The sequence below is a fragment of the Engystomops pustulosus genome, chromosome 9, assembly GCF_040894005.1.
Source record: "Engystomops pustulosus chromosome 9, aEngPut4.maternal, whole genome shotgun sequence".
Classification (NCBI taxonomy): Eukaryota; Metazoa; Chordata; class Amphibia; order Anura; family Leptodactylidae; genus Engystomops; species Engystomops pustulosus.
This window is the reverse complement of record NC_092419.1, coordinates 53,893,675-53,965,763: the sequence shown is the minus strand read 5'-3', so window position 1 is coordinate 53,965,763 and position 72,089 is coordinate 53,893,675. Positions and strand designations below refer to the sequence as shown.

The 72,089-nt window shown below is 41.9% G+C and overlaps 1 protein-coding gene across 1 annotated transcript; it reads left to right on the top strand.

Moving 5' to 3' along the window:
- The first annotated feature begins 17,312 nt into the window (after positions 1-17,312).
- On the top strand, positions 17,313-63,751 carry LOC140076624 (ras-like protein family member 11A-like). The gene is made up of 4 exons (XM_072123230.1): positions 17,313-17,649; positions 25,267-25,323; positions 26,242-26,324; positions 59,504-63,751. Exons 1-4 carry the CDS (start codon positions 17,529-17,531, stop codon positions 59,969-59,971), a joined length of 729 nt encoding a protein of 242 aa, XP_071979331.1. The 5' UTR covers positions 17,313-17,528; the 3' UTR covers positions 59,972-63,751.
- The last annotated feature ends 8,338 nt before the right edge of the window (positions 63,752-72,089 follow it).

Sequence of the window (72,089 nt, the reverse complement as noted above, 5' to 3'; positions counted from 1 at the left end):
TCTTTCACCTCAAAGACGTCTGCTTCAGGAGCAGGACTAGGTACTTGCCAGGAGAAGCGATTCAGGATGACAAGTATCAGCTGGGAGACATGTAAGGAATTCAGGACGTGGATGGTGGACAGAAGACAAAGCTTGTAAGCCACAGGATTAATGCGTTTTAAAACCCCGAACAGGCCCAGGTTGCGAGGACCGAGCTTGTAGCTGGGAATTTTCAGCTGGACATACTTAGATGATAGCCACACTTTATATCCTGGAGAAAAGATCGGAGGGGACCTGCGCTTTTTGTCATCCTGGGTTATGGTTTGGGCAGATGCCTAAAGAAGGGAGAGATGAGTCTGTTCCCAGATAGACTAAAGATCTCTGACCAACTCCTCCACAGCAGGAATGTTAGGATCAGTGGATCCTCTGGACCACCCCGGGAGGTGGAACTAGCCAACACCTGGGACCGGAGTCTAGCGGCACCTGGTATTCACCAGAGCCCGGCGCAAAGCGGGTTGGACTTGCTGCGGCAGGATACCACCAGGTCGTTCCCAGGTGTGACTAGCCCGCGGTGGAAGCCGAGGTCGAGGTACCTTAGTGGATGACAATCTCGTAGTCAGGTCCAGGCACAGGGTCAGGGCAGGCGGCAGAGATGCAACGTCAAGTCCAAGTCCAGGGTCAGCAACAGGAGGTCCAGGCAGGTGGGAACGGGAACACAGGCACACGGAACACAGCAACACGGAGGGACTTAGTTAACACGGCAACACAGGACTCATGAGCGGGAACACAGGAACGCAGGAATACTCGCTTGGAAGCGAGTGCACAATGAGGCACAAAGATCCGGCAAGGCAGGAAGGGAGGTGCCGGATTATAAGGTGGAAGTGTTCAGCCAACGTACCAATCAGCGGTGCGCTGGCCCTTTAAATTTCCTGCAACCAGCGCGCACGCCCTAGGAGGCGGGGATGCGCGCACGACAGTCCGACGGAGATCAGGAGCCGGGACAGGTGAGTCTGGTGAAGTGGGGGCCACGGGAGTACCAGTAGGAACATCGGATGTCACCGACAGTGGTAGAGGTGGACGAGGATGCTGTCCATAGACAATGAAGAAGGGGGCGGAGCTGGCACATTCAGAATCCAAGGAATTATAGGAGAATTCAGCCCATGGCAGCAGAATGGACCAGTCGTCTTGACGGGCAGAAACAAAATGATGAGGTAACATCCCAGAGTCTAGTTAACTCTCTCTACATGTCCATTGGACTGAGGGTGGTACGCAGAGGATAAATCCAACTTTTCTTGAAGTTGACTGCAGAGAGAACCCCAGAAGCGGGAAACAAACTGGACCCCCCAGTCAGAGACGATGTACTCGGGAAGTCCATGTAGCCAGAATATGTGGGTGCAGAACAGGCTGGCAAGCCAAGGGGCTGATGGCAGACCTGGGAGAGGCCCAAAATGGGACATCTTGAAGAAACAGTTACCACCCAGGTAACGGCAGTAGTAGACCAGCTGGTTTGAGGTGAGATGGTTTATTACGAGCACAGGAAGTGCAGGTGCCCACAAAATCCCTTACATCTTTGACCAGATCCGGCCACCAATAGATACTGGAAATGAGGGCTACAGAGCATTGCACTCCAGAGTGCCCAGCCACACGGGAAAAATGTCCCCAAAACAAAATCCTCTTTCAAAGTGCAGGTCGGACATAGGTCTTGCCAGGAGGAAGCTGCCGAAGATCCACTAGAGCAGCAACAACTAGTTGCTCGGGAGAAATAATGTGCCAAGGAGCCGGCTGTTCCCCAATGACATCAGAGGCATGAGAGAGGGCATCAGCCTTGACATTCTTCTCAGCAGGACAGAAGTGAATCAAGAGGTTAAAACATGAAAAGAAGGGGGGGGCGTGGCTGGACCTCGAGGAAGATGGCCGCACACTGAGAGAGCTCCGTCACCCCAGTGCCCGATCAGCTTTGAAAGAGGGGTGCTCCCGCCACAGAGGCACCTCCGGAGCCCGACCACAGCCACAGGATGCCGGCGAAAACGGCAGCACCGGTCCCCCCAGCGGCTGCGATGTCGCCCACGGCAGCGACGGGTAAGCGCAGCTCCCCAGGTTCCACTGCGCCACCTCCGCAGGCACGGCGCCATGCTGCGGCCTCCTCGCAGCAGGCCGCATCCGGCCGCCATCTTGGCGCTCAGCCAGTACAGCAACAGCAGGCCTCCCCCTCAGCGCAGAAGCGCTCACTTAAGGACATACCTGCACAGACCCTGCATCAGGGACCCCCCCCAGCAGCAAGAAGGAGGTGAGCAGGCTCCCCAAATCACCCACCCTCTATCCACTGGCAATGATCTGTCTCCCACGGTATCGGGACAATGGGACCCCCGAACACCAGTACTGCACCTTAAAGGAAACCTACCACTTGTAGTGGCAGGTTTCTGATGGAAATACCGGGCACCAGCTCAGGGTGAGCTGGTGCCGGAGCTTATTTTCGTTAGTGTTTTAAACCGCGGTATAGCGGTTTAAAACACTTTTTAAACTTTATAGCCGGCGCAGGGAGGTACGCGCTCGGCTACATAGGAAGTGAAAGAGCCACGCGCATGGTAAGCCCCTAACCTCTCACAGCCAGGGGTGTTTAAACCCGGGGTTCCGTATGTCCCGTTGTCGCAGCTGCCCGAGGATGATATCAGCGCTACCCCTGCTCTCACACGTTATGCAGCACCCTCCCCAGAATGGGAGTCCTCACCCGAACAACAATGTACGGCCTCCACTGCGGATAGGAGACCCCCGGTCCCTGATTTGTATTGGCATACCCACCTGCAGAATCTACCCACTAAAGAAGACTTTAAGTTCTCAATTGCTGATGTCAAAGAAACCTTTAAAAACTCGGAGATGCGGCGTGATACCCAGTCCTTGACACAGAAAATTGACAATCTGGAAGCTGAGCAAGAGGATACAAGACGTCAAGTTTCGCATACGCAACATGTTTTACACTCCCAGTCCTCCATGTTACAGGATATGGCCAGACATCTAGAAGACCTAGATAACAGGGGCAGACGTAACAACATTCGGGTGAGGGGCATTCCTGAAGTGGAGAGCAAAGAGGATGTCCGCTCCACTCTTCAAGCACTATTTTCCACACTGCTGGGGGAGCCGGAGACACAGGTTAAGCTTGATAGAGCACACAGAGGATTGAGGCCTAAATCGATGGGGGCGAATCCGAGAGACATCATCTGCTGCGTCCATGATTTCGAACTAAAAGAACGCATCATGTCCTCGGCAAGAAGAAACAGAGACTTTACTTTCAATGGCGAGGAGGTGCAGCTCTACCAAGACCTTTCAGGAATTACCCTCCAGAAGAGGAGAATCATGCGACCGCTGCTGACTATACTACGTGAACACGACATTTCCTGTCGCTGGAACTTTCCTTTTGCCCTTTCAGCCACTAAGGATGGAGTAACAACTACATTATCTGCGAGTGCGGACTTACAGGAATTCTGCAACGCCTGGGGCATCCCAACTCCAAAGATGGACAACTGGGACCTCCTTCCTCCACCGATGCTCCAGCGGCAAGATGAAAGCCAACTGCAGCAAAAGAGACGAAGGCCGCGGAATAGAGCCTCCTCTCGGGACTCTTACGATTGAAGGAGATTGCCTATCCTGATGAATATCCTTTACAGTTAACAACTCTTAGGTTGTTAGATAATTATATGCACTAATGCACTGGGGTGCTTCTCCCAGTGTGATGTTTTAATGTGATTTTTTGCTTATTTTCTCCACGTTGCTTAGACTTGTGTCTGAAAGTGTTTATCATCCTATAGAGGACTCCATTGCCACACTACCCTCCGTAAGTGGGTCCCGCTCGGACCCTACCCCCTAGTTTTTAGGTGGTGGGAGATTCTGGGTCAGCCGACTGTACTCCCCCGAGTTAAGGGGTGGACCGGCTGAACGGACCTGCACTAGAGACAGGTAGGTTCTCCTTTCTCTGGTTACAGAATTGTAATTCTATTTTCTCCCCCCCCCCCCTTCCTTATTTTTAAAAGGTTATTTCTATCTTATTTGTTCTCCTCTTCCCGTCGTTACTGGTTGAGTGTTTGTCTTATCTTGTGTCCGTTGTGTCTTTGTCACATCTTCTTGTACCCCTGCTGGTTTAGGGTAAAACATACGACAGAGTGTCCTCTTCTCCACCCAGAAGAAGCGTTGTGTAGTCTGCAAACAGCCCCTCCCCATAAGAGGTCGTTCCTAGGTAAAGTCTACACAGGTGTGTATTACACGCTCCACCCACACGCATCTACTAGTTAGCACATCATGGTCCAGTTCCTGACACTGAATGTGAAGGGGCTCAACTCAGCTCGTAAGCGTCGTCTTGCGCTTAATGAGCTGAAAAGAAGTAGAGCTGATGTAGTTTTCTTGCAGGAGACACACTATGATGCCACAGGGAACTTTAACTTCGCGAGGCACCTATACCCTGTTTCCTATATGGCCTCCACAGACAATAAGAAAGCGGGAGTAGCGATCTTATTTTCAACTTCCTGCCCCATTATCCCTGAATCGGTGACCTCGGACCCCAATGGTCGATATATTATCATTCAGGTTAAAATGTTTGGATCACCAATTCTCTTATGCAATTTGTATGCCCCTAATAAGTCGCAGATCCGTTTTGTCACCAAAATTCTGAATAAATTGGCTAGACTCCCGCCAGCCCCGTTACTGTTGGGGGTGACTTTAATGTACTCTTTTCGGAAACCGTGGCCCGACTAGCAATTAACCCTGCTTCCTCAACAAGGTCCCAGAGCACTATCTCAATGGCCTTTCGAAGGGTTATCCGACGATTCGCCTTGTATGACTTGTGGAGGGTGGGCAACCCTGGAGACCGCTCCTTTACCTTCTACTTTGCCCCGCATGGCACGTACACCCGTATCGATTACTGGTTCGGAGACATACAAGTCCTACGATTGATGCAATCTGCAGAGGTGGGGGACATTTCGTGGTCGGACCATGCGCCAGTCTATTTGACACTAAGGAAGGACTTTTCCACAGTAAAGGCCCTTCTTTAAAAACCCCTAATTAAAGAGGAGCTTACCGCAGCCCTGAAGGAATATTTCCAATTTAATGAGGATTCCATACCCTCCATTCCTATGATCTGGGAAGCCCACAAAGCAGTTTTCCGGGGACATTGTATTGAGCAAGGGGCCAGACTTAAAAAGAACAGATTGCACTTGGAAAGGGAGTTGAGAAAGGAGATAGGTAAACAGAAGGCAGCACTGCTAGCTAATCCCACTAAGAGTCGCCTTCGCCAACTGACGGAGACGAGGGAGCAGCTTCGGGAAATTCAAACCCAAGCGGTAGAGAAGTTACTAGTGTTTACCAGACAAAGATATTATGAGCAAGCAAATAAGCCACAATCCCTTTTAGCGAAGCACTTGAGGGAAAAGAGGGACCACCAAGTTCCTCATGTCATACGGGACTCTAAGGGGGGCTTACTCCATGACCCAAGGGAAATAGCATCCCGCTTTCATGACTTTTACGCTAAACTATACTCCTTGCCAGACACCCTGCCCCGAGAAGAGGACCTCAGAAAAATGGTCCTGGTAAACTTTCTAGAATCGTGCTCCCTCCCAGGCTTATCCCAGGGGGCTGCGGAGACTATCAATTTAGAATTAACACTAGATGAGATTGTGGAGGTAATAAAGGGAATGCCTAATGGGAAGTCCCCGGGCCCGGATGGACTCACATACTTGTATTATCAAGTCTTCTCCGATGTGTTGTTGCCCCGCATGACGAAGGTGTTCAATGCCTTCCTTAAAGGTGAACCCCTGTCTGCGACCCTCACTCACTCATACATCACCCTTATCCCCAAACCGGGGAAAGATGAAACTGACTGTGCCAACTATAGACCAATAGCGCTCTTGAATACAGACCTGAAAACATTCACGAAATTACTGGCCAATCGTCTGATTCAATGGATGCCCCAACTAATCCATAAGGACCAGGTTGGGTTCGTCCCTTGTCGGCAGGGTGGCGACAACACTAGGAGAACGATTGATCTTATTGACCTGGTCAACAAACGGGGTGACCAAGCTCTTGTCTTAAGCTTAGACGCCGAAAAGGCGTTTGACCGCCTCAGTTGGCCTTTAATGTTTCAGGTGCTGGAACAAATTGGTATAAAGGGTCCCTTCCTCCAGGCTCTGAAAGGGCTATATTAAAATCCCACAGCCCAAATTAAGCTCCCACACGCTTCTTCCCCACCTCTGCGGATACGAAATGGTACGCGACAGGGTTGCCCACTGTCCCCTCTCTTGTTCATACTCTGCATAGAGTCCTTAGCCTCCATCATCCGGCAAGATCCCAATATCCATGGCATCACACTTAGGGATAAGGAATTCAAACTGGCGCTGTTCGCGGATGATATTCTGCTCACCATAACCCAACCCCTTATCTCCTTGCCCAATTTACAAGCGCGGTTTGTAGCCAGATAGGTGACCATATTGCACTAAGTCAATACTTCCAAGACGGAGGCCCTGCCGCTTAACCTCCCGCAAACCTTAGTAGACAACCTTAAATCTACCTTCAAATACAATTGGAAAACAGACGCAATCAAATATCTTGTGATGTTACTGACCCCCTCTTACAACTCTCTCTATGGACAGAATTTCCCTGGCCTCTTTCGTGAAGTAAGGGCCCTGCTAGATAAATGGAACACTCTTCCCTTGTCCCTTTTTGGCAGAATAGCAGCGGTCAAAATGACCATCCTGCCCAAGTTGCTCTATGTTTTTGAAACATTACCAGTGTCGGTCCCGCTACGGTCTCTATCGGTACCAGATATCGGTCCCGCTATCGGTACCAGATATAATTAGGTATTACTGGGCGACCCATTTGAGACGCATTCCGGCCTTGTCCACCTTGTGGGCATTCTCCAAGTGGATGGAGATTGAGAAATTGTGGTTAGCCCCATTCCACCCTAACTCCTATCTCTGGACCAAAAAGCCACCTCAGACGTCTAGCGCCCTACTAGGCCCCATTACATTAAAACTCTGGAGAGCTTGCATAAGCAGATTTCCCTTGGTGTCACAGTGTTCTCCAATGCAGTCCTTTTTACACACTCCCTCCTTGCAGCATGTGGGAACTGGACAGGACTCCAAGCCCTGGCATGAGAAGGGATTATTTAGGTTTGCAGATATTGTAGACTACCGGTATTTGAACACATTTGCAAAAATGCCACTCATACTGCTGGCCTTATATCGGATATCTACATGGTGTTATTACACCCAGCGTTTGATAAAATATGGGAACAGTGGGATCGCTTTTGGGCAGAGGAGTTAGGGCGAGAGGAAGAGTGACGTGGACACCCACCTTTTTGTTTCCTCCCACATGTTGTTTGGTGTCATTGTGAGTAAGAATGTTACCCCTGTGTTTCTACTACTGTTTTTTTTTTTTTCTCTTTTCTCTTTATTATTTTATCCGGGTTTTTACTAGGAGGGCGTTAGCACCTAATGTTGTGTGCCTAACCACAGGCATTGGTAGTGAGACCAACAGAACCGTTCACCTTTTGGGATATGCACCTGCTATATATATAGGTTTCAGTTACTGTCCATATCTTATATCGCGTGGATACGCGTCTGATGATTGCTGTATAACCATTGCGATGGCTGGGTTGGTGACTCCTAGCCAGAGCAAGGGATTGATGTGGGCATTGCTGCCAGACTCGATAAGACCTGTATTTGTGTGTTGATATTGGAAAATTTCAATGCTTATTTTATGCTGATATTTGTTGTTACGTTGTTACTACAATAAAAATACAATTATATTAAAAAAAAAACGTGAAAAGGCTCAGGCAAAAGCACACTTTCAATTAGAGGATGCCTCTTATGCCACCTGAAGCCAGAGTCTGGGATTGGCGCCCCTCTTGATGAGTGCCACAATAGGAGACACAAGGGAGGAGAAGTGCGGAATAAACTAATTTGCAAAGCCCAGAAACCTCTTTATTGCATGTAGTCCTACTGGGCGAGGCCATTTGAGGACTGCATTCAACTTGGCAGGATCCAACTGTAGAGCCCTGTCAGAGATAATATAGCCAAAGAAGGGGAGAATCCTGATGGCACTTCTCAAGTTTGGCGTAAAGGCAATTGGCCCTTAAATGACTTTGCCGTAAGTGGGACTGGTGGGACTTAAGGTCCCGAGAGAACACCCAGATATCGTTGAGATAGACCATGACACAGGCATATAGCAAGTCCTTTAAGATTTCATTGACAAACTCTTGGAAAACAGCTGGTGAGTTTAAACGGCATCACCAGATACTCAAAGTATCCATCACGAGTATTGAAAGCGGTCTTCCACTCATTTCCCTCGTGGATATGGAGAAGGTTGTAGGCCCCACGAAGGTCCAGTTTGGAGAAGACCTTGGCTCCAAAAGCGGTCGAACAGTTCACTTGTCAATGGCAAAGGATAGTGGTTCTTAACAGTGACCTTGTTAAGACTGCGATAGTCTATACATGGACAGAGTGACCCATCCTCTTTGGTCACATAGAAGAAGCCTGCTCCAGCCAGAGAAGAGGATTTACGTATGAACTGCCTCTGCAGGTTTTCTTTGATGTTGTCCAACATCGCTGCGATTTCGGGCACAGAGAGTGGGTATACCCGACCCCGAGGAGGAGATGTAGCAGCAGATCAACAGGGCAGTCATAGGGACTGTGCGGTGGCAAAGTCTTGGCTTGCTTCTTCGAAAAGACATCTGCAAAGTATTGATAGAAAGCTGGGAGACCCTCCAGAGGCTTGAAGACCACAGATGAGACCATGAAAGTTTCAGGATCGGAGGTAGTGGATCCACTGAACCACGACAGACGATGACACAGGCCGACATCTGGGACCGGAATCTAAGTGGCACCCGGTCTTCACCAGAGCCCGCCGCAAACCAGGTTCGTCTTGCTGCAGCTTGGTACTGTTGGGGTAGGATTTAAGACACACTCTTTTAGTGTGCATTGGCTGCGTGTTTCTAATTAATGAGCATGCGTGCACATCGTAAGAAAGAATTCAGACACATTTGCTGATTTAAATCTCACTCATGCTATCATTGCCGTGGCAAATCTGCACTGCGCAAACTTTATTTATTCTACTAGACTATATAGAAATTGGGAAAGAAGGAGAAGGGGGCAGAGAATTCCCAGCTCATGTAGTCGCTTGATTGGAGAACTTCCTTTGACGTCAGTCTTATTGACATTTCTTAGCTTCAAAACGTTTCTTTCTCGGCGGAGTTCATTGTTTCTATTACAGAACATTTTAGGAAAGTAAGAAAAGTGGAAATGACAGGATTTGATCTATCAGCTAGGTTTACCTTAACAGTTCCAACAGGTCATTCCACAGTCGCGAATTGTTCGTGGTGGCAGCCAAGGTCGAGGTACAGGAATGGCAGGCAATCTCGTAGTCGGGGACAGGCAGGAGGACTGATCAGAGTCGGTTGTCGTAGCAATAGGTGAAGGCAGGCAGCAGAGGAGCGTAGTCAGGAACAGAACCAGGGCCACAACAGGAAATAACAAATACAGCGCTGGGCATCAGACAAAGCTTTCTCTAAGGCACAAGGCACAAAGATCCAGCAGGGTGTACAGGGAGACACAGATTTATATAGAATTCTGTGAAATGGCCAGCGACAATTAATGGTGTGCTGGCCCTTTAAATATTCTGAAGCTGGCGCACGCGCCCTAGGAGTCAGTGACACATGTGCACGGCCCAAGGTCCGGAATCAGGTACGGGGAGAGGTAAACCACGCGAGCGCAGCACTGGCAAGCGCAGAGGAGCATGGGTGAGCCTGCGACCCATATCTTGGGTGCACCCGTGACAGTACCCCCCCCTTTGCCCTCCCCCTCTTCTTAGGCAGGAGAAATTTCTGCAGGAGATCCTGGTCCAGGATATTGTCCTCAGGCTCCTAGGACCTCTCCTCCTGACTGAACCGCTTCCAGTCAACGAGAAAGAATGGCTTTCCTCTGACCAAATTCATATCCAGGACCTCTTTTACCTCATAGACATCAGTTGCATCACTCTCAGGAGCGGGAGGAGGTACCTGTCGGGAGAAGCGGTTCCAGATGACTGCTTTCAGGAGGGAGACATGGAAGGATTTCGGGATGTGCATGATGGGAGGAAGGCGAAGCTTATATGCCACAGGATTGATGTGCTTCAGTACTTCAAATGGACCCAGGAATCGAGGACCAAGTTTATAGCTGGGAATCTTCAAATGAACGTACCTAGAAGACAGCCATACTCAGTCACCTGGAGAGAAGACTGGAGGAGACCTGCGCTGGAGGAGGCTGCAGTAAAGACTGATGCGTTTTCTCCCAGATGGCTCTGAGATCTCGGACCAATTCGTCTACGGCAGGAACATTAGAGCTCTCAGCAAGAGGGAGTGGTGGACAAGGATGTTGTCCATACACAATAAAAAATGGAGTGGAGCCGACCGATTCAGAGTCCATAGAGTTGTAGGAGAACTCCGTTCATGGTACCAGGGAGTATCAGTTGTCCTGTTGGGCAGAGACAAAATGGCGGAGATAGCAGCCTAGGGTCTGATTAACCCTCTTAACTTGTCCATTGGACAGAGGATGGTAAGCAGAGGAGAAGTCCAGCTTCACTGTGTTGACCACACAGGGATCGCCAGAAACGGGAAACCTCCCGGTCCGAGACAATGTGCAGAGGAAGTCCATGAAGCCGGAAGATGTGCTGGAAGAACATGCTGGCAAGGGTTGGAGCTGACGGCAGGCCTGGCAGAGGAACGAAGTGGGACATTTTGGAGAAGCGATTGGTTACCACCCAGATGGCGGTATTACCCGAGGAAGATTGGTAATAAAGTCCATTGCCACGTCCACAGTCCACAGGCAGCTGGGTATTGGTAACGGCAAAAGAAGACTAGCAGGATTAAAACGAGATGACAAAATCCACAAAATCCTGTGCATCCTTGACCAGATGTGGTCACCAGTAGCATCGGGAAATGAAGGCGACAGAGCACTGCACCCCAAGGTGCCCAGCCACACGAGAACAATGTCCCCAAGTCAGTATCCTTTTCTGAAGGGCAGGTCGGACATACATCTTGCCAGGAGGAAGTTGCCGAAGGTCCACAGGAGCAGCAAGAATTAGCCTTTCAGGAGGAAAAATATGTCTGGAAGCAGGATCTACACCAACTACATCCGAGGCACGAGAGAGAGCATCAACCTTAACTTTCTTCTCTGCAGGACGTAAATGTATGAGATAGTTGAAACGGAAGTAGAAGAGAGACCAACAAGCCTATCATGGATTGAGAAACTCGGCAGTCTGGAGGTACAGGAGGTTTTTATGATCATTAAAGATACTGACTGGATGACGAGCACCCTCCAGAAGATAACGCTATTCTTCCAAAGAAGTTCTGCGTCTGAAAAGGTCTTGGAGAAGAACCCATAGGTGAGAGTTCGACCCTTGGGACCCTTCTGGGTGAGAACGGCTCCAGCACCAATGGATGAGGCATAAACCTCCAGCAGGTACGGTTTCTCGGTGTCAGGCCTGGTGAGCAGATGAAAAGGCAGATTTTAGCTTTGTGAAAGCGTCTTCAGTCGCTGGAGGCCAGAGCTTGGGGTTGGCGTTCTTCTTGGTCAGCACCACAATGGGAGGTACCAGGGAGGAAAAATGTGGGATAAACAGCCGGTACTAATTGGTGAAGCCCAGAAATTTCTGGATAGCTCGTAGTCCCACTGCACGTGGCCACTGAAGCACTGAAGACACCTTGGCAGGATCCATCTGTAGTCCCTTGTCTGAGATAACTAAGGAATGGGAGACTCTTCTGATGGTATTAGCACTTCTCGAGCTTGTCATATAGGCGATTGGCCGTTAGGCACCTGAGAACTTGCCGTACATGGGCCCAATGGAACTCATTGTCCACAGAGAACACCAGGATGTCGTCCAGGTAGACCATTACACATTTATAAAGCAAGTCTCGACCCCGTGGAGGAGATGCACACGACATCAGGTCTATTAAACAGTCATAGGGTCGGTTTGGTGGCCGAGTCTTTGCTTGCTTTTCTGAATAAACATCTGCAAAGTCTGCATATGGAGTAGGGAGACGCACCAAAGGGTTGGAGGACTCTGGAAGTGAAACGGCGGAGACAAGACGAGACAGTTCCAGACAACATGACTGGCATTCCGGTCTCCAGCGGAGAACTTAACTCATCTGCTAGTCGAGCACCGAGGGCTGAGTGCGGTAGCGGATCGAAAAGGGCCACTGACAGAGGAGATGACCAGAGGCTTTTTTATTTCACCAGAGACCGCTGCAAAGCTGGTTGGACTATCTTCTGGGGCTGCGTGGTACCACAAGGTTGTTTCACAGGTGTGACCTTGTCTGTGACGGCAGCCAAGACAGGCAGGAGCACATAGGTCAAGGCAGGTAGCAGAGGCAGCAGAGGAGCGTAGTCAGGAACGGAACTAGATCACAATAGGAAATCACTGTGCAGGGCATGAGACAAAGCTTTCTCTAAGGCACAAGGCACAAAGATCCAGCAGGGTGTGCAGGGAGAGGCTGGTTTATATTGAATTCTGGGAGATGGCCAACGCCAATTAACGATGCGCTGACTTGAAGCCGGCTTGTGCGGGCCCTTGGAGATGGGGACACGCGCTCACTGCCGGGGGATCAGGAACAGGAGCGGGACAGGTAAAAGGTGTGGGCGCCACGCTTGCGGGTACAGAGGGGCACGAGTGCCCCCCTCTCCTAGTGGCCCTATCACTGACTATTTTCTATCGAATCACTTTCGATTTTCAGGTTAATTCAGATTCATGCTGGTCAAGAGAATCTTAATTAATGTGCTTTATCTGTTTTATACATTAGGTCCTGCGAGCCTTTTAACATTACCACAGTCTAGGTGATCTTTCATATAATATCCAGTGCGCTGAGCAGATCGGTGAACAGACCGGAGGTGTCACCCTTTGCTTGGCATCTCGTAACCATGGGGACCACCATGCTCGCGAGATCTCGGGCGCGTGCGGTACTTCTGGTCCTGGGAGCCGGATCGTGTCCGGACCAGCATGCGCCACAAAACAGCAGCACGCCATTATTCAAATGCTTGAGAAGCAGGTACTTTTTCATTGGTTTGCCATATGTACTTATATTACATCCGGGACAGCCTTACATCCCCCCCAGATGAAGGCTTGACAGCTGAAACGTGTGTCGGGGTCAGTGTGGGGCTTATTTCTATTATGGGTGAGGATATTTAGACTCCTTTGTCTGCTTCATGATTATCAATAGTCTATTCTGTTTTCATACACTTGTATATATTTTCTCTTGTGTCCATTTTGTGTACAATCCCATACTTTGGTTTTTTGTACATATCTCTCACCTGTGCCTGCATGATATGCAGGTCATGCAGTTTGGATGTTGCCACTGTGTAAAATGCTGTATATAGTTCTAGCCACGCTGTCTAGTGCCGAGGCATATTTTTCCTGTGCACAGTTGTCCATTAGTCAGTACATATTTGTGATCTTTTATCTATATTTTTCTACAATAAAATTTATTAATATTTGATCAATTTTTGTGGAACCTCTTTTTCTTTTGGTTTGAGTCTTATCTGTGTATGTATATTTAGTTTTGTTTACTTTCAGTCTTAATTTTACACTTGATAAAGGGGGACTACATCCCGAAACACGTTATGTCCTAAAGATTCTAAATCTGCATAAAACTTTTCCAAAAACGTCTTCGTTTTCCCACTTCCACTGAGTGCGCCACTCAAACAGACCACATTTGAACTTCTCCTTGATAAAGACCTTGGGGGATATTTATCAGGACCTCTGTGCACCGCCAGTGGCGCAGAGGCCCGGAAGTAATCGCAAATGCTAGCTTATTGCTAGCTTTTGCGATTATTTTCCCCAATCCGCCACCTTCACGTCAGCGGGGCGTGAAGGGGGGGGGCGCGGGGAGTGGGCCAGCGCGGGGCGTTACTGTCCCCGCCCCTTCTCACATATGAAAAGTCGTCGGCTGCGTTTTTTTCTACGCCAGGCCCTGTCTGGCGTAGGATAAACGCTGCGCTGCTGGCAGCCCGATACATCAAGAGGCAGAAGCCACGAGCGCCAGCGAATGATAAATATCCCCCCTTATCTTCCTGTAGCGTGCAGATTTACTCTCCTCACACTGTTGTTTGCCGCCAGGAAGTCTGTGTGTGCGCCTTGAAATGGAAGGGGAGGGGCCGAGTTCACTGCAGTCAGACAGGATATGAAATGTGTTCTGCCCGACGCAACCGATGGGTTGGAATTATCTGTTAAATGTTGTTTTTTAATTAATAACTGTGAATTAGAGAATGTGTTATTTTGTTATCTTGTCTTTGTGGGAATACCCCTTTAAAGCATACAGACGCAAGAGTTTACAGACTGTAAATGGTGGCATTCTCCATCAAAATTTGTGTTCTTTTAGTACAGGAATCTGACATATGAGGGTGAACATAGGGCTCTGCCATGTTTATGAGCCCTCACTGCAAAGGAAAAAGACTAATTCTCTACCTACTATCATACTCTTTTCTTTCCAATGGATCTTATTCAGCACGGTGCTGTTCTGGTATAAGCTCGTTATTCATTCAAATTAAAAGGATGCCACTGATGCCCCTTCTTCCATTATTATCACACCTCTGGGAGTAATAGACCACTAGCAGGATGCTCCTTTGAAAATATCGGCAGTTGCTGAGTATCTCAATGAAAGTAAAAATTACCCCATTAGTAGTAAAAGGGCTGAATTTGTTTTCTGGTTTATATGAAGAACCTCTTGGAGCTGGGGAGTTGTTGGGGAGAGAAAATTATGAGAGGTTCATACTCTGCTCTTGCTCCCTGTCTATGGGTCAAGCCGGAAGTCACAATGTTGATGCTATGGTTGAGCCGGAAGTTTGGAGGGCCACAGAATCACCACGGCCAATCAGCTCACTACTGACACAGAAAATTGGACATTCAGCATTCACATCACTTCTTCTCCTACTGTGTCCTCTTTGGAAAACCCTTGCAATATAAACAAGACTTGTATTTTCTGTCCCAGTCTGTAAATTAATATACATTTCTCATTATGTGAAAAACATAAAATGAATGCAAAAGCTTCTTAGGCTCGTTATGCGTTATATGGATAAACATATTGGGAGACACATCATCCATTGTATTTAAGTGTTTATTGCTAATTTCACACTACCATTCAAACCTCCTTTCCTTACCTCCATTAAAAAGGTAAAAATGGTGGTTTAATGTATCAATTAAAAATCCCATTGATATCATGTCATTTTTATGTCATCCATTATGGTCAGTTTGGCATGGATCCGTTATCCATACTTTTGTTCAAATGGAAGAAAAGTACTGCAGCGTCCATAATTTTTTCCATCCAAAAAAATGCATGGATAAAGGATCCCTGCCTAAACGGAGCATAACGGATGATGGAAAGTTTCCATTGATGTCAATGGGATTTTTAACTAATACATTTAACCTCCATTCTTTACCTTTTTTAATGGAGGTAAGGAAAGGAGGTTTGAACAGTAGCATAAAATTAGCCTTAAACACTTACATACAATGAATGAGAAGTGTCTCCCAGTATGTTTGTTACTATATTTCAATAGATGGGATGCATGTTTATGTTTATTACAGTTTTACATATTTATACCAGTTCTTTTTATTTTTTTAAAACATTTTTCATTTTTATTTTACTATTTTTCAGGCTCCCTAGGGTGCTTTAACCCTAGGTTGTCTGATTGATCCTACCACATTCTGCCATACTACAGTATGGCTATATATGGGGATTTTCCTCATAACATCACACATTGTAAAAAAAATAGTTAAAGTCAGACAGCCTCAGGTCTTTGTATGACCCAAGGCTGTCATGTGGCCACCAATTTATTTTAAGCCACCGGCAAAGCTGTAAATACACTGTAAACACTGTGGTAGCAGTGGGTGTTTGCTGCAATATGCAGCAAACACCCTCCAGGTATGCAGAAGGCTCAGCCTGTGAGCTCTCTCCAAACATTGCCAGACGAAGTGAGACATACTAATACGTCATATATCATTAAGGGGTTAAGAATTAGACATGGGATCTGAAACAAGTAAGGCTAAATTCACACTACAGTTCCTTCCCTTCATTAAAAAAGTGAAGAATGGAAGTTTAACGTAAGGTTGAACGTATCCGTTAGAAATCCCATTGACATCAATGTAAATTGTATGTCATCCATCATGTTCCGTTTAGGCAGGGATCCGTTGTCCGTGTTTTTTTTCAAACGGAGGAAAAGTAGCACAGCCCTGCCTAAACGGAACATAATGGATGACATAAAATTTACATGGATGTCAGTAATACGTTAATATTCTGTTAAGCTTTTATTCGTTCCTTTTTGGAAGGAGGGAAGGAACGTTAGTGTGAAATGCACAGAATCTGCTATAAATCCAAATAAAACAAGTCATAGGACCCTGAGGTCCAGCAATGAATTTACGTTGGCTTTGGGCTGTGGCTCCTGAATTACTAGGTTTATAAGGATTATTAGAGTTATAAATTATGTATGACGTATCATGTGAATAAAGTTGATCCTATTTATCTGAAATAAAAGTGTATGAGCTTATTTAAAAAAAAAAAATACTCAACTATCACAGAAATACATTTCTACAATTTGAGATAGAGATATTGCAATATTATTAAAAAAACAAAACAAATCAAACATGTCTGCCTATTTCATGCCTCTAGCGGGTACAAGCCTCTATGACAGAAGTTTGAGAAAGTTTGCTACTAGTGGGATGTGGACAAGGTTCTGACACTGAATTTTGTATTAGTCTATGAAAGACTGCATGTTTCACAACTGACTCACAGGCTCCAGGACTTATTGTTCTCTGTCTCCCTCTAGCAGGGTGTCTCTCAAGAATAAGGATTAAATCAATGAAGCCTGAACTCTTTCTCAAGCTGAGGAACCATGAGTTTGGCTTAACCATTTCTATACACATTATCAAATGAGTTACATGTCACTTTACGTATTTACAACTTAGATTGCTTACTCCAATGTAAATCTTCCAACATTCCTTATACAACAGAATATATTTTTGAACGTATATGTCCCTTTAATGTATATCCTTTTTTAATTAATTTTTGTTAGTGTTCCCTATGAATACTGTAAAGACTTTCTATATCTGTAAATAGTGAAATATTGTTTATTTGTCTAAGGAGAATACTGATGAAGAAAAACATTTTGTGAAGTTGTGCCTCATGATTCTCAATTGATCTTATTTATAGTCTACGGAAAATACACGGATGTGTTTAGAAGGTTATCTACAGAATGCGTAGCTTGGGAGGAGATACAGTTAAAATCACTATTTCCCATATCCCCTCCCCATGGAATGTCAACGAACAACTTCTGATTGGACGCTGCACTTAGGAATCAGTTTTCACTCAAGCTGGGAGAGAAAAGTTCCCCTTTGCCTTTGAGTGAGGGGACAGTTCTGTCTTGCCTTTGAACGTCTCAGCAGCCTGACCTACTTTCAAACAATGATATTAGATTCAAGAAGCTGTGGAACCTAAACACTATTTATCATTCCCTCTGGACATTTTTCTGCACTCATCCCCATAGACTATGTCCCAGTATTCACACAACTATCTACTAGTTCCTATTCCTGAATACCCTCTCTTGGATTGTGATGCTAACAGGAACATCAAGATAGTGGTTCTGGGGGGCAGCAGTGTTGGAAAAACAGGTAAGATGCAAATTTCAATAAGTTTGAAGATTATTACATCTTATAATGACTATATAGTATTAATGAGAAACTTGAATTAGATAATTATCTGTTACAATTCTCAGTATTCAGTTTGTTCTTTATTCTTTCATAGACACATTATATGTTAATTCAGTAGATGGTAAATTTTCATAAATTTTTTTGTGTAAATTTATCTGTGGTAGTTTACACCTGACATTTCTGTAGGATTTCTATGTCCAGTATTGGAGATGAGCAAAGACAACCATAAATGACACTCATCGTTCACAATCACATTCATGGTAGTTTTTGTGGTTTGGTTTGACATAAAAACAACTCCAAATGATGGAGAATCATATCCATACCATGATAGTTAACCGGAGGTTAGGCACGAATTCTAAGCTGAAATGCATTGTACAGCCAAAAAATAAAAATATGCTTTTCATTCACAATCATCTCCTCTGGTGATCCTTTCTGGACCAGGGTCTGGTCCAAACATTGGGTCCATTTTCATGATACACACATGACATACACCACTGACGTATTGCGCACTGTATACAGTACATTTTACTGCAGAAATTCATATTCCAAAGCAAAATAGCTTCTTATTCTAAATTTTAGCTATTTGCAACTTAATAACTCATCTATCAATAAGATGGATTGCTGGAAATATTTAGAAATGTACAGTAAAATGTGATTTTAGATTTAGTTGTGTGATCGCAGCTTCAGATGGATTGTACCACTAAAATTTCACTATGTAACCATCGCATGATTTTTTATTACTCGATTCACATTCCAGTAGAATAAAATTGGAAAAATTGAACCTACTGCTTTAAAGCCCACAGAGTTCTGTTGAAACATGACTTTCACATGATGAGCTGTAGGCCAAAGCAAAGATGTATCCAGACCTACCTTCTATACATTGTTTTATACATGTACATGTAAAGCACATTTCTAGTGGTTTGTTTATCGTGCCACAGACACATAATAATATCCATCGTCTAGCCTCAACCCAAATGGCAGTGCAAAACTCTAATCTAGTAAGTGCTTCATTCATTATTTTCTGGTGTATTCTGAGGCACTGTAGTCAGTCAAAAATCACACATTATACATGTTTCTAGTAGAATCTGAGAATAGAAGTAGTAGATACTTTAAACCAACTTCCATGAGTTAGAGAATACAAACATTCCTGGGATAAACATATATCTATACTATGATAAATTATATAATGTAAGGGCACACTAGATGGCTATGCTCTCTTTTTCTATTTTCTGTTTCTAAGTATCTATACACTCAAGGTATATGCTCTTACAGAATTCAGTGACACTCCTCTGTAAGAGATCTCTGTAGTTTTTCATGTTCCATCACTTCTATAAATAATAAAATAAAGTCAAAAGTTGTAACTAGAAAGTGCATACGGTGCAGTAGCCTCATGGGCTCTGACATCATTGTGGTCAGCTCTGTGACAGCTCTATTGGTTTGTCCCTGTTCTGTGAAACCCCACTTGTTCTCTGAGAATTTTGTATCGAAAATCTTATTCCTATGATTCGCTTGTACTATGACATCAGTATGCATCATCCCTGCACTGTGACATCACCATTGTTATTATTATTCAATTCATTAATGTCACTGTATTTCCTGTTTGTAACCCAGTAGTGTAATTGTGTTTATTAACCCCAAAATATCATTTCTGTGTATATCATCCCTGTAATCAGTTTAATATAGTTGTTCTGTACCGTCACTGTACTTGCCATCCTTGTAATCTAATGCATTTGTATTTACTATCTCCTTAATGTGAGACTGGAGACTGCTGTACTTTGTCTTGTACTGTGCCTTGTCTGAGACATAACTGTATTTATTAGCATTGCCATATGATGAACAGAGCTATGAGCAGACAGTTCTGCCCGTCTTGTAGTGGCGTTTTAGGGTTATTGTAGGCTCATCTCCTATTGAAGTGTTGTAGGCAATGCTTTAAAGGGAACCTACCACCCCGATTCTACCTATAAAGGTAGAAGGGGTGGTAGGTGGATGGATGGGACGTGAGGATAGCCCTTTTTTGGGCTAATCCTCACGTCCCGGGTGTATTTTAGAAAACTTTATTGCATGAATATGCTAATTTTTTTATGCGGCTACTGGGGCGTGGAGTAGCCGGACATGAGGCTACTAGTCGCGGCTACTCCACGCCCCAGTAGCCACGTTACTCCGCCTACCAGGTAATCTTCGGCGCGCAGCTACCCCTGCGCGGCCCGCGGTTCCGGGGCCGGAACTACTGCGCATGCGCAGTAGCCGGGGGACTCGGACGAGGGCCGAAGATTACCTGGTAGCAAAGCACGAATGCAAGTTTTTGACACAAATTAAGCCAGAATTCTGCCACAGTTTCTATAGTGTCTATGACAATGCAATCATCCGGGACCTTCATATAAATGCCAGATTTGTAACTTCTAATAAAGCTTTTATTAACCCCTTAACGCTGAAGCCACTTTTCACCTTCCTGACACGGCCCATTTTTTAAAATCTGACATGTGTCTATTTAAGTGGTTATAACTTTGGAACACTTTAACATATCCAGTTGATTTTGAGATTGTTTTTTCGTGACACATTGTACTTCATGTTGGTCAAGAAATTTAATCAATATGTTTGGTATTTATTTATGAAATAAATGGAAATTTGCCAAAAATTTTGAAAAAAACAATGTTTTCAAAATTCAAAATTTTCTACTTTTTGGAAAGTTAGTCATATCACTAAAATAACTTGATAACTAACATTTTCCATATGTCTGCTTTAACTTGGCATCATTTTTCAAACATCTTTTCCTTTTTTTTAGGATGTTAGGAGGCTTATAACTTTAGGTGCAATTTTTCTGATTTTCACGAAAATCATCAAAACCTACTTTTGGAGGGTCAGTTTAGTTAGAAGTGACTTTATAAGGCCTACATGATAGAAAACCCCCACAAATGACACCATTTTAGAAACTACACCCCTCAAAATATTCAAAACAACCTTTGTGAATTTTGTTAACCCTTTGAGCGTTTCATGAGGGTGAAAGATAAATGAAAGTGAAATTACAGAAATGTAATTTTATCTTACAATAGATTCATTGAACACTAAAATTTGCACCTTCACAATGGGTTAAAAAGGAAAATGCATTTTACCATGTTTAAGGCAATTCCTCCTGAGCATGCCAATGCCCATTTTGTCACTGTACCCTTCTGTACGGGCATAGGGGGGCACTTGGAATGGAAAGAGCGTTGTTTCGTTTTTGCAGGGCAAATATGGCTGAATGCATTTGGAGAGCCATAATGGTACCAAAACAGAGGAAAGCCCCAACAAGAGACACCATTCTGGAAAGTACACCCCTTGGAGAGTTTAGCAAGGTGTAATTTGTGTATTTGCCCAAACAGGTGTTTGATTCAATTAGGCCCCAAAAGGGAAAAAAGGTGAAAATGTTCTCAAAAAAGTCACTTTTACCCCAAATTTTTGTAAGCCACAAGGGATAAAAGATGAAACAACTCCCATAAATGTGTAAAACTATTTCTCCTAAGCACAGAACTGCACCACTTTTGCATATAAAGTGTTGTATGGGTACACAGTAGGGCTCAGAAGGGAAGGAGGAGCTTTGGCCTTTTAGAAGCCAGATTTGACAATCATCCATTACATGTGTCAGGATGCATTTGGAAAGCCCTAGTGGTACCAAAACAGAGGAGAACCCCAACAAGTGTCACCATTTTGGAAAGTGCACCCTTTGGAGAATTTAGCAAGGTGTAATATGTGTATTTTCCCCCACAGGTGTTTGCTTCAATTAGGTCCCTAAAAGGAAAAAGATGGACATTTTCCCAAAAAAGTCACTTTTACGGCTAATTTTTGTATCCCATAAGGCATTAAAGATGAAACAACCCCAAAAAATGTGTACTAGCATTTCTCCCGAGTATAAAATTGCCCCACACATGCAAATAAAATGTTGTATGGGTACGCAGTGAAGCTCAGAAGGGAAAGAGGGGCGTTGGCCTTTTAGAAGCCAAATTTGACAAACATCCTTTACATGTGTCAGGATGCATTTAGAGAGCCGTAGTGGTACCAAAACAGAGCGGAACCCCAACAAGTGACACCATTTTGGAAAGCACACCCCTTAGAGAATTTAGTAAGGTGTAATATGAGTATTTGTCCATATAGGTGTTTGATTTAATTAGGGCTTAAATAGGACAAAGGTGAACATTTTCTTATAAAGGTCATTGTACCCCTAATTTTTTGTAGCCACAAGGGATAAAAAAAATGTAATAACCCCCCAAAATGTGTAAACCTATTTCTCTTGAGTGTAGAAGTACCCCACATGTGTATATAAAATGTTGTATGGGCGCACAGTAAAAGGAAAGGGGGAGGTTTGTCTTTTAGAAGCCAAATTTGACAGAAATGTTTGACATGCATTTGGAGAGCCCTAGTGGTATAAAACAGATAAGAATCCAAAAAGTGACCCTAATTTTTGAACACACACCCCTTAGAGAATTTTGCAATGTGTAATATATGTATTTGCCCCTACAGGTGAATGATCCAATTAGGCCCTAAACATTAAAAAGGTGAAAATTTTCCTATAAATGTCACTTTACCCCTAATTTATGTAAGCCACAAGGAATAATATATTAAATAACCCCGAAAAAGGTGTAAAACTATTTCTCCCGAGTGTAGAAGTACCCCACATGTGCATATAAAATGCTTTATGGGCGCACAGTAGAGGAAAAGAGAGGTGTTTGTCTTTTAGAGGCCAAATTTGCAAGAAATCCTTCACATGTGTCAGGATACATTTGGAGAGCCGTAGTGGTACCAAAGCGGAGGAAAACCCGAAAAGTGACCCTAATTGTTGAATGTACACCCCTTGGGGAATATAGCAAGGTGTAATATGTGGTGTAGTGTAATACACGTGGTGAAATGAGCATTTTGAACATACAGGTGGTTTCCAAATATGATGTGCAATGGAGTCCAAGATGGAAATTGCAATTATTTCTGGAACGTTCAGTGCCCGTTATGTGGCGCCCCTTATGAAATAATGTGGAGGGGTATAGGGAGCAACGTGACCTACCAGTTGTTACAATTATTCATTTTACTGAATTCACAACAGGTTGGGCGTGAATTTTGAATGTGTTGCGTATAAGGAGGTAGAATAGAACAGGGGACCATCTAAACTTTTGTCACACTTGGAGTTGTCGCAGGTCTCTTAGTAGTATGTAGTGTCCATCCTTAGTATATAGTGTCCATCCTTAGTATATAGTGTCCATCCTAACTCCTCTTTTGGAACAGACTCTTTATTGAGTCCTACCTTTAGAAGCAGCAGAATTTACCGTGAAAATGCTGCCCTGACAAAATACAGGAACATCTAAACCAGAGGTACTGGGGCCCGTCCTTCTTGTCCCAATATTAGTTTCCTTATATCTTCCTCTTGAAAACGGAGAAATGATACGGCAGGACATGCACATTGGAACAGCTCGTAAGAGTTGTACACCATAATCTGTACAATGTACACGGCCAGCGCTTTTGTACCATATCTTCGTTTTAGTAGGGAAATTATCGCCAAGTGTTGCTCTTATTCACCCTAGCGATGCCCATTGTGACGAATATTGCTGCTTTTAGCTGGACCAAATCGACCAGCCAATAGCGGCAAACATGGACAGAGGGGGGCAACAAAACCCCTCTGAACCACAAGGCACAATTGGTGGCTGTCAGGAACAGCCGCCATCCTGCCCCGATCACCGTGTCTATAGACATGGTGACCGGTATTACTGACGTCATAAGTAAATTCGCTGCTATTGGCACGTCTGAATTGATGAGCCAATAGCAGCGATAATAAACTGGGGGTGTGGGGGGGACATAACCCTTCTGGTCCATGGGGCAGGATGGATGGCTGTTAGGATCAGCCGCCATCTTGCCCCGATCACTGTGTCTGAACCGTGTTGGCAAGTCACTACCCGCCGCACCGTTCTATTACAACGCGCGTTGGGAATAGGCTATACAATCTTTATTTTTTAAGCAATTTAGACAAATAAGGGCTTATTTTTTGCGAGACGCGATGCACTGTAAAAATAACTTTATTTTAGAGGGTGTTTAGCTTATTGAAGCAATTTTATTAACTTTTTTCGTGTGGAGGAAAATAAAATCATCAATTCTTGTTTTGGATTTTTAGCATTTTTGAGGGGGGGGGGTCGCTGTAGCATAACAATAATATATTATCTTTATTCTACGGATCACTACGATTACGGTGATACCTCATTTATATAGTTTTATTTATATTTGTCCAATTTTATTGAAGGAAAACTAGAATAGAAAAAATTGAATTTGTTTTAGTATTGCCATCTTTATAGCAGCATAACTATAGTATTTTTTGGTTGACGGAGCTGGTTGTGAGCTTATTTTTTGCGTGATAAGTTGTTCTTTTCAGTGGTATCATTTTGGCACTTGTAACTTTTTCGGATCACTTTTTAGAACATTTTTTTGTAAAGCAATTTGATAAAAAGTTTTCATTTTTGGCAAGTTTTTGGGGGTTTTTTTTTACCACGTTCACCGAGCGGGTCCAATTATGATTAGGATTTATTGTACAGATTGTTACGGACGCGGCGATACCAAATAAGTGGGGTTTTTTTGTGATTTAGTGTATTTTATACTTTATTACTTGTGTAAAGGGAAATGTGGTGTTTGGGGGGACTTTCACTTTCTTTTATTATTTATTTTTATTTTTAAAAACCTTTATTTATTGTTTTAACTTTTTTTTACAGGTAATGACATCTAAGCTTGAACAAGTGATCTTCTGATCACTTGTTCAAGCTATTTTACAGGTTACACAGTGCAATACAGAAGTATTGCACTGTGTAATGTAAGACACTGAGCATGCTGCGCATGCCCAGTGTCTTACAGCCGGGTCCTGCCAGAAGGCAGGACCCGGCTTCCGGATGAAGATCTCGCAGCCCCGGGCACCGGCAGTCCCGGGGCTGCGATCGAGCAGCGGACCCCCCCGGTAAGCGCCGCGGGGGGGTCCGATTGCCTTCAGATTGCATTTAAATGCCTCTGACACGCCGCGGTCAGCGCGACCGCGGCGTGTTAGGGGTTAACACCCGCGATCGGAGAAATCTCCGATCGCGGGTGTTAGAGGCAGGTGTCGGCTATAATATATAGCCGACACCCGCAGCTTCTGGCGCCGGCTCCGTTCAGGAGCCGGCGCCAGAAGCATGACGTAATAATACTGCATTTTGCGGGAACGCACCTCCCGCCATGCAGTATTATTACGTCAAATGTCGGGAAGGGGTTAAAGAATAACAAATAAGATTTATATATTTGCAATAGAACAATGGTCTTTGCAAAACCGTGTTCATTGGAGCCCCTAATCAAGAGATGTCAATCGATCAATCAATTAACAGGAGCACAAACTTTAGAATATCCTACAAAGCTGAGCTGTCATCACTTCACCCAGGCAACCTCTTCAATAATTATTGAGAATAAAAGTTCTGCTGTGTTCATGTGAAGCCACAATTCACATTTCAGTGAAAAAATGCAGTGGAGCGGTAATTTAAGACTCAATAAATATGTATCCTGTAATTCTACTAAACGAGTACTAACTAAGGGATTTTCTCTTTGTCTTAGCTCTTGTCGTAAGATTTCTCACAAAGAGATTTATTGGAGACTACGAAGCAAACACTGGTAAGTTTGAACAGAGGGTGGAGAGAGCGATCAATTGCCCAGCATGTGCTTAGTAAATGAACACAGCTTGTATAGCAGCCTGTGGATTCCTGGTTGTCTTTTCTTGGCATTAGCAGAGGGTAAACTTGTACAATATATGAAAGTGGCCTGTCCTTCACTAACACAGAATTCTATATTTTAATTTTTATACCAACTGATTCTACGTCTTATACCCAGAACTTCTCTGTCTTCTACATTCCTTTGTTAAAGTGTCTTTGTGTGTTTTTAAACTTCTAGAACAATAGTGTCATCCTGCTTAGACTTCTTCATGGAGGTCATTCATTTAAAACACGGTCCATTACCCCTCCTATAAATCTAGGCTTCCTTATATTTCCCTTGAGATTTCCTACTGCTAGCTTTATAGTATGACCTTTCGGATAATAACCTTTCTACTCTCCTCAATAATATTAACTTGGAACAAACAGGATCAGACCAGGTTATGAAGACATCATCACAATCCACAGCATTATTTATCTGTCTGTTCACTGATAGCCTTAAGAAAATATGTGAAAGTGCATGGTAAAATAGAAAAATGTGCACTTAAATATGTCCATACTTATCATATCAAATGACTAATGTTAATAAGCAAATTAGGTTTACAATCTTATTTACTAAAGGTTATAAACTTTCATTAGCAGTGGGCAAGACACCACTCAATTTTGAGGCCTAAGAACAAAAGGATCAGGCACCAAAATTGAACATCCCGATCCTTTTGTTCTGGTAGGTTATCTGTTGGGGAGAGTCTGGAGTTTCCTTACACACTAGTTGATCAGCCTTTACTACTATCAATAATTCATTTTTGTTGTTGCACTTTTTAAGTCTTCCACTTTGTCACAGAAAGTTTTTAGCCTTTAAACTAATTGTTCACATGCTCGGTAGGTGCTTTATATTCAAGAAAAGTGACCATTGATGGAGAACAAATTTCCCTCCAAGTACAGGACACGCCCTTCGTTTCAATGGAGGTAAGCCTTGCTACATACACAATTTTTAATATTAACGTTTAAGATATTTTATAATGTTCCCACAGCAGATGTGTATATGTATGTATATATATATATGTGCGGTCCCCTACTTAAGAACACTCGATTTTACTTAAGAACAGTCGACTTACATACGACCCCTAGTTACAAACTGACCACTGGATGTTGGTAATTTATTGTACTTTGGTCCTAGGCTACAATGATAAGCTGTAACAGTTATCTAATATGTCTGTGATGAAGCTTTATTGTTTATCCTGATTCTTATGTCAACCCAACATTTTTAAAATCCAATTGTCACAGAGACCAAAATAATTCTGGCTGGGTTTACAATGATAAAATATACCGACTTACATACAAATTCCACTTAAGAACAAACCTACAGACCGTATCTTGTATGTAACCCGGGGACTGCCTGTACATCAATGTCCAAAGAACCACAATCACAGGAACCACATTTTGTTCATGTTTTAATATATATTGATTAACAGACTGTAATGTATTAACCACTGGGCATAAAATAGAATTTCAGAGTACACTAGAGCCCTGTTCTGTCCTTAGTTTGGTATGGTTAATATTTGATCTTGTTGCACAATAGTGATGTTAAAAGTGCTAGGATTGATTAAGACACTTCCTGACCAATTATCTGTTGATGTACAACAACTACGCTCCAAAACATTAGATTGTAGCAGGTTGATGAGATTATTAGCCCCATTGGGGACAAGGACCAATTTGGCAAACCCTGCGCTGCATAATCTGTGTATGCTATATAAATAAAGAATTATTATTATTAAGTTAGGCTTCATTCCAGAGTTACAGGAAGATGTTGAAAAAAAGATGTTAGTTCACACCATGCCCATTTCTTGCACTGGATGGGGTGGACTACCTGTATACTGGGGGGAGTGTGCTGGGGCTACCTGTATACAGGGGGGTGGAGTGTGCTTGGGATACCTCTATACTGGTGGGGAGTGTGCTTGGGCTACCTATATACTAGGGGAGGCATGTGTTGGTGCTACTTATTTGTATACCGGGGACATGTGTTGGGCCTACCTACCTTTATACTGAGGACATGTGCAGGGCTATGTAACTGTATACTGGGTAATATGCACAGTAACACAGAGAAGGGAAAAGTAGCAGGCAACTACGTCTCTTCCACGTTAATGGTACACCTTGACAGACGCTAAGTCTGCAATTTCACTTGGTGGTGCGCTCCGAGGGTACACGAAAGTCAATATAGGATAAAGACATCCAAAAAAAGGAGAGAAGACGGGTCACTCACCAGTACGTGAAAACTTATTGTACCCGTCAGGAGCTGGTAGAGAGGTGCCGGGAACGCCACAAACGACGGACCGTTTCGCGCAGGAAGCTCTTTTTCAGGTCTGTGACGTCAGCTTGGGAGTGTAAGAAAATTGTATTAATCTGTGATTCCAATTGATGGATCCTTTCTTGGTGTTGCTGTGTGCTATACCCCATTCTATTTCACTCATATCCCCAATCACCATCTCCCACTTCTTCCTATACCATTATGCCTTATTCTCTGTGAAGCTATTACGTATAAACTTATATATCTTTGACACCATTTTGCTGTGAGTCTTCGCTTCCCTTATAAGACTTATACACTCATGTGTTTCCAAGTATTTATGAGACTTGTGGGATTTGTTCTTAAGAGCGTGTAGTAATTGATAATAACGAATCCAATCCCCCCCTTCAACCCATAAATTCTCTTAAGCTCCTAAAAGGACAGCATCTGTCCTCCCACCACTAATTGAGATATATATCTCTAGAGGATGGTATTTAATAGAGGGGGAACAGTATCTGTCTATATGTATTACAGTGGGCACAGTATGAATTAAAATGGGAGACAATAAGTACCTTCAGTACTTTTATGTCATTTCTGTGGTCAGTACCTTTCAGTCATTTATGTGGTCAGGTTCATTGCCAGAGTCTTAAAGGAAACCTACCATCTGGAATACACTAACTGAGGTATTCCTGATGGTAGATTCCTTCTTCTAACCTCATCCCTACACTGGTTTCTGCTTATACTTTCACCTAATCAACTTCAATCTTTATCTGTGGTTTATGTAAATTATCTTTAGAGGCTACTGTCTGATCACCAACAGCTAAGTAGTCAGAGGTGAACAAAATTGGAGCAACCATCAGCATCCTTTCTTCAACACATTTTCTGTTGCTTCTGCCTTTTCCTTGGGTTCTAAACCCCACTTTCAAGTCAAGACATTTAAATGGTCAGTTAGCATATGCCAAATGTATTCCTGACCAATCCCAGCACAATACTGGTAATACAAGACACCGTCCTCCAAAGGAAGGTTCTTGAGCATCATAGGTTTCTAGTCTAATGTCTAGACTCTCTTGTTTGTGGACACAGTAACAGTAACATTTCATACAGTCTCTCTCCTCAGTGGTCACTTCTCATCTCATTAAAATCTTCAACCTCTCTCTTTCTTCTGGTGTCTATCCCTCTTCCCTCAAGCATGCTGTTGTCACCCCATTACTAAAGAAAGCTTCCCTGGACCCATCCAGTGCTGCTAACTTCTGACCAGTCTCTAATCTCCCTTTCATCTCCAAACTCCTGGAACGCCTAGCCTATTCTCGACTAACCCGCTATTTCTCAGCTAACTCCCTCTTTGACCCCCTATAATCTGGTTTCCGTTCTATGCAGTCCACTGAAACTGCTCATTTTAAAGTCTCCAATGATCTCCTCACTGCAAAATCCAAAGGGCACTATTCTGACCTCATTCTTTTGGATCTCTCGGCAGCGTTTGATACTGTGGACCACCAGCTCCTCCTGAGGATGCTTTGCTCCATTGGCCTAAAGGACACTGCACTCCCTTGGTTTTCTTCCTATCTGTCTGACCGCATCTTCAGTGTCTCTTTCTCTAAATCTTCCCTCTTCTCTTTTCCCTCAATACTGCCCCATTGGACAAACCATCAGCAGATTTGGTTTTCAGTATCATCTCTATTCTGTTGATACCCTGATGGGATGATATAAGTCTGCACGTGAATGTCTCTAAAATTATGTCCTCTCCGTTCTTGAAACTTAATCCTTCCAAAACTGAACTTCTTGTCTATACACCATCTACTAACCAACGTAACCATGATCTGTCCAGTTCTGTCTGTGATATTATCAAAACCCAGAGGCAGCAGGCCCGCTGTCTGGGGGTTGTGCTGTACTCTGATCTCTACTATGCACCGTATATTCAATCTCTCGTTGACTCTTGCAGGATGTACCTTAAAAACATTTCTAGAATCTGATCATTTCTTCCAAGTGAAACCTCTAAAACACTAATTCTCGCTCTGATTCACTATCATCTACTACTTCAGACTACTGTAAATCACTACTTATCAGTCATCCACTTACTAAACTTTCTCCTCTACAATCCAGCCTCAATGCAGCAGCCAGGCTTGTCTATCAGACCAAACGCTACACAGATGCCTCCAGTCTTTGCCTGTCACTGCATTGATTGCCATCTCCTTCTGAATATAGTTTAAGTTAATAACCCTCATCCACAAAGCTCTTCATAATCCTGCACCTCCCTACTTCTCCTCTTTCATCTCGTCCAACCCAATCTTCGATCTTCCAGTGATTTTAGATTATTATCTTCCTTAATTCAAACTTCCCACTCACGTCTCCCGGACTTCTCCAGAGCTGCACCAATTCTCTGGAATGTTCTACCCCAGGCTAATCAGACTAATACCCAACCCCCAAAGCTTCAAACATGCTCTTAAAACTCAATTTATTAAATTATTTTTATTCCATATCCTTATAAAAATGGCTGGACCATTATACAAGCTCTTATACCTCTTGTGTCTACCCTCATCCTCATAGACTGTAAGTCCTTGTGAGCAGGGCTCTCAACCCTATTGTTCCATATGTTGTTACTCTCTAATGTATTATTTTAATTGTAGATATTCCCCATAATCTGTAAAGTGCTACGGAATTCGAAGGCACTATATAAATAAAGATTATGTATTATTATTAACAGTGCTTGGAATCAAAATGTATTCCTAATGTATAGGTTTAATCTAACCCTGCTGGTTTTCCTTGTAATCTAATGGGCTGTTACTAGATAGGCTGTCATGAGGTACCATAAAACACTCAAAAGAATTGATGTCACACCCTGCCAGCATACTGACATCACTTTGCCATATCATGTATACTGTGTATACCATGACCTCATCATAGCTGCCAAAGCTGTTTTTATTCAGTCACATCAGTTATTCTTTGATTATTAGGAGGTTTAAGATATAAATAAAATGAATGTGAGTATCTGTAGTCCACCTGATAAAGGGATATTATTATGAAAATATTAGGTGAGAAAATAAAATGTAAGTAAACCATAGTAACAGTAAAAATAGTAAAAAGACAACAAATGCATCAGAAGAATCTTATGTGTATTATTTCTAACTGATACCCCAAACAATATGCAAATAGAGCCATATATCATATAGTCATAGCTCTAAATTCATCTACTCTGAAACCCCATGAACACAGCATTAGAAATGGTTACTGCAACTGTGGGAACAGGGTACATTGTGCACTACACCAACTTTTTAGGATCTAAAGTGTTGCTTTAGAGTTACATTAAAAACACATGGAAATACATGCACAGTCCCATCAGATAAGGGGACATTTAAATCCTTCCGTCGGCAGTGAGGTTAGTGCCATATTAAACTTGTCTTGGGAGAAGATCCAAGTAGAATTACCATAGACATTCCTAGAAAATGAAGTGATAATATCTTAATTGTAATTATTCATGCATGAGTCACTGTGATGTCCTGTTTATTATGGCTGCTGGGATGGGTTATTTTATTTTTCTTTATTTTTTACCATATATAATTAACTTTAATAAACATATAACAATTTCATTTTTATAGAGAAACATATTAATGAACTTATTTAAATGGTTGTCCACGGGTTTGATGGCCTATCTTCTGGACAGACCATTATTATCTGATCCTTATTGGCCTTATTGGCAAATGTGCGTCCCCGCAGACGGCAGTGTGAATGAACCCTAATGGAGACTGCCAGAATAGATCTATAATACTGGAGATCCCCAGAGCAGACCTATAATACAGCAGACCCAATGAGCAGACATGTAATACTGGAGACCCAGAGAAGGAACTTATACCGGAGACCTCAAGATCAGAAAAATTAATAAAAACAAATCCTCACCTGTCCAGGGCAGAAGCTAGGGCAGAGAAGAAGATATCAGGAGTGCTGAGCACTAGTTGTGTGCTAACCACTGCCCAGCCTCTTGCACCCAGCCTTTTGGCATCACCGATGGCAGTGCTCATTGGTCCCTGCAGGAAGCAGCACGTGAGCCACAACCCGAGGCTCTGCAGGCCGCAGAGTCTTTCCTACACCATTTATATATGAATGGCCTAGCCTGAGGATGATGTTATCAATTAAAAATCATGGACAACCCTTTGATTTCACACATATGGGCTTCAGTCCTCCAATGACTAAAGACCTCTATTCAAGTTGTTAACATGCTTTAAGAGCTGGAACATGACACTTAGATCTAGGCTTAAATCCAATATTTACAGTACCACTTGAGGACTGTGGATTACTGCGCCCTTCAGCCGCCAAGTCTAGTGATCTGGAAAGAAGCCCTACAGCACAACATCAGTGGGTAAATGTGCAACTATGGTGGGAAAGTTTGTAAGTGGTATGTGTGTTTGCAGGCAGTGTCTTATTAGACACATGAAAGATTCACCAGTTAACAGCTTAAAGGGCAACTTTCACCTCTCCTGAAATGTCTATAATAATGTCCCTATGAGGACAATCCTGCAGTATCTTTTCTCCTACCTTAACTATCATGTCCCACGCCAGAAGTTCTACAATTTTCTCAACATATCATGCTGACAGTATCAGGCTGAGAGGCAAGTCAGGGTTAGAATGCTGCCCTACACTTGCCCTCATCTGATTTCTTCTTCATCTTGACCTGTCTCAGTTTCTTGGTTCCCTGGCTGTAAGGCCAGCTTCAGATGAAAGTACAGGTCACCTACTTAAGAACACCCGACTTACAGACGAACCCTAGTTACAAACGGACCTCTGGATGTTGGTAATTTACTGTACTTTAGCCTTAGGCTGCAATAAACAGCTATAACAGTTATCAGAGTTGTCTGTAATTAAGCTTTATTGTTAATCCTGGTTCTTATGAGAATCCAACATTTTTAAAATCCATTTGTCACATAAACCAAAAAAACATTTGGTTGGGGTTACAATTATAAAATATACAGTCCGACTTACATACAAACTCAACTTAAAAACAAACCTACAGAATCTATGTTGTACGTAACCCGGGGACTGACTGTATTCAATGCCAATGTCAGTGCCAGGATTTTATGTCAATGACAGAGTAACTAGACAAGAAACTAAGTCAAAGTAAAGCAAATGTCACAGCAAGAAGTCAAAATGAATAGTCAAAAATAGCAAGTCCAAACAGAGATCCAATTTGAACAGCACAGACTAAGGACTCATTTAGATGGGTGTTTATGACATCAGTATGCTATCCGTTTTTTTACAGATACAGTCATGGCCATAAGTTTTAAGAAGGACACAAATATAATATTTTCACATGATCTGTTGCCCTCTGGTTTTTATTTGTGTTTGTCAGATATTTTTATCACATACAGAAATACAAGTGCAATCATATTATGAGTAACAAAAGCTTTTATTTACAGTTAGAATGAGTTACTGCAGCAAGTCAATATTTGCAGTGTTGACCCTTCTTCTTCAGGACCTCTGCAATTCTCCCTGGCAGCTCTCAATCAACCTCTGGACCAAATCCTGATAGCAGTCCATTCTTGCACAATCCATGCTTGCATTTTGTCACAATTTGTTGGTTTTTGGTTTTTGATCCACCCGTCTCTTGATGATTGACCACAAGTTCTCAATGGGATTAAGATCTGGGGAGTTTCCAGGCCATCTACCCAAAATCTCCATGTTTTGTTCCCTAAGCCATTTAGTTATCACCTTTGCTTTATGGCAAGGTGCTCCATCATGCTGGAAAAGGCATTGTTGATCACCAAACTGCTCTTGGACGGTTGGGAGAAGTTGCTCTTGGAGGACATTCTGGTACCATTCTTTATTCAGTCTCTTCATCTCTGAGAGAGTCAATTCCCTTGGCTGAGAAGCAACCCCACACATGAATGGTTGCAAGATGCTTTACAGTTGTCATGAGGAAAGACTGGTGGTATCGCTCACCTTGTCTGGAACAATGCCTTGTCCATTGTTTGGAACATCTGGAAAACAAGATGTTTTCCAGATGTTCCAAACAATCGGAAAGGGGATTCATCAGAGAAAATTACTTTATCCCAGTCCTCAGCAGTCCACTCCCTGTACCTTTTGCAGAATATCAGTCTGTCCCTGATATTTTTTCTGGAGAGAAGTGGCTTCTTTGCTGCCCTCCTTGACACCAGGCCTTGCTCCAGGAGTCTCCGCCTCACAATGTGTGCAGATGCACTCACACCTGCTGCCATTCCTGAGTAAGCTCTGCACTGCTGGTAGCCCAATCCCAAAGCTTTTAAGAGACGGTCCTGGCGCTTGCTGGTCCTTCTTGGTCGCCCTGGAGCCTTTTTGGCAACAATGGAACCTCTCTCCAGTTTTGTGCAGTGCAATGATGACTGCACGTGTTTCTTTAGAGATAACCATGGTTAACAGAAGAGAAACAATGATGCCAAGCACCAGCTTCCTTTTAAAGTGTCCAGTGGTGTGATGCTTATTTAATCATGACAGATTGATCTCCAGCCCTGTCCTCATCAACACCCACACCTGTGTTAATGGAGCAATCACTGAAACGATGTCAGCTGCTCCTTTATTTTCTGACAAGGCAGAAAATAAATTAGTAAAACATCCTTTTTTGCAGACATGAAATATATGGATGACAAACAAACATTAAGAAAAAGAATGTGAATATCACATGAGCCCTATTGTTTTGTGCAACGTTTCAGTCTGTGGGATTGGATCAACATATGTAACTGTTTCCATTGGCTGAACATGTTCATCTGCAGCCAACCTTAGGGTGCATTCACACGAACTCTGGCCATACCAGTTGTATCCAGGTACTGGTCCCCATTGACAACTATGTGGTCTGTTCACAGTGAAGGGACCATGCACTGAGAAATATAGGACATATCCTATATTCTGCCTTGTTACAGTGTGGGAAAGGAGGGGTGAGGGGTCTGGCCAGTGAATCCTGGAACGTGCAGGTCCAACCATGATGTTCAGGCTCCATAGTGATGTATAAAATGAAGGTTCCTGCTCCCTGACAGAAATGTAATCATACTGTTGTTTTTTTGTTTTTTTTATTTGTTAGCATATAAAATGTCCTTTTGGGGTTCCTGCCCATAATGTAACCAAGCAAGATATTGCAAAAGTTATAATCCTTGCCACATCTGTGTTTTTTATAGTTTTTAATAGCAAAAAAGGGTGTAGTCTGGTAGCTAATGGTAATGGAATGCAATTACAGCTAATTGCCTGGCTATGCCTGTAGTTTTTATTGAAATTAACAACAAATTTAGGTGCTGCATATAATATTATCAGGTGTGGCCCAGCTATTAAGGCATGCCATAGCTGGACAGGTCAAATCATTTATGGGCACCATTGGAGTTGCTAATTGGCAAGAATGAGTATGCCTATGACTGAGATTGTCCTAAAAGAAGAAAATGAATAGGTTAGTGCCATAGAAAGTTCCTAACTTTATGGTTTTATCTACTGGCAATCTCTCAAGGCAATAGATTGGCGATGCCAGGCTGGTTTGAAAATTGTTTTTGAACTTTGAAAATTTTTTATTTACATTATGTCTACATGAAATATGTTAAGTTGTCTACAAATGTAAATGAGAAAAGATGCTTTGGAATTATTACCATTGACCAATTACCAATGACCCATTTGAATGTTTAGCTCCTGACATATACGATGAGCTTACAGGCATACATTTTGCCTCTGTCTTTTTATTATTCGTCACATACTTTGGGAAACAAATGATGGAAAGACATAGTAAGCTTTGTTTTGCCATGCTGCTTCCTCCTGCTGATTGACATATACGCTCTGTAGAGGTCATAAAAACCTATGCAGGACAGAAGTCACTGTATAGCATCCCTCCCTGTCCTCTGCTGATTGTATGCGCTGGAAGGTCTTCAGTAGAGATGAGCGAACACACTCGTCCGAGCTTGATGCTCGTTCGAGCATTAGCGTACTTGTAACTGCTCGTTGCTTGGACGAATACTTCGCCAGCTCAAGTAATTTGGCATCTCCCGCGGGTTTGATTTTTGGCAGCCAGAAACAGAGCCAATCACAAGCCAGGAGACTCTGCACTCCACCCAGCATGACGTGGTACCCTTACACGTCGATAGCAGTGGTTGGCTGGCCTGATCAGGTGACCCTGGGTGGGGTGAGACACCACCTGCTGATGAGGGAGCAGGGGAACGCCGCAGAGCTACACTCCCTAGGTTCATGTCTCAAGTTACTGGGACTCGTGGTAGAGCACTGTTGAGGCCAGAACAATGCGAACAGGTGATGTTGTGGATTGCGGACAATGCTTCTAGCCATTTGTCCACCAGTCAGTCTTCCACGCAGTCCACCCATGTCACCGAAATCAGCACTCCTCCAGCTCCTCCACCTCAGCCTCCTTCCCCCCAGTCTGCCCCCTCCCAGGAAAATTTGGCATTTGAAGCGGCGTACTCTGAGGAACTGTTTTCTGGACCCTTCCCAGAGTCACAAACCACTTGTCCGGTTGCTGCTGAGCTCTTTTCCGATGCCCAGGTTTTCCACCGGTCGCAGTCTGTGGGTGATGATGACATTGTTGACGTAGTGGAAGAAGTGTGTAAAGAACATAATGGAACTCGGCCCATCTGTCGCCGCCATGCTGGAGATCTGAAGTTGCAATCATAGCAGCGCAATATGGATGCCCCATACTGTCGCTCTTAATCATGGAACCATTTACGAAAAAAACAATTAAAAATAGAACCGCAATGCTATTCCATTATTCCTAGGTGAAATATTCAAACAACCCCGCCTGCTTTGAAAATTATAATTTTTTCAAAGTAAACGCTTCTGGCCCCCAGGCCCATTTTGGGTGGGGAGGAGCCGAGAGACAGGGGCTTGGACAGGCGAAAGCTCGCCTGGCAGCGGACCGCCAGCTCCATCCCAAGATTAGGCAGCCTCAGAGGCATCCATGCATACTGCCCCTGCTGTTTCCTGTCCATTTTGCCTCCACTATCCTCCACAGCGTCCACCAATGTCTCCATGCGCAACTTTCAACTCTCTATATCCCAGACGCTGTAGCACGAGAGAATATACAGCACATCATCCCCTTATCAAACGAGCTGTGTCAGGCAGAATTTTCAGGTGTTTCACCAGATACATAATGGAACTCGGCCCATTTGTCGCCGCAATGCTGGAGACCTGAAGTTTCAATCATTGAAGCAATATGGATGCCCCATACTGTCACTCTTAATCATGGAAGTCTTCTCCATGGCTGCCTCCACATGTCGTCCCCTTATCAAACGAGCTGTGTCAGGCTAATTTTTCGGGTGTTATGGAACTTGGTCACTATGTCGCCACCATGCTGTGTTATCGACTAAATATACCGTCAACCTTTTGTTGACATAAGAAATCATTTCAGCACTTCTTGCTCACCTCCTTTGGTTCCTCTCTGCCACCCATTGGTTTGAAGCCTGAGTCCATTTAGGGTATGTTGCCATGACACTCTCTAGCCTGCCGCTGCTGCCGCTGCCTCTGCATGCCGTCCCCTATAGTGTCAGGGTCAGTTATTGGATGTTTTAGATGCTATCTAGCCTCATTCGGTCACTCTGTCATGGCCATGCTGTTGCCCATAATTTTGGCATAATGGTGCGATTAAGCAGCCTCAGAGGCATCCATGCATGCTGCCCCTGCTGTTTCCTGTCCATTTCCGTGGTGTTTCCATCCTTTTCTGAGGTTTCCAGGTGTTTGGCCAAGCTTCCCTGTGCAGACCCTTGGTCCCCTTGAAAAATGCTCGAGTCTCCCATTGACTTCAATGGGTCTCGTTTGTCTCAGGAAAAGTTTGTCTCGAATAACGAGCACCCGAGCATTTTAGTGCTCGCTCATCTCTAGTCTTCAGTAATGTAACTGTCCATATTAGGATAGTTACATCACTGGGTAAACACTCCTCCTCCGGTTTTCAGGGACAAAGGGTGGAATAGGAAGACCACCAGATGAGCTTAAAGTAGTATGAGTTCGAGGATAAGGATACGCCGGGAATACATTCAACGTATAATTACAATAAAGGGTCAATGACGAGATGTGAATATAGCCTTATACTGTACAGTAGGTTTCACTACTGGTAGGTCAACTTTTCCTGTCACCCAGTTATCAATCTGTTTGCCCAAACATACATACCCAATTTAGCATATGTGTTTTCATTGGAGAGAGTAGAATGAGCCACTGCTAGACATCCACACATAGGGGCACATTTACTAAGAGCACTGCAAACTGCCCTACTGCCTGTGTATAGTGCAGAGGGCACCATATTCATGATTTCTGACGCGTGTTCTCCTTGAATCTGGCGTCCTCTTCACTGCTCTGACAGCATTCACCAACTTTTTTTGGTGCACCTTAAAATAGGGCATTTGACAGACTTTGCATGATAAATCTGGCGCACAATCTGACTGAGCAGCGGAATACCCCCTAATTTGTGTCGAATGATGCGCAGTGCAGATGATCCTGAACAAAATTGGTGGGTGTGGCCAACTTTCTTAAATACTTACGGAGGTCTTTAATCAGCAGTTTCCAGTATACAATACAGCAGTGGGTAAATAATATATAAAACTTAATGTCCACTAGTATTACTGCAACGCTGATTGGTCAACCACTTCCCCTCCTATCATCTCATTATTCTTCAAAGGCCAGTAAAATCTCTTTAATCTATCATGCATGACATATTGTGAGATAACCTCACAGCTGCCCTCTGCACGTCTTTGAAATGGTTTTCAACCAAGTCACTGGTTTGTGTCTAAGTATTAAATGAAGCAGCTCTGCAAATAGACGGGGAATGATGAATAGAAAAAAAATGACTTTGTATTAAAGAAAATGACTTTATATTACAGAAAATGTGTTTAAAATAAAAGCTTTTCAAATCATAAACTCACCCGTGAGCTATAATGGTTGTTTTTTCTTTCCCCCAAATGAATTATTCTATTCTTATTGTACTGAGATGAAAGCAGTCTTATTTTGTACTTATCATAGTCATGAGACTGACGCTACAAAAAAATGTTAATAGCGTGTAGTCATCATTAGAAGGAGCAAACAGCATACAGATTTCAATGGTCCCCACTAAGGGTAATCCTTCATGTGATTGCTCTATATTACAGCATGCTTTATCCTGGTCAGCACTTTTGACGTTACAAAAGTGCAGACAATGTTAGATATCACCTTTCTGTGTGTGTGAGATCTCTTCATACGTATTTGCAACATCCCCCACCGGGCCTAGCCTTTTCTTGGGGCCTGGAGGCAGCGGGGGCTGGCGGTGTCACGGTGCTTGGTATGGGGTCCGGAGGGCTGTCCTACAGCCTGCCAGATCTCCAGCGGGTGGTGTATGCAAGAAATTAGATGAGGGAGAGGCTGTGGTACTGCTTCTCCCTGGCGCAACCCCTTAGTGTCTGTAGTATGAGTCCCTGGATGATAGATGGGGCGCCCTTGATGGTGACAGCCGTAGCTGGGATCAGACAGAGGCAACGTTGTGCAAAAATAACTTACAGTTCTTTATTCAACCAGCAACGGGCCAAACGATTCTGTACAGAGGCTGGATTGTTGGATAGTCCGGATTACTGGAGAATGGTCATGGAGAGTAACCCCAGGAGTTTGTTCAACAGCCTGTTTGTAGATGCAGACTGGGATGTAGCTGTGTCCAATGCTGGACACTGCAGCTTTAATCCTGGGTGTCCTGTGTGTGTGCACTAGAAGTGTGCACCAAACGCTGTCTCTGGTCACTCAGTGATCTAATGGATGTGCTCTCTAGGAGAGCTGGGTTCTAAAAGCTTGTGCTCTAAGAAGTTTCTGGAACTCAAGACCTCTAACCCCTCCCTGACTAAGGGTTTTGTTAATCCCTGGTCAGGTGGTCTCACTCTCCAATCACAGTTCAGTTACAAAGGTGGAACATCATTGGATGATAACAATATCAAATACATATTTAACCCTTGCCTGTCCAGGCCGAATCTACCGCTGCTAATTACCTCTATCTAACTATATGACCATGAAGTTGTACAGGCTCACCTACTGGGGACACACAGACAAAGGGGCTTATTCGCAACTACTCCTCTGCCTATACATTGGCAGGGGTGTAGAAGGAGCAAATAGCATACAGATTTCAATGGTCCCCACTAAATTTGCATGGTAATTTTTCGTGTGATTGCTCTATATTACAGCATGCTTTATCCTAGTCAGCACTTTTGACGTTACAAAAGTGTAGACAATGTTAGATATCAGTTCTGGAGATTTGTGTAACCATACCTTTGTGTGTGTGTGAAATCTCTTCATACGTATTTATACCAAAGAAGGGGGAAATGTGCTACTGAACACATCAAGTCCACACACCAAAAATACATAATATACTATAACAAGAAGGAGTGCACACAAATGGACCAAAATGTCAATGAAAAGTCACTTTATTCCAAATAATCATACATACATAAGATATCTAAAAACATTAAAAAGTAGCGCAGTAAACCGATAAGGTGGGTATGTCACTCCACACAAATCACCACCCTCAGCCAACAACAAATCACATGGGTCAAGTTATGCCACAGCCCCTGCCAGCTCTAAATAACAGATAACTACAACATACACAAGCAAAATGGTCTCATTGTGACGATCAAAAAATGAACTGAATTACTAGATGACAATACCACATGAAAAAAAAAGCCTACTATGTCCATCTGGAAAACAAGAGGGCAACAAGTGCTAGCAAGTAGTAGATAACAAGGCGGCACAAGTGCGGCGTGACCCAGGGCTGGGGAGGGAGGCTCTCCATGTCTCCCCAGATCTCTTCATATAGCACAGCCTTCCCTCTGTAATAAATCACTGATTTGGCAGGCTTCTATACTAGTTATAAACTCCTTTGTAGAATAGAGCCAAGGCTAAAATCTGATCCTGGATGCAGACAAAACCAAAAGTGAAGGGAAAAAAACTCCTCTAGACCAGTTTAAGGCCAAGTCATCGAGCAGGTTGACAACAATCTTGACAACTGCAACTTGGTAGTCAAAAAAATAGTATTGAGAACCCACTTCTTTAGGAAACAAAGCGTAACTGTAAAGTTACTGACAAAATGAAGTGTTAGCACCGCTGGAGAGAGCCTTGGATAACAATTCCAACGACAACTGTAACATGCTGCTGGCTCCTTCCTAGCTTGAGATATATGTGGTATATTTAACATAAGATTCAGATTCAGCTATTCCTGATGTGGGGGAGCACTTCCTGGTTGTGACATCAGCTCACCCCACTGAAGCCAGAAGAGGAGAGCATGTTTGGCCAATTGGTAATTGGCCAATCTGAAGCATGTGATGAGTCATATGCTTGTGACATCACTACCGGCCGTTTGGATCAAACCAAGTACTTTCAAATGATGCAGAATAACTTGTTTGTAATTGGCCGGCCGGCCTAATTGGATGGCCTACAGACCATCTCAACAAACCTCCTGTAGTCTCTATCTGAAAGCATGGCAAATGGAGATTAGCCTGTGGGGCAAGGTAAAATCTTTGCTAGTAGCGAAACTGTATAATACAACTGACACCCACCTGTGGCACCTAACTTTACCGTCTCATGGACGGCCACCATAAGGATGGCCAATTACCCCCCCCCCCCCCCACGTGACATCATTGGATGTCAGCGATTAGTTGTGATGGCAGCCTACAGTCTTATTGAGACTTGTAGGCTTGCCATGTGTAATGATCTCTAATAGCCAGCAGATGGCAGAGATCTGCAGTAAAATTGCTATATACTGCAGTACTGTACAGTAGTATTGAAGTATTTAGTATAAGCAATCAGACCATGCAGGGTTAAAGTACCCCGGAGGGGCTGAAAAATTTCTTTTAAAAAAAAATAAAGAAAAAAGTCAAAGTTTAACCGGTTAAGGGCCCTTTCCTGTTTTTTCATTTCCATTTTTCACTCCCCACCAAAAATCTATAACTTTTTTATTTTTACGCGTAAAGAGCTGTGTGATGGCTTGTTTTCTGCGTAACAGATTGCACTTCATAGTGATGGTATTGAATATTCCATGCCATGTACTGGGAAGCGGGAAAAAAATTCCAAATGCAGTGAAAATGGTGAAAACACGCATTTGCGCCATTTTCTTGTGGGTTTGGATATTATGTCTTTCATTGAGCGCCCCAAATGACATGTCTACTTTATTCTTTGGGTTGGTGCGATTATGGGGATACCACATTTGTATAGGTTTTATAAGGTTTTCATACATTTACAAAAATTAAAACCTCCTGTACAAATTTTTTTTTTGTTTTGCCATCTTCTGGCGCTAATAACTTTTTTATACTTTTTTGTACGGAGCTGTGGGTGGTGTCATGTTTTGCGACATTTGATAATATTTTCAATGATATCATTTTTAGGACTGTACGACCTTTTGATCACTTTTTATAGATTTTTAAAAAATATTTTTCCAAATGGCAAAAAAGTGCCATTTTCGACTTCGGGCGCCATTTTCCGTTACAGGGTTAAACGCATTGAAAAAACGTTAACATATTTTAATAGATCGGGCATTTTCAGACGCGACGTTACCTAATGTGTTTATGATTTTTACTGTTTATTTATATTTATGTCAGTTCTAGGGAAAGGGGATGATTTGAATTTTTAGGCTTATTTATTATAATTTTTTTTAAACTTTTTTTATTTTTATTTTTACTATTTTTCAGACTCCCTAGGGTACTTTAACCCTAGGTTGTCTGATCGATCCTATCATATACTACCATACTACAGTATGGCAGCATATGGGGATTTTCCTCCTCATCAAGGGGTTAAAACTAAATAGCCTCGGGTCTTCGGAAGACCTCAGGATACCATGGAGACGGATCGCCACTCCCCGATGACGTCACTTGGAGCGACGAACCTAGGCAAGATGGCGGTGCCCATGCGCCGCCGTCTTTTTGAGGCTGCCGGCAGCATACATGGCGGGCAGTCGTGAACCAGTTAAATCACCCCCCTTTCCCTAGAACACATATAAAAATAAATGAACAGTAAAACTCATAAACATGATAGAAATCTCCACGTCCCAAAATGCCTGTTCTATCAAAATATAAAAAAGATTATTCCCGGCCATGAACAATCTTACAGAAAATAGCGCCCAAATGTCCGAATCGCCAATTTTCCCCATTTTTCCATCCATGAATATTTTAATGATAAATGAACAAAAGTTCCCAAATTGATTTAACCCCTACGGGACACAGCCTCTTTTGACCTTAAGGACTCAGCCGCATTTTTCAAATCTAATATATAAGTGGTTATAGCTTTGGAACGCTATGAGATATCCAGGGGATTTTGAGATTGTTTTCTCGTGACACATTATACTTCAAATTAGTTTAAAAATTTGATGAAATCTTTTGTGTTTAGTTATGGAAAAAAACCTAAATTTGGCAAAAATTTGGAAAAATTCTTTATTTTCAACGTTCTAAGTTCTCTACTTTTGATGCAGATCAGTCATCGGCAGATTCGTCTCACAAATCTGTTTAAGGGCTTATTTTTTGTGAGAAGGATTGTTCTTTTTAGTGGTGTTATTTAAGAGCGCATAACATTTTTTAAATCACTTTTTAGAGCATTTTTTATAGGGTATTACCTTATATACTCGAGTATAAGCCTAGTTTTTCAGCACAAAAAATCTGCTGAAAAACCCAAACTCGGCTTATACTCGAGTCAAAAAAATAAATATATCAAAACTCACCTTTCCGGCGACCCCTGTATATCTTCTGTGCAATCTGTCTGGCAGCGGCGGCAAGCTATATACACTGGGGCAGGGTGCGGCAGGCTATATACACTGGGGCAGGGTCTGGCAGGCTATATACACTGGGGCAGGGTCTGGCAGGCTATATACACTGGGGCAGGGTCTGGCAGACTATATACACTGGGGCAGGGGATGGCAGGCTATATACACTGGGGCAGGGGATGGCAGGCTATATACACTGGGGCAGGGGCTGGCAGGCTATATACACTGGGGCAGGGGCTGGCAGGCTATATACACTGGGGCAGGGTCTGGGCAGGCTATATACACTGAGGCAGGGTCTGGGCAGGCTATATACACTGGGGCAGGGTGCGGCAGGCTATATACACTGGGTCAGGGTCTGGCAGGCTATATACACTGGGGCAGGGTCTGGCAGGCTATATACACTGGGGCAGGGTCTGGCAGGCTATATACACTGGGGCAGGGTCTGGGCAGGCTATATACACTGGGGCAGGGGATGGCAGGCTATATACACTGGGGCAGGGGCTGGCAGGCTATATACACTGGGGCAGGGGATGGCAGGCTATATACACTGGGGCAGGGGCTGGCAGGCTATATACACTGGGGCAGGGGCTGGCAGGCTATATACACTGGGGCAGGGGCTGGCTGGCTATATACTGGGGAGGCTGTGACCAATGCATTTCCCACCCTCGGCTTATACTCGAGTCAATAGGTTTTCCCAGTATTTTGTGGTAAAATTAGGGGCCTCGGCTTATACTCGGGTCGGCTTATACTCGAGTATATACGGTAATTAAAAATTATCTTTTTTTTTTTTAAACGGGGTTCCATTTGCGGATCTAATAACGATTCTGTTTTATTATGCAGATTGATACAGATGCAGCGATACCAAATATGTGGGGGTTTTGTGTATTTTATTCAATTGTACTGAATAAAAACTAATTTGGAGAAAATCTTGTTCATTTTAGCATCACCATTTTTTCATATGCATAACTTTTTTATTTTTTGGCTGAAAAATCTGGTTAGGGGCTTATTTTTTGCGAGAAGAGTTGTTCTTTTTTGTGGGCTTATTTTAGAGTGCGGAGCATTTTTTATCACTTTTTAGAGCATTTTTTTAAAGGTATTAATTAAAAATGATCTTTTTTCAGAACTTTTTTGGGGTTTTTTCTCCGGCGTTTATCATGAGGGTCCAGTAACAATTCTGTTTTATTATACAGATTGTTATGGACGCTGCAATACCAAATATGTGGGGTTTTTTGTGTTTTTTTTATACTTTATTAAGTGTTTTTAGTGATATTTTAGGGGCTTATATTTTATGTATTTATTTTTTATTTATTCTAATGTGTAGTGTTTAGTGTTTTTACATGTTTTTACTTTTCCAGAGCATTGCTGGTTCAAGTTCAATACACTGCTCTACAATACTTTTTCATTGTAGAGCAGTGTAAACTGTCTGACTGCTCAGAAGATCGGGCAGTCCCGGGGCATTCGGAAGTCCTTGGGGCTGCCCAGAAGTGGAACAGATCCCCCGGTATGCGGCACGGGGGATCCAATCCATAGAGGGAACACCCTTACAAGCCGCGGTCATGCTTGACTGCAGCGTGTAAGGGGTTAACACCCACGATCGGCTCCTATCGCGGGTGTTAGCGTGCGGTGTCAGCTGTGATAGACAGCTGACAGCCTCTGCTTCTGGTGCCAGCTCCATTTGTGAGCTGGTGTCAGAAGCAGGACGTTATAGCACGTCCCCGTGCGCTTAGCATCTAGCCGCAGGAACGTACTATTACGTCCCCGTGCGCTTAGGGGTTAAGTTAACACGACAGCACATACCACAAAAAAATAACACCCTACATAGGTCCGTACACACAATTGTGAAAAAGGTATTGGCAAATAATTTTATGTACGAAAGATTTTCATTTTTAAAAATCTATTAAAACCTAAAAATAACTACCTTATATACTCGAGTATAAGCCTAGTTTTTCAGCACAAAATTTGTGCTCAAAAACCCTAACTAGGCTTATACTCGAGTCAACTAAAAGCATAAAGACAAAACTCACCTTTCTGAAGTCACCCATAGGTCCTCTTCTGTCTGAGACAGTCTGAGACAGAAGAGGACCTATGGGGGACGTCTGAAAGATGAGTACAGTGTTATTTTTTTTTCTTCTACAGGGGCTGGGTAGGCTGTATGCTACAGGGGTTGGGTAGGCTGTATGCTACAGGGGCTGGCAGACTATATACTGGGAGGCTGTAACCAATGCATTTCCCACCCTCGGCTTATACTCAAGTCAATAGGTTTTCCCTGTTTTTTGTGTTGAAATTAGGGGTCTCGGCTTATACTCGGGTCGGCTTATACTCGAGTATATACAGTACATAGATTTGGTATCCCTGTGATCGCAGCAACCCAAAGAATAAGGAGAAAATATAATTTGGAGTGCAGAATAAAACCCACAAAAAGAGAGCCCACAAGAAAACAAATGTGGTTTATTTTGTAAATTTCACTGTACAGTACTTGGAATTTGCCAGATTTCCAGTACATTGCATGGAATATTAAATGGCGCCACTAAAATGTACAATTTGTCCCGCAGATAACAATCCCTAACACATCTCTGTAAACGTAAAAACTAAAAAAGTTATTACTTTTGGAATGAGGGGAATAAAAAAAACAGAAACGCAAAAGCGAACAACTGCGGAGTCCAGTAAGGGTTAATAAAGTTATATTGTATTTGGCTATTTCGGGGTATAAAGCTGTGGCTTTATGAGGCTGCCCTTATAGCATATAAGAGGTTGTCTCATCAATTAGAATTTCCCCCATACACAGAGAAGATACAAATTACAGGGTCTGTTTGAGGAAAAGACGGATCATAGTCCCTTTCTAAATGGAGTGCCATTGTTACATGCAATATTATACACCAGTGTATCATTCACAAAGGAACGTTCAATCCATATTTCTCCAACTATAGCGTCAGACAACCAGCAATCTATGATATAACCTATCCTATCTTATGGACAACCCCTTCAAGCACCCGACTAGAAACCACAATAGCTATTTCCTGTACGTACAAAAGTTGTAAAATTAGTTTACTTTATATACTATATAAACTCCAGAGCCATTTAAATTTACGTATACAATATATACTTAAAATGCATTATTTTTGTTATATTTTCAATATATAAACTGTAAGATGTCTCAGATATCAAGCATCCCTCTACCAAGACTAACAGTAATTTTGACAAAAACCACTATGGTGCTTATATTGAGAGTTTCAATAATGAAGACTGCGCCAAGAAGAATTCAGTCTAATCTAAAATAAAGGCCGGATTCTATCTTTCCAAAGTTCTGCATGACGTGTTCTGGCCCAGCTCTTTGCTCACATATGCCAAACTCTTGCTGTGAAATATATAACTCTGTCTCCAAAGAGCAGCTGAATACGAAAGATGAAAGTAGGAAAAGGAGTAAAAATTGGGACGAAGACAACTAATGTGGACTGCAGAAATTCTTTTGTACTTTATAGGGTCATATATCATAGAAAAGCAACGTTAATGATATACAGTAGTGAGGCCTCGCAGTTCTTCATCACCATCTATTGAGTGTTACCTTCTAGATCACTGACATTTCCTTACAATCCACAGCTGGTTTGATTTTACATTTCTGGAAGAAAATTATGTAATTTATTTTATTATACTTTTTTCTATTTCACATTTGGGAAGTGTTTTGCTGACATATTTAGAATGTTATATTAAACAGTGAGTCAACATTTTAATGCCAAAAGTGAACTAGGGCCAATATATGATATTAAGGAACGGGGGTTGTAGATTTGCTGTGTGATTTATTGAGGGCTAATGTGTTGGACAGTTTCACACAATAGATGTTGATGTAACATTACATGGGGCAGATATACTGTTTAGTATGTGGCATTAATTTCTGTAGTAAAATGTTCCATCAAACTTCAGGACACCAACGTTTTCATGACTAGATCAACAAAGAACCTTGTTTGAATTTAATTTATATAATTATAATTATGATTACAATACAACGTGGATGTATCGTAGGGAGTAGGGACTCCCCATGGGTAATCATAGGGTGCAAACAGAGGACCTGTGAATGCACAGGAGGCGTTGAAAGATGGAACAGGATTGTAATACAACCAGAGCCACTATTTTATATTTGGTACATCTCAAACTGCCTAAATTTACCTTGTGTAACTTATAGTAGGCATTCTGCAAAATATACAAGAAAATATAAAAACTCTTCGTACTCCTTGATGCCAGTTTTAGGTTAAGGTTTTTTTTTTTAATTTTTAAAAGAATTTTATTGTTATTATGCAGAAAGTGGGTTTTTTATCGAACAGGAACCCAGCACAGGCCATATTTGCCTGAAAGGGAGGCTACCAACTTTCGAAGCATTATATCTGCTGGCATCATATTGTAGAAAAAATGGACTATAATACTAAATACTCACTAAATGCCTTTTATTTAATTTCTAAACTGTAGATTTAAATTTCTTCAATTGGTTGTCATTTTTTTTTTAAATGTACCTATATTGTGATTATTTACTGCATATGGGGCTTTTATACCTTAGTTGCAGCCTCCAGTTGTCTTTAAATAATGCCTCCACCACACACCAGCAGAGGTGGCTGCGCAGGCGCACAGAGGGTGTGTTTTCTGACTGGCACTGGCGGGGATAATGTGAACGCGTCTAACTCGCGTAAGCGCCGTTCACATTGTCCCGACATCCTCGCTTCTGCTTGCTCACCAGATAAGAGAGGCTGCCATGGGGCACCATGTAGCTTCTCAGCTGTCCTGTTCGGCGAAGACAGCTTTTCACTTCCTAGCCAACCTGTTCGCTGCTGTACTCTGCCCGGCAACTACCTACAGCTATCCAGGTCTCTCTTATCTCATGAGCAAGCAGAAGTGAGAATGTCGGGACAATGTGAATGGCGCATGCGTGAGTTAGACGCGTTCACATAATCCCGCCCAGTACCAGTCAGAAAACACACTCTTTGTGTGCGGCGGAGGCATTATCTAAGGAGAACTGGAGGCTGCAACTAAGTAAATAATCACCATATAGGTACATTTTTAAAAAATTACAACCAATTGAAGACATTTATGTCTACCGTTTAGAAATTAAATAAAAGGCATATAGTGAGTTGGGAATACCCCTTTAATTATTTTGTGGAAATAACATAGTAGATAGAAAATAATAAAGGTAAGATCAGAGTGCATTTCTCTTCAGCATGTTGCCAGCAGATTATAATACTAATAAAGGCTCCCTCTGAGTTGTCTTTAAATGCTGCAGATTGTGTTGAAGAAATTTAGTTCTGTTGCAGATAAATTCATGATTTTTACTTTCAGAAAGTGGGTTCTTGACCTTACCCACACTTGGGGGGTTATTTATCATGATATGATAACTTTACAGCTTCTCCAGTCGGATACATCAAGAGACTTTGGCCTTTGATGTATACGACGGGGACCTGCGCAAAGTTTATTGCTCTGCCAGGACCTGCCTGATGTAGAAATAAATGCCGCCGGCAAATTCTCACCTGAGAATTCCCTTGATAATCGTGAATTCGGTGACGATTGTGCTACTTATCTTATTTGATAATTCTCTATGACGTGGCGCAGAAGACCTGAAAAATATATAAAATAACTGAATGTTTGTTGTTAACCAGTTCAGTTTATCAAGGTGTTTGTGGCAGGACATGTGGCATAACCTGGGTGGTAGGAGTGTGTTGTAGGACTACTGTTTCCTTTATGGACTCCATCTAGGTACAATGTCAGCAGATTGTTTTTGCAATGAGTGTCTATGTGTTTCCTCTAAGTCTGTCTTTTAGAATAGTATTGCACCGTGCTTATAAGGGTTAAACATGTAACTGTGCTAAATTAAGCAGATGTTCAGTTATCTCTAGTTCTTCCAAGAGTCATCAAGACAGAGGGAACAAAAGTTTACATCCTGCAACACAGAAGTGTCTGTGACACTGCAGGCAATAACCCTTAATTGGGGAGTTTTCCCTTACGTCATGTGTGTGAGAATGAAAACGTTATGTTCTCACGAGTGACTCCATGTGCCCTCCCAGGCTGACAAGAACAGCTGCTGCCAGTCTGGAGCTATCTAGATGATTTCCTGTGCATGTATATTGCTGGGAAGGAAATGGACAAATTAGGACAAGGAGACTTGGACCGTCAGACTATAACTACTCAAGTTTCCATGAGCTCCTAATTCTCATTCTCAAGGTCACTTTATAGGACACTGAAACAGTGATGTCATCAGGGGAGAAATAACTAAATAATCAAACGTCTTTTATTCACAATATTATTACCGTCATGTTCTGGTTAGTTTTATTCCTGTTCTATTGAACACACATACTAACATCTTCCCTTTCTTCTGGATGTAGTGTAAGGTCATATCCGTGCTTAGTTTCATTGTTTACACACATATGTATTTAATTATAACTTTACGATTCGGAAACCATAACAATCAGCATTTTTAGAAAATTGTATGCAGATTTAAAAATATACAAAACCTCTGAAAACTCAAGATATGCACAAATTTCCATCTAAGATGGCCATTTATTATAAAGTGTAATATACACACCCTTCTAGGAGAGTACATTCATTGGATTATGTTTGGATCCAGCAGTGTTTTGTTTAGAAATTGTTTAGAAAGTATATATTCTTAAGATTTTCACAACTTTTATTATTTTCTATTCAGTAGGCAATAATATCTTCACTTATCTAAGTATTTGATGCTCTGTAAATTTGATGTCCATATCGTGAGGGAGGGGAATGAGGGAGCTGAGGGAGACGTTGGATGACTCTGCTGAAGAGAATTCCTGTGGGAGGGGGAGAGAGCTAAGAGCAGGGGCGTACTTTGAGCATAAGGTGCAACCAGGCTCAAGAGGCTTAGGGGGCCCATAACATGTCTCTTTCCCATATGAGAAGACTCAGGTTTTGCACAGGCTTTGCATTGGGGCTTCAAGTTATGCCACTGGCTAAGGAGACATTGACTTGACTGAATAGGACATAGTCCCTGTGACTCGGTGATTCTGCTGGAAAAAATGCCAGCTACTTTTTAAAAATTATTTTAGATGGGTATGAGCTATGTAGTTTTATACGGAAAAAGCATGGGGCACTGTATGAAAACTTCTATTTGAACCTGTCATTAGGTTTAATGGTGAAAGCCTGATGACAGTTTCGTTTTAATGTATTCCTAACAATAAATTCGGTTCATGTTTGCTGTAACAATAAGGTCCAAAAAGAGCGTAGTGTAAGGGATTTACACAAAGCATGTGCTCAAGTTGCATTAACCCCTTCACATACCAGAACATATTACTATGTCCTGCAGGAAAGGTTAATGGAGACAGCTATCGGGCTAAGCTCTCTCCATACAAGTCCATACAAGGCTGTAACTGCCATAGTCAGGTTCGACGGCGGCACTTAATAGGTTAACTGCCGCGATCGGCGCCAGCAGTAAAGATCAGCAGTAAAATTGCAATTTAGTGCAATACAATAGTATTGCAGTATATAGTATGAGCAATCAGACCCTGCAGGGTTAAAGTACCCTTGAGGGTCTGCAATAATAGTAAAAAAAATGTAAAAAAAAACCAATTTTTTTTAATAAAATGAAAGTTTAAATCACCCCGTTTCCCTATAAAAATAAAGAACAAAAATCTTAATGTAAGGTGTTGCCATATCCCAAAATGGCAGTTCTATTATTCCCCGGCATAATGTAAAATACTGCCCAAATGTCCAAATTGCCAGTTTTTTGCCTTTTTTACAATTCATGAATATTTGAATAAAAATGATCAAACAGTCATGTAGGTCCCAGATTGATATAAATTAAAACGCTAGCACATACTGCAAAAAATAACGCTGTGCATAGGTGTGAAAAAGTTATAAAACCTAATAAAATCTAAATAAATTTGGTATCCCTGTGATCGTACCAACCCAAAGAATAAAGAGGTAGTTTCATTTGGAGTGCAGAATGGAAATCATAAAAACAGAGCCCACATTTTTTTCTAGTTTTCCAGTACATGCATGGAATATTAAATGTTGCCACTAAAAAGAACAATGCGTCCCACAGATAACAAGCCTTCACACATGTAAATGTAAAAATAAAAATGTTAACGCTTTTGGAATAATTAAGGGTATTTGTACACATTGCAGTATACCTGTGGATTTGCAACAATAAATTTGTGTGTGACAAATCCACAACGTAATACAGTAGCATTGTAGTATATGACATTGATGGCGCTCCCACACACAGGCCCACATTTATCATAATAGTATATAAAATAGTGTACTATGTGCAGTTTGCCTGTGTAGTGTGCAGTATGCAACCTATTCATGAATTGTGTCGCACATTCCTCATGAATCTGGCGCCCTCTGCACTGCTCCGACAGAGTGCAACAACTTTTTTTTGGTGCACCTTTAACACCACAGTGTGACTCACTTCTGACACCGCATAATAAATGTGGCACATGTTCCAACTGCGCACCAGAACACCCCTTTGAGTGCAGAATTTTGTGCCGTGTTGGATGTAGTGCAGCCGTGACTCAAATGTGTTGTGGATACTTTAGAACTACATGTGCAAGCTGTGGACATTTACTGCTGTTTGGACTAAAAAGAATGTGCAAAGTTAGACAAAAAATCAGAATCATGACACTATCCGTATAAAAAACAAGACGGCTGGTAAATAGCTGCCCAATTACCACTGGGGTAAGTCCGGTAGCCATTCGTCAACACGTGTAGATATCCTTAGAATCTACAGAGGATCAATTATTATTGTTGCGGATTCATCATGTGGAATTCACAAGAAATATGAGAGAGAAGTGATTTAGTAACTTAACAGCTGGCTGAGTGATCTATACATATCTTTTCCTACTCTTTATGTATCTGGTATGTATTTTCCCTCATTGCTGAACAACCGTGTTTGTTCCCGTGGGCTTTTATTTTAAAAGCCCTGGAAGTAGCTGAGATATCTGTATCGGAAAAAGATATGGCATTTTTAAGTAGTTATATTAAATGGATTTTCCATCACATGTGCAAACATCATAAACTAATGAATTTGGCTTGCAAATGATATGCAAATGAACTGAAATCCCACTTGCACAAATTCTGTATCTTCTGAACCATGATAATCACCTTCATCAAGTACATTTTATCTGTACCAATATATTGCCTGAGTACTTAGCGGGAGATTTCACATACACCACAAAACATGTTTTCTGTTTCTTAATTTCCCAGTATGTGATGTAGAGATTGTAGTTTCTACCTCCAGTAACATTCCCCGAATGTTATGATTTTGTGAAGCCTATGCTGTTTAGTTCGTAAAACTGGCACAAAAAATTCATGTTTTATAACAACAGATTTAAGCTTGGGGCAGTTTACATCTACATTTTTACTATTTGGAGAATAAAAGTATGATCCATGGGGCCTAGACTGAACATCCCTGGACCATTAACAAAACAGCAGAGCACTAAAGCCCTTACCCATTACATTTCAGTGGGACTTCCTGGTGTCAGAAGTCCCATAGAAGTCAGCACCCTTTTGGTTGCAGCACACCCTTTTCTTCCACGGGACTTTCGGTTCACTGTTTGGCCAAAACCTGAAAATTTCACTGATATGTAGTTGAGACCGCTCTTTATGTAACGAATGGGGCTGTCTTGGTAGTCACACTGTAAACCTGATACAACCCTGTGGATTTTAAACCCACAATGGAAATACCATCGTCATTAAGGATAGTATTTGTATAAATCCCATCCACAATGCTGTAACTGTGAACTGCTGTGAATTAGCCGCAGATCAGGGGCTAATTGGTAGCAATAACAGATTATGGACCATTTGTGACCGTACCTGTCCAGCAACCGCGCAACCACAACCAGGCTTGGCGCTAGCTGTCAGACTAGGTAAGTGGTGCAAAACTCAACCTGCGACCTCCCTGCAGGATACGGCCCTGCCTAAGGCTAATAAACCGCCCTGAAACGGGCGAGCCCACCATCAGGAACCTAACTGATTGTCCCTGAATGACCCTACAAAAGGAGAGGGAAGACTCACTTTGTCTGGCAGCTGCTGGATGGTGGAGCGGACAGGTAAAAGAAATACTGAGGTAGACCAGTGTTCACACAGGTGCACAGAATACTAACAGTCTGAGGTCTGAGGCAGGGAAAGCGGGATAACACCGGGAGAGACATAACACTGAGCGACAAACAACTGATACAGACAGACAAGCAAGTCAAACAAACCGGGTCAAAATCAAGATGGCGGCAAAGCTATAGAATCGTATAGCAAATAGAATGGTCAGAAGGCAAAGCAGAAGTCAATACACAGAATAGCAAGAACCACAAGAGCACTAGAGAACACAGGAGACTGAAATAACCAGCACCCAATGAAGGGGCTGTGCAGATTATAAGGCAGTAATGGACACTACCTCCAGCACTGACTGGCTCAGCCGTCCATCACTCAAATTGCAGCTGCAGACAAAACGAGTTCAAAGACACATCCAGCTTTCCCAAGATCAGAAATGGAGCTGTCAATCACAGGCAGCTCTGGGTGTGGTTTTCCGCCAAGAAGCCTGAAATCTGATCCCATCAGAACAATTTGTTCTGACAATGAGTTCTGACAATTTGCATTCGAAAAACATGGACATTATAATCTGGACACATGTAACTTGCTGCATTACTGGCAGTGCCCATATCAAAAGCAGACTGCTCTATTCATTGTTTACTGACCTTTGAGGCTGGTATTAGACTTGTTTCACACAGATTTTATATTGATGATTTTTCTGCTGAATAGGTAGTTAAAGAGATTTTCAGGGTTAAAAATATTGATAACATATCTTTATATGATCAGCCATTTCCAAGGCACTTTTGCAGCCCAAATCAGAGATTAAAACAAGAAATAGTATGTGCCTGTTATATTTTCCAACCCCTTTGTCTTCCCAAACTGCAGCAGAAAACTGGTACCTGATAGCATACCTTCGCAAAGAATAATATAAGGGAGATTATGTGGGTGTAGAATGATGTAGAAATACTGAAGGAGCTATTACAAATCCTCCTTGATGACTATATGACAATATAAGATACAGCCATCCTAATTCAAAGCACATGATCTCTTTCCAAGACTTGACGTGGCTAGCAAACATTATGACTCAGAACGGCCAAGCTCATATATCACTATTTCATTTCAAGCATCGAGAACATGACTTCAGGGCTTTTTCTGCTGGATCTGAGGTTTTACATTTAATCCCCAATCCAAACAAAGAGTTTAAAATCTTCCCAAGGCTCACTCCTGATAAAAGAAACATGGAGCAAACTCATTCATCAAGCTATTACTCAGGATCTAATATACGCTAATTGTACATTATCTAAACAGGAGGAGATACAGCTGGACATGGTAACCACTGCTGACCATAGAGCTGGATCCATTATCAGAGGGACTGGAACATACTGTATGTGGGATTCATGTCCAGCTTGTACCTTTCACAACCAAAAATACCAATTGTGCAGATCAGTAGTTCTGATATTCAGCATTTTCTGTCCACATGTGACATATGTTTTGCAGAAGTTTCTGCCAATATCCTATTTTATAGTAATAATAATAATAATAATGATCTTTATTTACAAAGGGCCATCATATTCTATAGCGCTTTTCAAATCAAAGGGGACATGTACAAGTATAATGCTAAATTACAGAGCAGTGGCGTAACTACCGCCGTAGCAGCCGCAGCTACGGGGCTCATGAGGTTACGGGGCCCAGGGATGCACGGTTCCTTTGTCTCTGTCGTGCTTTGCCACAGCGCCCCCGTGGTTAAGGGGGCGCACTGCTGGATCCTGCCCCTGGGCCCCTCCCTATATGTGCCGGCCAGCGCTCTCCTAAACCTGGCCCACCCACCTCTCTGCCTGGCCTATGACCTGCCCGCCAGCCAGCCACCTCCCTGACCCACCCGCCGCCTCCCTAATCCACCCACTAGCCACCTCCCTGACCCGCCTGTCCGCCAGCACAGGTAAGTGCCCATCCTCCCCTAACCTAAAGCACAGTACACTACCGTTTATGTGTGTATCTATGCATATACTGTGCATATGTGTATATATGCATTTACTGTGTATATGTGTATATATGCATATACTGTGTATATATCTATATACTGTGTAAATATATACATACTGTCTATATGTGTATATGTTTACATTCTATATACTGTGTATATGTGAATATGTTTACATTCTGAGTATATATGTATATACTGTGTATATGTGTATATATGTATATCATGTCTATATATGCATAGATGCAAATACTGTATTTATACACTCATATATTTATATAAGCATGTATATGTTCACATTTAAATATATGCATATATGTGTGTATATATATATATATATATTGTGGGGGTTTTCGCCCAGTAGAGACCGTGGTAGCGGGGTGCTGTGATGCAGTTCACGACAGTGACACCAAGGTACAGTCCAAAACAGGTCTCGCCTGCGTTTATTTCAGCAGGAAAAATAAAACAGCCTTTACATTCAGGCATCAAAAACAAAATAATATCCTACCCGTCAGGGTGCTAACTAAACAATGGTTTTCTGACTCACCACTAACAAAAACACTTGGCTGCTCCAGGCACAGAGGTCAGTGCTGTGTGCTCTCCAGCCTCCTTTCAGAGAGACAACACTTCCAGCTCTGCTCAGTGGCTTTATGCAAAACTGATTAGGCTGCTCCCATCACCTGTGTCCAAGGTGCTGGACAACACAACCTCAGCACAAAGGCCTTGCATAATAGCAAAACCTAGGGGAAACATACCGCCCATCCACAGTTAACCCCTTCAGTGTCTCACAATATATATATATGATGTATGTGTGTTTTTGTATATGATGAAGGCAAGAAAGGAAAAAAAAAGTAATAATGGTTTTTATTCGTATTGTGACAACGCGTTTCGACACCATAACGGCGTCTTCATCAGGTCAAAAAACTATGAAGGTAGGTTGCATAAAATAAGACAAAGACAAAAACAGAAAGCAAAAACATAACATAATTAATATGATTGGCTTGATTAGTATAATTAGTGGTTAGTAGGTAATATGATAGAAAGCGTTATATATAAAAACATAAGCAAAAACAAGGACCGTATATAAGATATATTCACCGTATAATACTACCCCTTTTCCAACGCATACAAAACACCGATAAAATTAAAAAAAAAAAAACAGATTTGAATTTAACATGGTCCTTTTTTTAATTTAAATTCTTATGACATGCAGGTATATAGCAGGAAAACTGTCGCTCATAAACATAAGGCATACAACAACAACATTACCATCGTCCATTTTACTGTAAATGTTACCATACTGTACCTTAAATTTTTATTTTATTAAATATTCCATGCCATGTACTCAGAAGCAGGAAAAAAATTCCAAATGCAATGAAAATGGTGAAAAAACGCATTTAAGGGGAAATCTGCTATAGGGCCCAGCCTCTCCTAGTTCCGCCCCTGTTACAGAGTACAAACAGTGTATGGAGGAGTAGGTTAGACGCTGTATGTTAAGACGCACACAGAAGTTCGGAATGACACCTCATGTAGGGTTAAGGTTAACGTTTATTAATTATTTCGCATCACAACTCGTTTCGGAGTATCGAAGACTCCTTTCTCAACAATATGACACAATAAAACAAGAGGTATTGACATTTGACATGTGTTAATTTGGTGGGTTAAGCAATAAATTTTATATATTTGATGCTGTTGATCTAATTGGACGAGTGTCGGCAATAAGTATGCAATTGAGATTGATCATTGTATGTATATATGGTTATATCGGAGAATAAACTTTTGTATATAAACAAATAGATGATTGGGATTGGATATATACACAGGCCGTTCATACATAAATGTATAAATGAGTAGAAATGGATAAATAAATGAATGTCAATATATAGAAATAGTTAGTATAAATAGCTAATAAATGCATGAAAAGATAAATAAATAAACAAACAGGCTTCGATATATATAGCTAATTAGTGAGATAGTTAGTACATGGCTACCAGAGCACTCTGGTGGGTTACACTAGATGTCTCAGCACTATGTTTAAGTCGTAATCCAACCATGCCATACAAGCAAAAGATGTTCATCCTTGACGTAATCAAATTCATACTAACGCACAATGTATTCACCTTCCAAAACAACATCTACAAACACATCTGTGGAACAGCCATGGGGACAAGGTTTGCCCCTAGCTTCGCTAACATATATATGGGGGAATTCGAGAATAATTTCATCCAGAATAATCCGAAGTGGAAAGAGCATATCGTTCTCTATAGAAGATATATCGACGATCTTCTATTAATCTGGGATGGCCCTACAAAAAGTATACAATTCTTTGTCACTACCATCAACACCAATGATTAGGGCCTAACCTTCACCCCAAATTCCTCTTGCCATGAAATTGAATTCCTCGACCTACATCTACAAGCTGTTGAGGGAAACATCCAAACTAATAGCTTTTTACACTTTAAAAGCAACCACCATACCAAGTGAAAAAGAAATATACCTTTTAGCCCATTTTGCCGGATACGTAAAAACTGCTCAGAAACAAACATTTCTTGAACAAAGCAAAATCTCCAGAAGATTCCACAACAAAGGCTTCCCCAGAGATGTTGTAAACTCAGCACTAGAACACTCTAAGAAACTCACACAATTTGAATGTCTTCTCCCTTCCAAAACCATCAACCCCAAACAACCAACAGACCCCCACAAAAGAGATTTCATTATCAACTTCATCACTACTTACAACAGCGAACACAGTTCTATTAAAAGAATCCTCGGGAAACATTGGCCAGTTCTACTGAACGACCCATATTTATTCCAAAGTTTATCAAAAAGACCCAGCTTAATATACAGACGAGCCCAAACACTCAAAAACCATTTGGTTCCCACCAAACTGCGCAACTCTACATCCAAACTCAACCAGAGAAGTTCTATCGTTCCGAACCTCATCGGTAGCTTTTAACGTGGCCAATTTGGATGAAAGTGCTGCCTGAATATCACAAACAAACTAAGCACCTTCAACAGTAATAGAATAGAATAGAATAGAATGCTTTATTGTCCCCATAGGGGAAATTGACTTTGTCACAACGACAACAGCAACACCTCCATTCATGATCACAATTACACATATATACAAAACAGTAAGATACAACGTACATATACATATAAATAATAGCAATTATTATAAAAGAGTCAATAAAAAGTTAAAAAGACATCAGAAATGAGGTATTCACAATTAAAAGCTTCATGAATTGCTCCTGAATATGTCATTTTTTTTTTTTCGAGTACCCATGCGGCCTCCAATACCACCCAACAACTCAGATCCCGCATGAATAGCCATAGAAGCAACACCATGAACGGCTATACAAACCACAGCATCTCAAGACATGGACTCACACACCATCATAAAGATTTTACTACCTACTCTATAACACCCATTGAACAAATACCGGAAGGGAACAACCGTCTCCAAAAATTATTATTAATCTCTTATCCATTATCCCTCTGACCCACTCCCATACTTACATATATCTTACCTCATTCTTTCCAGTACACAACTACATGTCATTCACCAATCCTAACTTCCCCTCCCTTGTTCTCCAAAATCCCTGTACTGTAACATCATTTTGTGCATTATTTCTGTACTGTGACTGTACTGATTTACTGATGGTAGTCTGCCCACACTTGTGTGCTTGTTATTTTGTCTAGGGGATGGCACCGTAGGGGGGGGCCGTATCAGTGAAAAATCTAATTCATAAAAATATGTAAATTAGCCTAAGGACATGGTAGCTGAATTATTCCTGTACTATGATATCACTTTGTCCATTATCTCCATATGGTGACATCTCTGTTATTATTCTGTAATATTTGTGACATCACATTATTTGTGCATTATTTAAGCCTTACATGTTCCTGAAAGTGTCATGTTGTAGTTGGGGTTGTGCTATGGAGCTTCAAAATTGTGTCGCCCCTGACAATACACATTACCTACATACTATGTGGAAGTAAAGACAAAAATTAAAAATTGAATTTAAAAAAATAAATCCTTTTTTAAGAATTATGTTACTTAAAGAACCTCCAGGGCTGGAAAGTAATAGAAAACTCACACATCATGTGAAAGATGGTACTTTATTTCTTAACTTGCTAAATCCCTATCTCTACTTCTTTCACAGGAAGAAACGGATAGTATTTGTTGCCAGGAGCAAATCAACCGATCCATTTACTGGGCAGATGGCTTTGTTCTTGTGTTTTCAATCACAGACTCCAGTAGCTACCGTGTGATCAGACCTCTATACCAGCACTTACGAAAAATCCACCCTAACACCAAAATCCCACTTCTTCTGGTGGGAAATAAAGCTGACCTCTTAAGAGCCCGCCAGGTAGAAACTGATGAGGGAGTTCAGCTCGCCAATGAACTGACTGGTACATACGCAGAAGTATCTGCCAGAGAAAATTATGAAGGAGTTTATGGAGCCTTTTACCAACTTTGCCAGGAGGTTGGAAAGATGATTTTCAGTTGTAATGGAGAAAAACGAAGAGGACTTCATCTTGTGCGGCCTAGGTCTCCCAACATGCAAGACCTGAAAAGACGTTTTAAGCAAGTGCTATCCTCTAAAGTCAAGTCTACCACTCCCCTCTGACTACTAACCGGTCTGCACGGCTAACAAAAAACTTTCATGTTGCGGATTTGTTAATTCAATCAATTTCTTCATCCAAAAGTTTATCTCTGCAAATTGCGCTGGAAACAATTTGTATCATTTTACATTTTAGGTTTACTACAAAGTTTCTATTTTTTGAAAAATGGAAAAACCAAAAGAAAAAACTTTTGCAGCTTATTATGCATCCATAAGAATAAGATATATTATTATTATACATGTACCAACTATTTGAATTGTCCCCTACCTACAGGATTGGGTATGACAACCTGACCGTTGAGAGTCTGACTGCTGGGACCCCCATCAATCATAAGAAAAGGACAATCGCTAATGGATGGAGCGGCAAGTAAGCCACTCCATTCAACCGTATGGGAGTGTTGAAAATGGCTGAGAACAGCACTCTGCTATCTCCGGCGCTCACATAGACAGTGAATGGGAGTGCCAGAGAGCCAGAGTGTTCTGACACTATGATATAATTGCACGTGTCCTACTGCTTCACCCATTGACGAAAATGGGACCATTGTTCTCTGGAATTGGTGGGGGTCCCAGCAGTCTGACCTGTGGATAGGTAATAACGTTAATAGTTAATACAATCCATTTAAAGAAGCCTTGAACTTCCATTTACTGAATGGATCAATTCACTACCTGACTATAAAACACAATATTTAATGGCAGAAATCTATAAGATCTAGCTCCAGCCCTTAGATGGGCAGCCACTACATGGCCCAATGTAAGCTAACAGCCAACACAAGAAGCACCACTTTAATATGGCCGTCTTTACTTGGATCATCAAACACAATTTTCAGTATGAATTTGGCAAAAAGCCATATTTACATTGCAGTACTGATAGCTATGCATAGGATTTAGCTGTACAATGTTTTCTTATGGCATGTTAGTACCTGATATTGCACTCTGCTTCTCATATTTTCTATTGAAACATCTATGCACTTGAATTCAAAATATGATATCTGGAATAAAATCCATGTGTAGCAGCAACATACATGACAATAATATACAACTATTATACCTAATGATGTTATATCACACACTATTCAAACCATGTCCATTTTACTAGATCTTACACACTAATGTTTATAGCCACTTACAACCTGGGGACCACAGTAGGTGACCCATAAACCACTATAAAACAATACTGCAACCTTTTTTGTATGAATTTTATCTGGATCAATACTGACATTTTTCATTTTGCCATCAGATGCTGTATTACATAGGAGAACTTGCCTAGGAGAATTGTTTTTCTATGTGCATGAGATTTTAACGTTAGTGCCTATATCATTTATAACCTTTTTAGGACAACATTTCAGATTTTCTTATACGCAGTTCGATTCCTCTGCATTGCACTGTAGCTTCCCGCACTCCCCACTAGGGGAGTTTATAGCATATTGGCCCACATTTACTAAGGGCTGCATGCCAGTTTTCTGTCATACTTTGCCTGTTTTTTTCAGTGCAAACTGCTTGCACATTTAAGAAGTGTCTGAGGCACATTTCTGGCGCATGCAGTTTGCACTAAATGCGCCCTGTTCTGTTTTCATTATATCATATAATCCACTATTACAGTTATTTATTGTTTTAACCAGGAGACAAATTTAAGTTTATTTATTGTAGAACAAGCAAAATAAAATGTTATTTATCTTGGGCATTTACTTTAAACCATTGATATCTTAAAATTCTAAACTTTAAATGTCCACATAATAGCTTCAAAATAACATTGCCCGTGTATAATGCAGGGTACGCCGGATTCAGGATTTCTGGTCTATCTTTACCATAGGGCGTGCGACACACTTCTGTCGGACACACGGTCCGACTGAGCAGCGGAACGTCCCCTAATTTGTGTCACATGATGCCTAGTACAACTGCACCACAGAAGGGTCGCGTGCGACACATTTCTGGTGGAGACACTTGTTAACTCCTCTAGAACCGGGAGCAGGACCCGGCTCCATAGACCTGGTGGTCACGTGACCGCCGGGTCTAAAGGGGTTAAACAGAGCTACTGGGTCTAATTAGACCCAGTACAGCTCTGATCAGTACCACAATCGGTTTTCCTATGTAATTGAGGCTCTTATAGATACTTATAGATATAAAGTAAAAACACACATACACAAAAAATATTCATAAACATTCGTAAAAATACAATGACATTTCCCCATATAATAAAAAAAATCACCCGCTACACTACAAAAAAACACCACCATAGTCCCCATGTTTGCCCAAGACTATACATATTGGGGCACATTTACTAATGGTCCGAAAACCGCATTTTTTTGGGGTTTCGCAATTTTTTTTTAGATTTGCCCTGAATTGCCCCGGGTCTTCAGCGCACGCAATCAGACTGTGGCGCATCGGCGCCGGCTTGCATGTGACACAAATCGGGGGTGTGGACATCGGACAACCCGACTTATTCGGACAAACCGCGGAATTTAAAAACCAAATTGTGTCGCAAGATCAGCACTCACATGCACCGGAAAGAAAAAGGTGAACTCCGGTGGACCTCAGCGGGGAAATCGACACATGCAGGAAATTGGACGCACGATCGCGGCAGCCCCGAATCCTCGTCGGACATTTCAGAACGGCAGCATCAACGGGACGGGTAGGCAAAAGTGCCCCGTTATCTATCAAATCGACAAAACTAAATAAGGAATTCAATAACAATGTTAATTTTGAGTTAATTTGAAAATTTAAAAAAAATGTACTATAAATTACAGAAAAAATACTTTTTTCCACTTTTAACCCCAAATAAGAATATAAATGAAAATTTTTTAACTTCTATCATGTTTTAACTAGCTTTATGTGTCCCAAAAAAAACACTGCAAGAAATTTTAAGGTAGCGTGCAAAGAAAAAAGTTAAGGCCCTTAAACCACCGGTTACGAATATTTGCTAAAAATACCCGGTCACTAGAACCTTTTCAGGCTGTGTTTGTAAGGGGTTAAATACCTGTGCAAGCAGTTTACACTAGAAAGAAAGTGCAAAGTCCAATAGAAAACTGGCGCAAAGCCCTTAGTAAATGTGTCCCGTTAAGTATTCAAAAGGCGTGAGAACCAATGATGGAGAAAATTCTGCATTTAGAGATAGGAGAAGTCACCGATACTGTGGTAACACCTTCTCGACTCAAATACTCTTGGTACACACAAGAAGCAGAGATTAATATTATGAGTGAAATACAAAAAATACTAACTTCTAAAAACTATTTTCACTCTGCTAAGATCCCCCTGCTATGTAACCTGCGGATTGCCTGGCATTTTTGCAGAGACAGATTTCCTTTAAAGAAGTAAGGTGCAGCCCCTATGACCCCATAGTACAGGGCTAGCCAGGAAGGTATTCTACCAGCCAAGTTTTATAAACAAAGAAAAAGTATAGTATTATGTTGATATGCTCCATTCTGATAATTACCAGTATGTCATTCTGATGATTTTGTCCTGATAACTAAAGATAAAAATTATTTTTTTTTTATTTACATTTATATTTTGGGCATGTCAGCCCTATCTAGAGAAAGTTTCAGTAGCCCAGCCTCCTTGTTTGGTAGGAAAGCTGAATCTGTTTGAAAGGTCCCTGAAAATGTGTGACATTGCAAGAAAATTTGTGCCCATTGCCTCCCATACATGCAGATCATGGATGCATTTAGCAATATAGTTTTGTATAAAATATTTGAATACTGGTGCTCTACTTTATAAGTAGCCGATTCAAGGGTAAACCTCCTGGAAGAGGTTAAGTGTAATGATAAGTAAAAGAAGTAAAGGTTAAAATGTTTTTTTCTTGGGGGGGTGGGGAAGGGTTGAGATATTAGCGCTTATGTTGCTTTGGTGGTGGGAGTCTCTAATGACTTTATAGAAATATCATCCAATAGAAACTAATAGCTAATAGGTCATGTGACTATTTTTTCTGTCCACAAATTTTAGTAGCCAATTGCTTTATAATAAAAAAAGATATGAAATCTTCATTGTATTTATTTGTTAGTTAAACAAACCAAATTGGTAGTGCACACAATGCTGCATAAAAAAAAAATCACCCAATTTATGAAGTGTATTTTATCTTTATGTGATCTAAGATATAAACTATTTCCATCCCCTCACAATCTGGCACAATCTGGCTGCAAGACGGAAGCTGTCACAGTTTTCTGCAGACTTCAAAATCACTTCAATAACAATTGTGTCTCAGGAAATTGCTTATGTAGCAATTACATTAAAGATTAGAGGCAGCAGTGACCTGCCCTCAGGATCTTCAGCAGCTGGATCCAGTGGATCATATTTCACAATATAAAGATGCATATAGATATGAGGAAATCTCATGGAAAAGCTCTGCATATCAGGTATGGTTTATGTATACACAATTTCATTCTGGATACATGCATCTATATATGTTACTCATTCACCCCATGGGTATTATAGTGAAAACCTGGAACCTCAGTACCTAAGATTTACACAGCTAATAGGATTGAATGAGGGGGGATTTACTAGCACTGTCACATTGGCCCAAATTTATCAAAAGTAGGGCAAACTGCATTATGTGCAGTTTGCCTGTGGAGTATGCGTCAGATTATTTAATACTGGAGAAGTGTGCACCAACTTTTTTTTGGTGCACCTTTAACATAGAGCATGCACAATCCTATCAAGTTGCAGTTATAAATGTGGTGCACAGTATGACTCTGAACCGCAACCCCCATTTAGGTGTAGAATCTTGTGACGCGTTGGGCATAGTGCAGCCACAACACAAAACTGGCGCAAACACTTTATAAACACATGTGCAAGCAGTTTGCACATTCTTTTCAGTGCAGAGACAGAAAACTTTAACAAATGCGGGCCATTATTTATTTACTTCCCTTTTAAAGTATAACTAAATCTTTGAAGCTATTTGTTTTAAATATCAGAAATGAAAAGTGCAAGTGATAAAACTAAAACTTTGTAATTCATTTCCTTAAGTAAAGCAGTTTTTCGGTGACTTAATTATGCTGCTTCCTTCTCCTGTTGTGAGCAGTGTATGCTCTCTCCATACCTAGAGCATATTTCATGTGATGACTAATCTCTCTGTGGTGAATAGACTATCGAGGGTTTGACTGAAATTAGTTAAAGCGAACCTGTAATGCAAATTAACCCACCCAAAAGAAATACTTCATTTAAAAAGTATGGTTAAAAAGCATTGCTCTTATCCCTAAATGGGTCCTTTCTATGACTACAATGCTAAAAAAAATCTGTTTGGAAACTTAAATGCAACTCACCTGATGTGAGTCCAATGATAGTAATCTTGTTCGACATATGCAGTGTTCTCTGCACTGTCTTGCATCCTGTTCCTGAATAACAAGTCCTACTGCTACAGAACATGCTGCATTATGGAGCTAGTACTTAGGGACATTCTGCCAATATTCAACTACACACATATACAGCTTCCTTTACTTTCCACTACAGGGGCAGTAGGAAGTTGTACACAAACCCTTGAGAGAGACACACACACACAGATGGTGCTTACTATTATCATCTGCACAATTGATTCATGCAGTTAAGGACACTTTACACATTAAACATAGAATATATATATACAGAATTTAGCAATGGTGAAAAAATGTATAAAACTTAACATTTAATTTCATGCTTAATAAAATCATGTACTAGTTGTCAGACACTAATTAATAGCAATTGCTGGTTGTCACAATGGTGAACCCAGCAGAAAAATAGCTTAGCCTCTTATATGTATTGGTTTACTATCACAGTGGTGTAGGCAGCCAAAGAGGATATTGGCAACACAACAGCTTAGATACAAACACATCACATGCAGGGGGATACAGCCATATGTAGGAAGGTAAAGTAAGGAACGGTCTCACCCATTCAATCGATGCTGAAAGGTGGTCCATCTTCGGGGAGGGGAAACTAGGTCACCTTGGAAAATGGTCTCATCGTCTTTTAGTCCAGATGAGGCTGGGTCAGGCTTCCCTATAAAATCCCTGTGTGCTGATCTTGCCCTATTGGTCCCCAGAGACTCCTGTCCTGACAAGGACAGTCCACAACTCCCCTTACAATAGGCTCGCCCTACATTATATAGTGTATATAATGCATTTCTTTTTACATAATGTAGAGCGAGCAAACACTTTGTGCAAACACTCTGGGGCACATTTACTTACCCGGCCTGCACGATCCCTGATCCGGAGTGTCCGCCGGAATGCACATCTGCTGCGATTCAAGAAGATCCTGCACCCAATACCCTGCATGCGTCACCCCACTCAGGTACGCCAGAGTTCACCTTCCTCTTCTCGGTGCATGTAAGTGCTTGGCTTGCGACACAAATTTAAATGTTAAATCCCGAAAGCCAGTGCCGATGCGCCAAAATCCGATCAGGTGCAACACAATCCCCAGCATGATCCCTGAAAAGTCAGGAAACCCGACCAAAATGCGGCCACAGGACCCTTAGTAAATAAGCCCCACTGCATGTATTTACTGTATGAGATTGTATATAATTTATGAATAAGTGTATAAATGTGTGCGTATGAGTGTATATGAGTTTAGAACTTTATGTCTGTGTATATAAGTATATAAATATGTGTGCAAATACGTATAGATTTTTTAAAGGGAGGGGGCTCCATGCAGAAATTACGCCCCTGGATGCAGCCACCTCCATGTGTCCCTGTTGGGATTGTATTTGGCAGGTGCTGATCAGCGCATGGTTTCTCCACACATACCGCTTAAAATTAACACCAAAAAGTTCGATCCTCATTTCATTAGACCAGAGAATTTTATTTCTCATAGTCTGGGAGTCATTCATGTGTTTTTTTCAAAAGTTTTGCACCTAGGAGAGGCTTCTATTGGCACACTCTACTATAAAGCCCATACTGGTGGAGAACTGTAGTGATAGTTGACATTGTGGAACTTTCTCCCATCTCCCTACAGCATCTTTGGAACTCAGCCACAGTGATCTTGGGGTTCTTCTTTACCTCTCTCACAAAGGCTCTTCTCCCATGGTTGCTTATTTTATCTGTACGGCCAGGTGGAAGAAAAATTGAGTGGTCTTCCATTTAAAGATTATGGAGGCCACTGTGATCATTGAGTGCTGCAGAAATTCTTTTGTAACATTAGACAGATCTGTGCATTGACACAATTATGACTCTGAGCTCCTTGGGTAGTTCCTTAGACATCATGATTCTCATGTGCTCTGACACGCACTGTGAGCTGTGAGGTCTAATATAGACAGTTGTGTGCCTTTCCTAATGAAGTTCATTAAGTTTAATTAAACACAGCTGGGCTGCAATATAGGAGATGAACCATCTCAAGGAGAATCCGAAGGAAATGGACAGCTTATGAGTTAAATATGAGTGTCACAGCAAAGTGTCCGAATACTTATGCCCATGTGACATTTCAGTTTTTCTTGTTTAATAAGTTAGCAAAAATATCTAAATTTATTTTTTTTCTGTCAAGGTGGGGTGCAGAGTGTACATTAATGAGCAAAAAAAAAGAACTTAATAATATATATATATATATATATATATATATATATATACACACACAAGTATAAGTTGAGTGTGGATATTTCAGCACAAAAATTGTGTTGAAAAACTTATACTTGAGTATGTAGAGTACAATAATTGGTGAGGTCCTGAGTATATCAATGTTATAATGTCTATGGGAGTACACCCAGTACACTGGGAGTACACCCAGTACACCTAATCACAGTAAAGAAAGATAGTGGCTCAGGAGTGGCAGGTATGGGAACCAAAAAATAAAGTATAATTAATTTAACCCCTTCCTAACGCGGCCCTTTTTAGTTTTTGCATTTCCATTTTTTACTCCCACCTTCAAAAATCCTTAACTTTTTTATTTTTCCATGTAAACAGCTGTATGAGGGATAAACAGCTGTATGAGGGCTTGTCTTCTGCGTAACAGATTGCACTTCATAGTGACGGTATTTAATATCCCATCCCATGTACTGAAAAACAGTGAAAATACTTAAAACGCATTTGCTTCATATTCTCGTGGACTTGCATTTTACGAATTTCACTGTGCTTCCCAAATGACATGTCTACTATATTCTTTGGGTCGGTACTATCACGGGGTAACCAAATTTGTATAGGTTTTTGTCACGGGTGGTCCCGCGACCCACATCGCGGTTCGCGGGCTCACCCGTGCCGCCCTGCCCCCGCCAGCGCATCTCACCCGCCCCGGCTCCTGGCCGGCTCCTGGCCCGCTGTGCGTGCGCGTCCCCGACTGCGAAGGCGCGCGCGCGGCACTTTCTCCAAAGTTTAAAGGGCCAGCGCGCCATTAATTGGCGCTGGCCATATTACCCAATTCTTCATAAGCCTGCCTCTTCCTGTTACCCTTGCCGGATCTTTGTGCCTCATAGCCTAAGAGAAAGCTTCCAAGCGATTATTCCTGCGTTCCTGTGTATTCCTGCGTTCCTGTGTATTCCTGTGTGTTCCCGCTCCTGAGTCCTGTGTTACCCGAGTTCCTCCGTGTTGCTGTGTTCCGTGTGCCTGTGTTCCCGCTCCCACCTGCTTTGACCTCCCGTTGCTGACCTTGGACTTGGACTTGACGTTGCATCTCTGCCGCCTGCCCTGACCCTGTGCCTGGACCTGACTACGAGACATCCGCTAAGGTCATCCGCTAAGGTACCTCGACCTCGGCTGCCACCGCGGGCTGGTCACACCTGTGGAACGACCTGGTGGTATCCTGCCGCAGCAAGTCCAACCCGCTTTGCTGCGGGCTCTGGTGAAAACCAGGTGCCGCTTGGGCTCCGATCCCAGGTGTCGGCTGGTTCCATCTCCCGCGGTGGTCCAGAGGATCCACTGATCCTGACAGTTTTAAATTGTTTCCAAAAATGAAAACCGCCTGTAGAAAAAATATTCTTCATTTTGCCATCTTCTGGCCCTATTAACTTTTTCATACTTCGGTCTACTTTTGATGAAGTTTTCATTGCTACCATTTCTAGTCAATTGATCATTTTTTATAGAATTTTCAATATTTTTCAAAATGGCAAAAAAGTGGTATTTTTGACTACGGGTGCTATTTTCTGTTATGGGGTTAACCGCCGGGAATTACCATTATTATATTTTGATAGTTCGGACATTTTGGGATGTGGCAATACCTAACATGTTTATGATTTTTAATGTGAGCCCTCTCCATACACCCGCAGCAAGGGATTAAATGACATCTACCACCAGGTTCAATGATTGTAAACCAAGCACACAGGCTTGCAGGTGTGTGCCCTCTCTTTAAGCTTCTTATGCCCTGGTTTTTAAGAAAAACAGGCTTTAAAAAGTATACAAATGAGCCTCAGGGATTCCAGGCTCCATTAACACCTATAAAGCCTGGAGCGCCTCATGCTCATTAGCATAATTTTAAAAAGCCTTTAAAAAAAAAAAACAGGACATAGGAAGATTAAAGGAGAGCAGGTCCTTCTAGAGAGGACACACACCAGTCAGTGTGCTTGGATTATAATCCTTCATCCTCGTGGTAGATGTTGTTTAAAAGATGTTGCATATATATTAAATACAATGCTACTATTCTTGCAGTTTCATACTGTAACTTCATAAAACATTTTGATTGATAACATTTAGACTTAAAATGGACCAAGGGAGTAAACATTTAGTAATGTATTAATGAGGAAAGGCTTAGTTCAAGGGCAATTGTCTTCAATGTTCTTCCTATAATTCAACTCTGGCCGTACATTAAATAAAACCGAGTACCGTAGATTCCATTACATGTGTACACATCAGACCTGTCCTGAGAAGTATCATAACTTTATCAGAACATCCTGTACTTGCCCCTCTGGATCAGTATGTGGAATTGTCCAGCATGTTGTATACTCGATTTCTACAGAGGGTTTTAGCTGTTAGCTAATTGTTGGTTCTTGTCCAGGCCTCCAGATGTGGCCAGTTTTCATATTATTGAGGGAAGACGGTGTATGTCTTGTTTCTGTACAGTCTTCTCTTATTGGACATTCATTCTTATTATTTACACCAAGTGTTGTCACAGCTACAGGATAATACATGCAATGATTACACAATAGAGGGGAAACGTGCAGTATAGGAATATTGAATAACCATAGTGATGTCATAATACAGGGGAAGATCACACTAGGATGTCATAGTACAGAGCCAATGCTGCAAAATAAAAACTGTATGTACTAAGAGCACATAAAAATATGGCATACAATGCCATGACAATTGAGGGGTGCAATACATAGTAATAAATCTGGGATGTATTAACATCATAATATCACAATAAATAAGGTTAATAGTTCACATAATGACATCACAGGTAAAGGATAATTGACCTAGTGCTGTACATAGTTCATATATAACCACTGTGTTGCACTGTAATGTAATGTTTCAAAAATTGGACAAAGTATGAACAGAGCTAGAAAGGGTATAGGCACAGATACTACTACAGCCAAACAACTTAACTGTAAATTGCATATGAAATCTACACCAGCTACATTCTAGCACATGGGTGTCAGAATAAAGGCCTTGTGTTATCTGGCCCGGCTTCGGCTCCCTGCTCCTCTGCTGTGCTCTGAAGCCAGCGGACATGTGCCGGCTAAAGAGCCGTCTCGTACAACCAACGCACACAGGAGTGAGGACAAAGAGGAGAGCTGCTGCTCCGGGTGAGTGGGGAAAGGTATGTTTTTTGTTTCACAGCAGGGCTCATTGTAACAGCCTGTGAAGCTACAGCTCACATGGGCTCTGGAAACACTAACTAGAGCTCTTCAGGCTCATTAGACTAATTATAAAAGTTGATTTTAGAAGGAAGGAGGCCAAGGATAATAAATATAAGAAGATTACCATTAAAGAGGACCTATCACCCTCAAAAACGGCACTGCTTACTTTAGTACTTCTACTTTAGTGCTAAAACAGATGCAGCACTGTTACACTGCCTCCGATAAACAAACACTGCTGCTCTCAAAGCGGTCCGGCGTATTAATGAGGCGGCATTAGGGGTGGTGACTGACGACCTATGGAGTCCGGCATTTTAATGTACAGCGCAGCAGTTTTTGTTAGCGTTATCGGAGGTTTGTGATATGCTAGCAGTGTAACACTTCTGCATCTGTTTTAGCACTAGCGCCATTATTAAGGGTGACAGGTCCTCTTTAAGGAAATATATTTCATCTCATTGTTTTGTCACTTGCCTCTCGCATAACCATACTGGCAAAACTCAGAAACACCAAAAACTAACTTCAAAAAGTAGGACCTTGAGGCACAGTTTTCTTTTTCGTTTTATCCACTGAAAATATTGTGGAGGAACAAGCAATGAAACAGATAGGTAATGTGGTTACGTTCCTGCAGATCACAGTGACTCTGAAGATTTAACACTTTGACTCAGCACAAAGACATAAAACTGACAGATAGCACACAGCAAAAAGATCCATGTGATAACATAAAGATGGAGAGGCACGCTGGGGCCAATGAGTGAAGTAGAAGAAAGCATATTTTTCTGCATGAGAAGAGTTGAGTAAGGATTGAGTTCCACTGCAGGGTTACATAGAAGTAAGAATTCTGTGGATTGACACAAGGTTTATTTTGCTATGGTAACATATAGAAAGTGCATCAAATACAGGTACCTTCTGTAAACAGATTTAAATAAAACCTATTATACAATACAATAAATTACAACTTTATTAATCCCCTTGCTTTGTACAAACTGCCTGAGCAGGATAAACATTTAAATCATTGGTTGCAAATTTGCGTAGGCGTCTGTCTTGCCCCAAACTGACTTAGAGGTGTGCCAACTGTGCCTTGGATCCTCTTAAAAATCTTCCCTCTTTTCGATTATTCCTTACCAGCTAACAACAGTGAAGAATATTGGGGCACATTTACTAAAGGGTCCGCAGACCGCATTTTCATCGGGTTTCCCGACTTTTTCAGTTTTGCGCTGCATTTAACTTGGAGCACGCACTTGGATTTTGGCTCAATCGTGCCGACTTTCATGCAACACAAATCGGGGGCGCGGCCGTCGAACAACCCAACTGATTCCGACTAAGCGTGCGATTTAACATTCAAAATAGTGTCGCAAGCCAAGCACTTACATGCACCGGGAAGAAAATGGTGATCTCCGGCGGACCTGAGTGGGGAAGCGACACATGCAGGAAATTGGACGCACAATCGTAGTA

Coding starts and splice junctions, on each gene's coding strand:
- LOC140076624 (XM_072123230.1), top strand. CDS start 17,529: ATGTCCCAGTATTCACACAACTATCTACTAGTTCCTATTCCTGAATAC. Junction 17,650..25,266: donor CAGCAGTGTTGGAAAAACAG/GTAAGATGCAAA, acceptor TCTTTGTCTTAG/CTCTTGTCGTAAGATTTCTC. Junction 26,325..59,503: donor CGCCCTTCGTTTCAATGGAG/GTAAGCCTTGCT, acceptor CTTCTTTCACAG/GAAGAAACGGATAGTATTTG.